This window comes from Borostomias antarcticus (genome assembly GCF_949987555.1).
Source record: "Borostomias antarcticus genome assembly, chromosome: 1".
Lineage (NCBI taxonomy): Eukaryota > Metazoa > Chordata > Actinopteri > Stomiiformes > Stomiidae > Borostomias > Borostomias antarcticus.
This window is the reverse complement of record NC_140234.1, coordinates 54553137-54622617: the sequence shown is the minus strand read 5'-3', so window position 1 is coordinate 54622617 and position 69481 is coordinate 54553137. Positions and strand designations below refer to the sequence as shown.

The 69481-nt window shown below is 46.2% G+C and overlaps 7 protein-coding genes and 1 long non-coding RNA gene across 8 annotated transcripts in view; 5 read left to right on the top strand and 3 right to left on the bottom strand.

Moving 5' to 3' along the window:
• hic1 (hypermethylated in cancer 1) overlaps nt 1-2206 on the bottom strand; it is a gene marked incomplete at its 3' end in the record, with an annotated part of 7357 nt that extends 5151 nt beyond the window's left edge. The window contains exon 1 of the mRNA XM_084440845.1: nt 2107-2206. Coding sequence (XP_084296971.1) covers nt 2107-2158 — 52 coding nt within the window. The 5' untranslated portion in view covers nt 2159-2206. The remainder of the gene's footprint in view (nt 1-2106) is intronic.
• Nucleotides 2207-10585: 8379 nt separating this feature from the next.
• Nucleotides 10586-20047, bottom strand: tsr1 (TSR1 ribosome maturation factor; the record flags this gene model as incomplete). Its single annotated transcript, XM_084448780.1, has 15 exons — nt 10586-10844; nt 11839-11913; nt 12033-12173; nt 12310-12426; nt 12547-12679; nt 12854-12964; nt 15257-15416; nt 15515-15720; nt 16774-16955; nt 17060-17207; nt 17335-17783; nt 17982-18116; nt 19203-19431; nt 19518-19621; nt 19930-20047. 15 exons carry the CDS (start codon nt 20045-20047, stop codon nt 10666-10668), a joined length of 2487 nt encoding a protein of 828 aa, XP_084304906.1. The 3' UTR covers nt 10586-10665.
• Nucleotides 20048-23307: 3260 nt separating this feature from the next.
• taok1a (TAO kinase 1a) lies at nt 23308-38937 on the top strand. The gene is made up of 20 exons (XM_084443858.1): nt 23308-23630; nt 26470-26719; nt 26857-26928; nt 27851-27952; nt 28060-28105; nt 28282-28378; nt 28606-28719; nt 28845-28936; nt 29180-29273; nt 29382-29463; nt 29564-29731; nt 29834-30037; nt 30156-30290; nt 30429-30665; nt 30843-30971; nt 31094-31297; nt 33091-33330; nt 33461-33673; nt 33862-34044; nt 34176-38937. Exons 2-20 carry the CDS (start codon nt 26588-26590, stop codon nt 34725-34727), a joined length of 3096 nt encoding a protein of 1031 aa, XP_084299984.1. The 5' UTR covers nt 23308-23630; nt 26470-26587; the 3' UTR covers nt 34728-38937.
• A 377-nt stretch (nt 38938-39314) lies between these two features.
• On the top strand, nt 39315-41163 carry LOC311309786. Its single transcript, XR_014630471.1, has 3 exons — nt 39315-39395; nt 40330-40465; nt 40551-41163. It is a non-coding gene; the product is annotated as an uncharacterized lncRNA (long non-coding RNA).
• An 871-nt stretch (nt 41164-42034) lies between these two features.
• paf1 (PAF1 homolog, Paf1/RNA polymerase II complex component) lies at nt 42035-46495 on the top strand. The gene is made up of 14 exons (XM_084448209.1): nt 42035-42241; nt 42460-42489; nt 42782-42874; nt 42973-43094; nt 43209-43275; nt 43393-43494; nt 43602-43707; nt 43911-43979; nt 44164-44267; nt 44436-44552; nt 44734-44862; nt 45021-45126; nt 45378-45459; nt 45576-46495. Exons 1-14 carry the CDS (start codon nt 42195-42197, stop codon nt 46031-46033), a joined length of 1632 nt encoding a protein of 543 aa, XP_084304335.1. The 5' UTR covers nt 42035-42194; the 3' UTR covers nt 46034-46495.
• A 1400-nt stretch (nt 46496-47895) lies between these two features.
• Nucleotides 47896-49554, bottom strand: gmfg (glia maturation factor, gamma). The gene is made up of 7 exons (XM_084445764.1): nt 49452-49554; nt 48943-49039; nt 48715-48764; nt 48563-48612; nt 48358-48440; nt 48136-48209; nt 47896-48035 (listed from the first exon to the last, which is right to left on the bottom strand). The coding sequence occupies exons 1-7, from the start codon at nt 49452-49454 to the stop codon at nt 47964-47966; spliced, it is 429 nt and encodes a 142-aa protein (XP_084301890.1). The 5' UTR covers nt 49455-49554; the 3' UTR covers nt 47896-47963.
• Nucleotides 49555-50017: 463 nt separating this feature from the next.
• Nucleotides 50018-60554, top strand: samd4b (sterile alpha motif domain containing 4B). The gene is made up of 13 exons (XM_084442913.1): nt 50018-50576; nt 51326-51879; nt 52076-52558; nt 52699-52938; nt 53109-53218; nt 53564-53650; nt 53762-54038; nt 55013-55098; nt 55645-55760; nt 55993-56191; nt 57199-57325; nt 57528-57611; nt 57836-60554. The coding sequence occupies exons 2-13, from the start codon at nt 51684-51686 to the stop codon at nt 57862-57864; spliced, it is 2034 nt and encodes a 677-aa protein (XP_084299039.1). The 5' UTR covers nt 50018-50576; nt 51326-51683; the 3' UTR covers nt 57865-60554.
• Nucleotides 60555-60952: 398 nt separating this feature from the next.
• On the top strand, nt 60953-63618 carry socs9 (suppressor of cytokine signaling 9). Its single transcript, XM_084439700.1, has 2 exons — nt 60953-60992; nt 61413-63618. The coding sequence occupies exon 2, from the start codon at nt 61554-61556 to the stop codon at nt 63177-63179; it is 1626 nt and encodes a 541-aa protein (XP_084295826.1). The 5' UTR covers nt 60953-60992; nt 61413-61553; the 3' UTR covers nt 63180-63618.
• Nucleotides 63619-69481: the final 5863 nt, after the last annotated feature.

Sequence of the window (69481 nt, the reverse complement as noted above, 5' to 3'; positions counted from 1 at the left end):
TCATAATTTAATTTACAATCATCTTTACACAATGACAATCCTAGGTGCTACATGACATAAAAGCAGCTTGATAGGCTAAGTGTTTTTTTTCATGGAGTCAAATGCTGACACTATTTCCTTGTTTTAGGGGCAAGGAAAATCCTACAACACGTCACCCACCCTGAATGTGCTCTGCTGGGCTGGAGTTTATTAAATAGAATGATATTTTTGTGAATGGGGTATATAAGCGGTTCAGCATGAAACCGTATTAAATGAAAACCACACTTGAGAGGCTTATATAAGTATCCTGAGGAGTGAATGTCCTTCTTCCGCTTGAGAGACGGCTCAGCGGGTTATTTTAGAGAGGGGCTAATAGGCCGCATTTGCATAACATTCCCTAAATCGAAAGTATAATGAACTGACTTCAAAGTGTCAGCTTTTCGCGGGCTATATCGTCAGGTGTCACATCAGGGTGTGAACTTCCTTGTGAGGGCTATACGCTCACTGCAACATAGGAAATCTCGAGCAGCGCTCCCCAGAACTTTGCGAAGACCCCTGGATTTTCATTCATAAATCTCGCTGTGATGAAAAGCAACCTGAGTACGACTAAAGCTATGCCTCATTATAGGTCGAGCAGTTGTCAAAAAATTATGTGCATCTAACAGTTAAATGCCATGCCCAAGGGCAAGGCTAAGTGCATCAAATGTAGCCTACCTCACATATTATGCCTATATCAGAGTGATAAGATGTGAAATTATTTTCAACCACCAGGTTTTTATACATTTTTAATTCTTGGAATTCTCCTTTATGTCACTTAAAACGCATTTCTCTAGACAGTCAAGAACGCAAAGATATAAATCACATTCAACAGCAGTTGTTGCAATCAATAAATCCATAGGCCTATATTGAGACGGTTTATATAAGGTCACATATCCTGATCAACATTATAAGAGGCTTTCAATGCCCTATAGGCATTCGCTCTATGTGGGCTTGTTTTTACATTTTACATTTTCCCATAGCCTTATAACCATAGACTGATTCAGCACAGCTTGTAAATATGTTCAACATGGCCGTATTGATGGTCTAAAACATCAACAATAATAGCCTACAACTAGGCCTACATTTTAATTGGGGAAATGTAGGCTACTGTTGTGGTACAGTTGCAACGGACTTTATGACAGTCCCTTCCTCTTCTTAGCCATTCAGAATTTTCAGATGGAGTCAAGCTCTGCCTTTTAGAACCATGTTACATTAAAATGCACCCTAAATCAGGTGCTCCCGCTCCCTAATCTGTTACCCTGTCCTCGCATTAGACAAATCACAAGACGTCAACGCGCGTGAACCACCCCTAATACACCCATGATTCTACCGCATCAGTCAACCAGTAGGCTAATTATAGGCTACATTGTATTGTTGATGCATTTCTTCAAAACAATCAAAGTTGCAGATAGCCTATTGATTAAATATCAAGCAACGCGTTTGCTACAGGAAAACGATAGGTTACACATTACTAAGCAAATGGTGACACGGAAGGTGGAAAGGTGGTTTGGAATATAAATTCCAAGCCGTTGTCCCTTCAGATTGGAGCTGTGACCTGACTGCGGTGTGGTGTAGAAGTCACACAGAGAAGATCATTTCAACCTCTAAACGAGGGAGAGAGATGCTGTTTCTGTAGAGTTGAACTAGACAGACATCCCAAATTAGACGCTTAGCCAATCGCTTGTTCGATGACAGCCAATTGCAAATCATAATCACGTTAATATTAAACCGACCCACATTAATAATTAAATAACGCTTACCTTGTGAGTTTTTACAGAATATTCCTCTCATCCATTTGATTAAAAAATAAACTTGTAGGAAACTACACGTTTCGTTTTCCTTTCAAAAGGACCACATTTACAAATAGCATTGGCTTAAGTTAAGTCGCAAAATCAGAACAAAAATGCTAGAGTAGGCCTATACGAATAGGCAGAAGTTATTCTCGATCAGAATAAATCATCCAGAAGCGAAACGTAAAATCGACAGCGCGTTCATTAAAAAGTTCTCAAAAGTTATCTGATACTGATATAGGCTACTAGGCTACTGAGGGGGCCTATACTACTCAACAGAGCGGCATTTAAACGTTACCTGGATGCCCGATCTCTTCTGCCATCCGATCTAAGTCTCCCTTAATGATCATCTCAACAGTCTTTTGGAGTCATTTCTGACGTTTCAACTTTGAACTGCCAGCCTCCAAAAACCATGCCAGTTTTCCAAGTACGTCTGCCAACTCTTTTTTATTATTAATTGCTATGAATTTCTTGTTACTCTCCTCGTCCTCCCTCCCTCCCACCCACCCACCTACACTCTCTCTCTCTCTCTCTCTCTCGCTCTCTCTCTCTCTCTCTCTCTGCCTCCTCCCCTCTCCCTCTCTTTCTCACCCCTCCTATAAAAAATACGTGCTTAGTCCAGCATCAGTTTCCTCCTATTTTTTTATTTTTGTAATTTCCTTGGCTATTTTTGTGTCTAGGCAATAACGCGCACTGAGATGATAATCGAGCGTCTATGCCGCGTAAGTGTTTTAGCGCCCCGTGTGATGTCAGTCTATAATAAAACTAAAAGGTAAAATCGAGGGCAGGAACTTCAAGTGACCCCAACTTGAACTTCACAACACATAGCAGCTTCGTCTTAAAGAGACAGACCGTTATTGTATGGTCAATATCATAGCCCATAGCCTACAGTTAAGTTTACAGTAGGCCCATCAAAATAGCCTACAGTTATTGACCTATTGGACAAAAGAAGCAAATAAGCGAAATGAATTATTCTCTCTCTCTCTCTCTCTCTCTCTCTCTCTCTCATACACACACACACACACACACATTGCCAACATGATTATGCAGTATAGGAATGTACTGTATGCCTACTGTGCACCACCTGTGGGCCAATAGACAGAGAACACGGGAACGAGAGGACTAACCATTAATACTGAGATCGAGCCATTAGTAGCCTATGCCCCTTCAATTCCAAATTCAATTCGCCTTGTGCAATCTTGTGCAAACCTATTTTCTCCATGCATAAAAACTGGTACGATTTGAACTGGAGGGCCTATAAACAGTGATGACATGTATATAAAGTGTTTCTAGTGTATTTACCTATAAATAGTGTCACATTTGAGGCCTATGTGGGACTTTTTTTTTTTACACAGTCTTAATATCTGATTTTCAGGCCTATATATCCATTCAGTGAATTAATGTCTAAGCTAATATAATTTTATAATATGTAATAATATGTAGTATGTTATAGATCTAATTTAGATCTATTAGAGTACACCTAGGCTATTATATGTATTCAATCTGATTTGAAAGAAAAAAATGTTTTTGAAGGCAGAACGTTTGGAGGGCATTTGGTCTAGACAGCCTATGAGTTCGAGTTATTTCATTTCAAAATTCTACCAAAGTTGTTACTGGGAATGGTCTTATGACAAACATCTAAATAACTAAACAACGTTATTGAATTAGTAAGGGTCGTTTCCACTCTTTCACCCCTGTTTTGGAGATTCAAATCAAATTAGACTATATTTCATTGATCTTTTCAATAAATATTCAAAGTGACTATAGGGAGAATTTAATGCTAATAGGTGATATAAGATATCAGCCTCTGACGCTTGAGGTGTGTCCAAACATGCCAGCTGTCAGGTATACATTGAAAATGTTAATAAATTAATAAATGAGTAGAAGAGTTTGTAAAGACTAGCCTGCACTGCACCTGAAGCCGCTTTGAGTATCCGGACGCGGTGTGAATATTCACGCATGGTACCGCTCGCTCTCTCTCCTGTCATCATCGACCCACCTCGGATTCATGTCTGGTGTCGTGGCCGTTCGAGAGTTCTCCTTCTCGGGATTATCCCATGCAGACTTTCGCGTTCGCCCCAAATTCCGTACTGTTACCAAACTCTTCCGTGTTTTCTGGCGTTCTCTGTCACGGTTTTCCCGTTTCTTCGTCTGCCCCACACAGTCTTTTTATTTCTCACGTGCAGCCCTGCTGTATCAGACACCTCTTCAGATTTAGTTGGGGTCCGATCGGACCAGGGTTGCTTGTGGTTGGATGCGCACACAGCGACACCCAATGGTTGCTACTCTCATCGGCTACAGGCTCCTCTGCATAAAGGCACGTAGCCTACCCCCCTATTCACTGCAGGATCCGTATATTCAGGCACTTTATATATATATATATATATATATATATATATATAGGCCTATATATTTCATTTATATATCATTTATTTATTTATTTATTTTTAATACATATTATTTAGTTTGAAATATTGTTAAACGAAACCGCATAACAGTAGACATAGACAACACCATCCGCATACCTTTACTGTACTCCCTTCCCACTGTCGCCTCTCTGGCATTGGCATGGAGCATCCTCAAAGCTTGGAGCTCAGAATCAATATTGGCATTGTAAAGTGTATTTAGCCATAATCTAAAATGATGCAAAAATTCTGTAACAGAGTGTAGTAACATCATTTTACTCGACAGACATAGACGTGCATTTCTAGATCTCTAAAACTCTATGTATGAGTTAATATAAAATGTATAAATTGTGGCTTAATCAGAAAATAATGTCTTAATCAAATCATCTCATCTGATTGGCTTATTTTACTGATTAGTTTGAGCATAAGAAAGCCTAATTGGTATAGGTTCAGATACAACAACAAGATTATCGGTTGAGTAATCAGAGCTGCTTGAGTTAAGTGAATTTCAATCAGTCTCATCTTTCATGGTCATAACAACAGAGGTGACCTCTGGTTAATACTGTCAGTTTGGCCTTTCTGTGAGAGCTGTCTCTCCAACACCCAATCCTCCCATTGTTGGTCCAACACCAAGGTGTTAGTGATAAGGCTGGCCAAAGTATAATTATACATTCAAAAGCACGCTGATGATTATGCCATAACCATGTTGGACATAAACAAAAGATGTTGTGTGGGCCACTTACCGGACTGAGGCCTATTAATGTCTTAGACAAGGTGTTGTTCAATCTTTTGATCACAATAGCAGCTGACCACTCTCTGATCCAGAGTCTTCCTCTTGAAATTATCCAAGTTCAAGATGCTGCTGGTGATGATGCTGCCTGGTGGTATAGGAACACCAGGTATTGTCTCTCACTTCCAGCTTCCCATGATGAACTCTGCTGATAACCTCAAAAACAAGAGGTGGGTAGGATTGTGCAAGAGAAGGATATGGGCCATCGTGGATCTGTGAACGTGTGTTTCAATTCCCCCCCCCCCTCACACACATACACACACACAGAATACAATGTGAGGTCTAGGCATGTATCCACTTCAAAAATCGCAGAGAAACAGAAATGTTTGGCATATGACATATGGACAAAAGACATACACAAAGTGAAACACTGGTGTGTAAGACATTAATTATCAACATTATGTGATTGTGTTGTATTGTTGTGATGAAGTATTATTACTATGTAAAGATGGCAAAGCCTGTATCAAGTTATCTAGTTTTCCTGTGCCACACTCTCTTCTCCCGTCCTCATGTGAGTAAATCACTCATCTGCTCAGAGGTTATCTTCACTCACTAGTGACTCTCCAGTTGCCTGCGCCAGACATTTAACTTTAGTTTGTCAAAACACAATTTAACATAATCTAGTGTGCAACAAAACCTGAAATACTGGACTCCTAATGAGCTGAAAAGGCTCTCAAATTGCCCGGTGTAAGCAATGATTCAATTAGGGCCGTGAGAGCTGAGCTAGAACACAAACCAGAGAGCGAGCACTCAGCATGGCCACTTCCTCCAGGACCACGGAAAGGAACCCGACCTGGAGATCAGGCAGGCTTGGTGCAGCTGAACAGTTACAGGCACTTAGCAGTCTGCTGTCACCTCCTAAATCACTCACCTCCTCTCGCCGTGTCAGGCCTCCATGTTTATGTGTTTGGTGCTGCTTGTTTTTTCAGGGGGCGGGGCGATTGACCCGGTGTGAAGTAGAGAGTACAGTTAACCTACAGCTCTTTTTCTCAGATGGTTGTCAGGAGATATAAGGGCGCCAAGCCCCCCCCCCCAAGGCTTAGAGCGGGCTCGTTTCAATTTGCGCTCATAAGTGACTAATAACATTCCAATCAAGTTGCTATCGCTCCAATATTCTGGAAGGTGGCCTGCGGCACTCAAAGATGGTGCAGAACAGAACTAAGGAGTAGAGATGGTTAGTCTGAAGGTCTGGCGACAGCCATCGCCAGATGCAGTGTCTCAGCCCCCATAGGGCCAAACACACACCCCTTGAGAGCCAACCCTTCACCAGAAATTGAGTGGTAGGCTCAGCATTTACCCGCTGCCCTCTCCTAATTCATTGTAATGAGCAGCCTTGTGACAGCTTTAGTGGAAAGGCGTGTCATTCGAATGTGCTGAGCTGTTGTGTGCGTTTGGTCGCTATTCTAGTTCACATGTTGGTGATGAGCAGTTATCTTCCCCCGGGAGCCAGATTGGGAATACCTGTGGTTGAATGATGACAGTAGAGTGAGGTGTGTATAGTATACGAATTAGGAACTTAGCGATTCAAGGGTTAGAGAGAGGGTGAGAGAGGGGCTGTATTGGACATAAATCAGATGCACCGATTGGTCAGCTGAGGGCTTAGTAATGTAACTTTAAGTACTTTCAGTGATACATTTTGAAGTAAGTGGAAAGCTTTTGCGTCATCCACCCAGAAGGATGGCTCAAGGTACATAGGATCCAAACCATCACTCAGTGTGTGTGTGTGTGTGTGTGTGCGTGTGTGTGTTGTGTGCGTGTGTGTGTTGTGTGTGTGTGTGTGTGTGTGTGTGTGTGTGTGTGGAGAGGCCAGCCTTCTGGACGTCTGTGGCGCACATGGCTGTCCGTTGCGTGGTCTCTGCTCCCCGGTCTCTCCTCATTAGCCTCACACAATACAGCCCCTCTCCCCTCTCACCCACTTACCCCCTCTCCTCCTACCCCTGTCCTCTTCTCCCTCTACCTTCCACTTGCGGCACACATGGAGGAAGAGCAGCCTTTTGTTTTCTGTGTCCTACGCACACCCCGGCCCTCCTCCCTCTCTGTCCTCTCCTCTCCACCGACTAAATCTCTTTTCCGGCTTTGATACTCGCTGAAAACCATATGGCGTGTGACATCATGAGGGCAGGAAGCAGGGAGAGGGAGAGTTAGAGGGAAGGGGATAGATTGGCTTGCCAGGTCTCCGTGCAGTGATGTCAGCAGATAGGCATTCTGGGAGGCCCATTGGGGGGTGAAGGAGAGCAGGTTGGAAGTGGTTTCGTTTTTTTTTTTTTCTTCACTCCCACCTGGATAATCAGAGAGAGAGAGAAAGAGAGAGAGAGAGAGAGAGAGAGAGAGAGAGAGAAAGAGAGAGGGGAGGGGGGTAGCGGGCTGGTGGGGGGACTGGTGGAGTCGCAGGGGGGTCTTTTGGACTTTGTGTGAACTGCTTTTCCCCATGCAATGATGTCTGTAACTTTCTTTGCAATTGCACATCGAGCCGCCTGCATGTTGTCCCCAAGTTGCACCGGTACGCATGCACATAAACGTTCTCGAAGGGCAAAAAAAAAAAAAAAAAAGTTCTCAAACACTCTGGGTCTTGCGCAATAGGGCGGCTCTGTGGGCACCAGGCAACTACATCCTTCCTCTGCCTGAGCCGAAATAATTTCAACCGTGTACCTCGGGAAGGCCTGACCATCGTTACCTCTTCTTCATCCGCCTCTGTGATCATAAACGGTCTCCAGATTATCTATCATGCTTCCAGTCCCCCTCGCTGGCAGTCGCAATCTGTGCGCCAGGCTTTTCGTCTGTCAGCCTCTCTCCCTCCCCCTTTCGCTCGCTGGGTGAACTCTCCAGCTCTGTTGGGAGGTCCTGGTCTCAATACCATCACCTCTGTTCCATCCAGTTCTCTATCAGCGCACACAAACATACACATAAACACTCGCTTCAACACACACGCCCAGGCGCGCGCACACACACGCGCACACACACACACACACACACACACACACACACACACACACACACACAAACATATGCACACATACACACACGCGCACATCACACTAAACTACCCTCCTCTCTGATTAATGGCAGAGCTGGGGAGTGTGCCAGGCCAGTTCCTTGCAGAGTGAAGGGGAGAGGAGAGGAAGGGAAGGCTGCTGCAGCTGTGGTTTTGGAGCCTGTCTCAGCGCCCCCTCGCTGCCCCCTCTCTCTCTCCATCTCCTCTCTGGCTCCTCCAGGGACACACGCCTTGGCCAGGCCCCAGGAAGCGGGGAGTCAGGACCAGGCTGAGGGGGAGAGAAAGGGGGGAACAAGAAAGAGAAGGAGAGACACCATAAAGGAGAGCGGGGTTGATTGTAACGCATGTGCGGGTGGCTATCTGAACGAGGAGTGATTTGCGTGTTCTCCGAGGGTCCGTGGTGATCCTTTGATTGATCAAAGTGATTAATCAACGACAGTAATGTTATAGTTGACTGAGTGGATGGATGAAAGGATGCGAGGATGAAATAGGTGAGGAACAGACGACATGCACACCTCTCTCTTAGCCTGTTGTCTAGTATTAGTTGGCCCTGTAAATGAATGATGCTTGATCATGCTTGATAACTTGATACTGCCACATCCTGAGAATGTGAATGTGCTGCGGAGTGTGCGAGTCTGATTTGCTCGCCCTCACTGCCTTGCAGTCCCAGGCTGGTGGCGTGTGTGTGCGTGTGTGTGTGTTTGAGGCCCACTCTCTGCTCTCTCTCTCGGTGTTTTATGGGCTGTGTGCTGCGGCGCGGTGACCTCCCCCTAACCCCGGTGCCACCCAGCCGGTGCGGGATTCAGGCGCGCTCGGCCCCCGCCAAAACCCCACAGCGCCACATCTGCTATCCATAAACGCCAGCCACTCTCGCTCTCGTTCGCCCACACCGCCTCAGCCTCTCTCACACTCCTCCATTTCACCCCCCCCCCTCTCTCTCTCTTCCTCTACAGCTCTTATTCTCATTTCCCATTCCTATGGATCCCCTTAGCATTCCTTCTCTCTTTCTCTCCCTCCCTCTCTCTCTCCATCTCTGGTTTTTATTCATTTTGAATGGGTCCTTCCCTTATCTCTCGGTCACTCGTTTACTGCCCCCCCCCTTCCCCCCCACCCCGTTATCCGCATCCAATGGAAAAATCTCTCACCCATTATATCTTCAGTGGGAGCCAGCGGAGTGTGGTGGCAGTGAACTGGGAACCACAGGACATTCCTGATCCAAACAGCCCTCAGCCACCCGCGTTAACTCCTCCTGACGACGGCCAACGCCAAACACACACTTCACTTATGGCCTGGATCCTGCCTCACCGCGTCGCAGTTGGTCCCCCCCAAAAAACTACATGTTTATCGGTTTTAAATTGAGTTAGTCAGGGAAAATGTTGTCTGTGCACTCAAGTGGAGTTCCATTCTTCTGCATGGATCACTTTTAGGATATTTCTCCTCCAATGGATGTATTGGACTTACCCCACCCCCAATCATGAGCAGCCAGCCAGGCAACACCGCACACAGCTTCAAACAAGATCCACACATCCCTGTTGAGTGCCCTTGCCTTAATATATACATGCAAAAAAACAAAAACATTAATGAAGCAGGAAATAAATCAAGTGTTTCAGCAAAACTGTCCGTCTCCCGGCTTGCCCCCAAAGGCAATAAAGAGACATTACTCTTGCTAGATTGTTTTATCTCTTATTTTTCAACTTTTTCCGCAGTAATCAAATTCACAGTATGAAAAATGTACACAGTGAACTTTTGATCCCCTCAATTTCTTGGATCTTGTTCTGCTCTCCCAACCCCTCGTCTTCACCTTCTCCTTTCCCAGACATATTGGCATGCCTCTGTGCTGCAGTCCCAGCAGAGCCCGGGGATGAATCATGTAGCTGTGAGCATGCAAGAGCGCAGTTTTATGATAAATATTGCAATTCATAAATCATTGTTTCTCCGAGGAGCAAAGAAAGCACGGGGATGGGGAGGGATGTAAAACTGTTGAGCGTCAGAGATCTAGAGTGAAAACAAGAGCGGGGTCATGCCCCCGGCGCATGAGTCTGACTGCTGGTGAGAGGGGGCTTGGGGTCGAGCGAGGGGAGACCACCAGGGAGTAGGAGGGGGGCTGTGGGGGTGCCGTACTCCAAGCAGGGTTCTGGGCCAGACTAGTAATATATCTGCTAACAGCATGGATATGCACTAATTGGAATACAACATACTTGTTAAACAACAAAGAAAGAATGATGTTATATAGGATTTATAAAATATAAAAGGGATCAGATTATAATGAAATATTATAAAAGATCAGAAGAATAAGATGGACTTCTAAACTCAAAAAATTGCAAGGCTATGAAACTTCACCTCAACATGATGAAAGTTATTACTCTGTATGAAGTCCATTAGGACAGTGATAAGAAAGAGCTCTTAAGGCAAATAGTCTCTTCATTTCTTTAGACTTTTCTCACCAGGCTTATTCCTCATTCAGGGTTGCCATCTAGTGGCTTTACACAGAACATGCATCTAACAGTTGCCAACGGCAAAGAACTACTTCAAAAGCAGACACTTTGATCAAACTGTTTTTTATTCATTTAATCCAATTAACAATCCAGCTCTTGGAGGGAAAATGTCATTGTCATAACTGTTGCCATAACTGTTCACTCATGCAGTGCCTCTAACTTGCATTACTGCATTCTACTCCATGTCCAAGTCCTTCATCTCCTCACCCCCCTCTCTCTTGACCCAGGGCAGGGGTAGGGGCACATAGGGGTCAAACGTCCAGCGCGGGTACACTCTCTTGTACAGGTTCATCAAGACGGTATCTTGAGAGCGCATCTGGCTGTCAAATACACACTTCATGTGTCCATGAGTTCCTGGAAAAATCAATCAAAAGCCACACAGAGGTGCAGATGAGCATACTAGGCTGTGTCAAAATGATTATATTGAAGAGAAGAAAAAACCCATTATAAAACACAGTCCCAACCAGCAAACAGAGAAACTGGCCCGTTTCCTTTCGGCTCCCATGTTAACCAACGTGACTGTTCACACCGGCAGCATCGCGTAGCGAAGCTCCACGGCCGGCTCACGCGCTGCAGCGGATAGTTTTCACTTCTGGTCTATTTTTGCGCGATCAAACGCAAGCAAATTTGCACACGTCGGACAGGGGAAAAGGGCATTTTTTCCTAAATAAAACCTATTTCTACATGGTGTTGGCCGTCCAGTTTGTATATAATGTAGACACAAACATATATTTGTCATTTCTCAAGTAGGTATCAATTAAGAATAGGCTTTCAAACTGATTTCCACATCTCTTTTTTCTGTCAAGTAAAGATTTGATTACAGTAGCAAAAATCTGTAATTGTATACTAGCCTACGTATTAGTTGTTTAGGATTCACACTTGCTTTGAGAATGTAGCCTGTAAGCTTTCGATGCAAAATAAAGCACCTTTGAATTGAAATGAGAGCGAGAGAGAGAGGAGCTGGGGGTGGGGTGACCAAACACACGAGAGAGAGACAGAGAGAGACCAACCCCAACTACACTAGTGACATTTGAAGATGATCGACGACATCAAGTTAATCCTCGAAGTGGAAAAAATACAGGGAGTTGTAGGCTATGATCCCCCGCACATGCTCTACAAAGACACCAACAAAAAATATGAAGCTTTGGGATGTCATTACGAAGGCCATTGGAGAGCCAGGTATATTCTATTTCTATCCACTGTCAACAAGTCGCAACACAAGTTCAGTTCAGAATCTCTGAGGAGCACGGTGTGAGCATGGTGTGAACGACAACGCTCCTGTGTGCGCGTGTGAACGCTTCGCGCTCGCGCTGCGGAAAGCCTGTGTGAACATGGCGTTACTCCTTACCTAGCGCCTCTTTGATGTGTCCTCTCCGGCCCCACTTGGTCCTCAGCTCTACTGGCTTAAACCACAGGATGTCATCTGTGGCGGGGAGACCGGGGCACAGAGCACAGGGGTCAGTTAAACAGAATGGACCCCTGCCCAAACCTACGGGCCGCTCGCTTCTTTTCCTCTGCTGCGTTTGTGTCCCCGCCTCTCACCTCTGTTGAAGAACATGTATCTGACCACTGCCGAGCGGCGGTTGATCTTGAAGGGGTGTCCGCTCAGCACGAGCCTCTTCAGCACCACGCGCTGGGGGTCGCAGCTCAGCAGGCTGCCCGTGGCCACCAGGTCCTGCACACCTGGGGGGAGGGAGGACAGGAGGGTCTCCTCAGGCTCGAATACACTAGTAAGGCGTTTCTATGGAAGGGAATGCTTGACACAAATACACAACAGAGGCGAGTGGTAGCCGGGTGGGTGGCTCCTCCGGGCCCTTACCCTCCTCCCGTTGTTTGAAGAGCAGGACCCCGCCGGTGGGGAAGGTGATGGGGGCGTACACAGACACCACGGTGGGGGCATCAGGCTGCAGGAAACGCTCCATCTTGTGCTTGTCAGCTGGGGTGAGAGGGGGAGTGAGCGACACCGTCGACTTAGAACACCGCGTCTTCTATCAATAAGTGCCCATGTAATATAAGGCAGAAACATCATGGGAAATCTGTGGTCAGACGTTCCTACCTGAGGTGTGCTGAGAGAAGATGGGGGAGGCCCTGAACCTCCTGAAGCCACAGTGGAACACCAGCTCCTCTTTAGACTTGATGGGCTCCGTGTTGCTGGGGTGTCTCCTCACCAACATGTGCACCACTGACATCTGATGGTCGAGAAGAGGACAGGCGACATTGTAGAGCGGGCGATGAGAAACCTGTTCTGTGAGATGCTGTACTAAAGGTGTAGCAGAAAATATGAACCCTAGTCCACTCTTATCATTGGGGCACAACGGATAAGGACTTTCCAATGAGCCTCTTTCAGACTTTCCATACAGCACCTTTTGTTCGTGTGGCAGCAGGGAGACCAGCACCAGAGGCCTGCCTGCCTGAACGCTCTCCATCACCGAGGGAGGTACGTCCACAATGTGGAGGGTCACATACCAGCCCACCTAAAGAGACAGGGAGAGGGGGGGGGGAGTGGGGATGGGTGTGGGAGATGCGTGTAAGGTAGGGGTGTCACGATTTCGATCCTCCCAGTATTTTTTCTTCTCCCTCTCAGATAAAATAATAGTAATAAAATTGCTAGCTTTAACTTATAGCTAATGTTAGCTAGCTGTTTCGCTTCATTACAGGATTTCCGCAGGGACTGGGGACTGCAGTCCTAGCCTAGTCGCTGGGACCGCAGTCCCAGCAAGCAGGCTAGAGTAGACTCCTTGTTAGCTACCGTTAGCTGTGTTGAAGATAATTTCTTAGCTGCATGAGGCACTGGCATAATTCAAAAGGTTTAGTACTGGCTAAACATTAGCTAGCCTAGCCAATGTTAGAGTTGTCTACAGCTAGAGATGGCATGTGAAGCTGAAGTGAAAGCTAACGTTTCTTTCGCCCTGGAGTGGGGAACTTTGTTGGAACGTCTTTACAAATTAAGATAGCCTCGATAGCCTAACAATGGCACAAACATATGTGCTGTTTTTATTTTTATAAAATCAAAAATCTAATTGAAAAGTGACCTTAAATCGAAAGTCAAATTGAATTGTGGATTTGAGAATCGTGACACCCCTAGTGTGAGGCACAAATACGACGGGGCCAGGACACACCACGACACACCACAAAGACTGCATGAATGAAAGTGCACAGGATATACTGTACTATAAACCCACTGCATGTTTCCAATGAATGTAACACCATGGTAGATGGTACCCATTCTTCGTAGACAACCTGTACACACTTAAGAGATGCCGATCAACATGTGTCAGTCCCCAGCTGTTTCTGGTTGATCTTCAGACCGTATCCAAGCCTCTTTTTTTTTTTAGGGCCGACTGGTCGATTATTTGGTTGAAATGCTCGCCTGACCAAGATTCTATTGGTCGAGCAATTGCAAAGATTATACTTTGTTAGACAAAAAATACATAACACTAATAAAATAGATGGGCAAAACAGGGGCGTTTTGAGCTACCTAAAGACAGAACATAACTTTTTAAGTTTTCTAATTATATGGTTTATATGAAGACATCAGGTCAAACATCCCAGTTTTCATTACTTTTTGTGTGGGCCATAATTTCATTGCAGAAGGCACAAGCCCCATTTTCATTACATTTTCATAACTGACGTGACAGAAAGAAGAAGCCCAGATGAATCCCACAATGTCAAAGAAAAAGTCTGTAGTACATTCTTACAGGTTGAAAATACTATATAATGATGTTATAATTTCTTTTCATCTTAATGTTGTTTGTGTTGCTTTTTATTCAACTACATTTTGCAACATTGGGGTGACTGCAGAGCGCATCGGATTACATTATCGCATACATGTGCTGTGCGCTATTTTTATTTGCATTACCTAGGTCTATTATAGGCCAACAATAAAGATAATGATACAATAAAATTATGTAATGGCAGTGCATGCAATTTAATGTATTTAAATTAGGGCGATTAATCTAGAAACTAACACATTAACGCAAATTAATCAAATGACCAAAATGTACCACAACTTCCTCCTGTCATTCCAAACGCGAGTGTTTACCTGGCTGAAAGGCATGTGAAACCCTGATAAATCTGCATTTCACATGCAGTAATTCAGCCAGGTAAACACTCATGTAAACACTCATGTCCTAATCAAATTGGCAAATACCATAAAGAATAACTTAGACCAAACAACACATTACTTGTTAGTTACTAATGAATATTAAAGAATAATCGTCCGACAACTTCTTTTTTTTATTTTTTTTATCCAAAATCAACCAAAATCGATTGATCAGGAAAAAATGATGCGTCAGTCGACCAAGATTTTCCTAAAGCTGAGGATGCACTACAAGATATTATGCCCGATTTTATACACGATTCACAATCCTGCCGAGTCTGTCCTAGTCGGCAGCAGTCCGCACTAGTTGGGGGTGGTCGGGAGTGGCAATTTGGCACAGAAATCTTTAAGTGTATGAGGGGTACAGATTTAAATCGGCAAGTGTATGATGAGAACAGACTTCATCCGATCCGAGTCGGAGCAAATCAAACATGTTTGATATGTTTGAGCAGATTCTGGACGCAATCGTGTAGTGTAAACTCGTCACCACCCAGTCCAGTCGTTAAATGTGCGATACCCAGTTTTTCAGTTGTCATACAAAAATCATCAGAAGCCAGTCGTCTAGTGTATACTCTGTCATTTCATGATCTGTTAAGAGGCTTAAGACAGCCATACTTTTTTTTTACACACACATACGCACACACACGCACACACACAAAACCCGTACCATGGCTCCTTCTTCCTCCTGGGCAGCCTCGGCCAGCACGCGACGGCGTGTGCGCTCAAAGCTCTGGAACTGGAAGATGCGGGAGTAGTCAGGGGGCAGGTTCTCCATGGGGTCCCAGGGGGAGGAGCGGAAACTCTTCAGACCCCGGTAGCGCTGGAACCTGGGGACAGGAGGAGCAGTGAGGGACGGCCCACGCGTAGCCAGTAGGACTCATACCGGGCCAGTCATTCACAGCAGAAGAGCAAGACAGCCCCCTACCTGGTTTTCGCCGATTTGTCTAGGGGCGTGTCCACTTCATCAGGAAACATCTCATTGGCCCGAGCTTCGCGATAGCGCTTCAGCCCCTCCCCCTCCTCCGCCTCGTCCATGTGCTCATCGTAATGCTGGTCGGCTCCGACGCGCCCTGTGGTGCTCAGCTCTTCCTCCTCCTCCTCTTCATCGGAGGCACAGCCTGAGCCAGCATCCTACAGCACACAGGAGTCAGACAGGCCTGTTTCTATGAAACGCAATCATACATTACAGGTAATTGTGAATTTCAGGCATGTGCCTTCAATGCTGTATGCATATACATCGCCTTGCTCTTTGATGGTCTGACCAATGCATACATCTGAACTGTTTGTGAACTTAATTTCCCATGATTGGGCAGTGTTTTTCTAGGGAAGCAAATCATCAAAGAAGCTAAACACCGTCGTTGTCACAGGACAGTCATCACAGTGAGAACAAGATGCATGTGGGGGAATCCAAGCAGCATGGGGTGGACTCACAACCTCTTGAACAATCCAAGCTGTAATAATAATTATAATTATAATCCGCAATGCCATTTCCCCTATTGTTAACGTCTCATACAGAATCCTGTGTGCTAACCCCAACATCAAACGCATGCTAATTACGATTTAAGAAAATAAATGGAACTGAACCCTTTCCACGTGAAGAATTTCCCCCTCTCTTTCAAGCGTGGCTGTTATAAATAAATGGCCGTCCCCTGCCCTTGTCCAGACAGGAAGCCTTGTCCAAAGAACAGGAAGACGGGAGGCTTCTCTCGGGACCCCGGGTCCAAACACTATTGTTGCAGCGAGTAGCCTGGCACTACGGCCCAGAGGCAGACGCTGAGAAAACAAACAGCACCACTCCGCCTTAGTCGCACTAACCACAGGTCACGTATGCACTCCTCTGTCCTGCCCCACGCCCACACCGCCCACACCACCAGCATAGTGGACCAACACCACCCTCTCCAGTAATGGCTGCCCTGCGTCAGCCGCCCCTCCCTCCTTCCTCATGTCACTTGCCTCAAGGAGACAGACCCACCCTGTCGAAGACCTACTTCTCCTTGGGTTAACCCTACCCTCAAGTGGTTCCGCCGTTTCCATGGCAATAAAGAGAGGGTAAATAAACACGCGCTGACCTTACAATGCACCTGTTGCCGCGGGACAGGAAGTTGCCGGCATTAAGGCTACGTGCCAGGAAAAGGCGTGCATTAATGCATTGGGTCGTTTGAGGTTCGGGGTCTGGGGGTTCACCTGAGAATCATCCTCCTCCTCCTCTTCGCCATCCATGGCCTCGTCAATCATCCCGTCATCTTCATCATCCTCGTCATAACTCTCTTTGTCCTCCCCGCCATCCTCCTCGTCCACAATCCAGGTGGCCTGATAGTCCGATGTCCCTTTAGGAACCTTCATCACGCGCTTGTTCTTTCTGGCCTCTGACAAACAGAAGGGGAGGAACAGACTATCATTAAGATTACATTACAGATTTGACTTCATGGTTTACCCAGCCGGCATTTCTACTCTATATAAACCACTGTACCTTCAGCCTCCAGCAGCTCTGTGTCTGTGGGCCAGGTCTGCTCTCCGTCCATGGGGTCCACCTCTGCCTCTGCGTGCAGGCTCTCCCTACGCGACGGGTCTGCCTTCATCAGCACGCGAACCGAGGCCACTTCATCATCACCCCCATCCTGGGGATCACACAGAGGAGGCAAACCTCAATTAGGGTGGAGAGGATTACCCTGATTCATACTCATACACAAACGCATCAGACTTTGAAAGATACAAAAAGTTTACGACAAACTCAGCGAGACCCACCTGCATGTCTGCATCTCCTCCCTTGCCGGGCTTGGCTGGTCTGGGCGTGGCGACGTTGAGGGAGAGGGGGTCTACGGGGGCGTCGATTTGGCTAAGCTGGAAGTCCCCGTGCCCGGAGATGTGTACCAGACGGTCCACTTGCAGGGGGCGACCACGGACATACCCAGAGACACGCAGGGTCCCCAGGCCCGTGGGAGCGCCTCCTGCCTCAGAGGTGTGTGGGGTGTAGGTGACCTGCTGGGCCATGAGGTGGGGGCGTCGGGAGCGGAAGCCTAACTTCCTTTGTTTCTGAGCGCCAAGGTGCCTGAGCAGCAGGGCGGCCTCCTGCTCCGAGTCCAGGGAGAAGAGGCGCGCCCCGGGGAAGCGGTTCTCGGCTATCTTGGACAGGGCCCGCCTCGACTCCACTCGCCTCTTCACAGCCAGGTCTGACGCCCCCTGGCACACCAGAGCTGGGGACCGGACAGATGGGACAGAGAACGGTGGAGTCAGAGCAGGAATCAGCATGAAACGTATGAATTTGATGACCTGAAATGGATCAGTGACCCAAGGAAATGCAACAAAGCAGCAGAGCATGAATGCAACCCAGCGCAGTGTGTGTGTTTGTGTGTGGGCGTGTGTGTTTGAACGTTCTCTGCATGGCATCTCACCATGGCTTGGAAGACCCTGGGCAAACAGACAGGAGAGGCAGTAGTCCCCATAGCTGTCCCAGCCATCCTTGGAGTCCATCACAAACACCAGGCTGTCGGAAACTTTCACCACATCTAGCAGAGAGTGCATGTCCGCTAGGAGGAAGGAGAGAGGAGAAAAGAGGCGTTAGGGTGTGGATTTTTTTCCCACCGACTAATAAACCCATGACATCGGTATTACTGGTAACACCGTCTACAAGAGAGCGCTTACTTTAATCTTATACCTTAATCTTTAAAGGTAACCTTTGCCTTATGTTGAACAGCACTGTTGTGTATTTGAATTTGCCGTTGTATGCCTCCATGGCTTGCCTGCAAATGCGCGATCACAGTATGTAAGACATAAATGTTACACTCGGTGCCTGTGCTTCTTTATAATCAGAATTTGTTTTTCACCATGTAGGTTTTCAACATAGCCTACTAGGAATATGCACCATGCCCGAAGCAAATTCCTAGTATGTTGAAAGTTGACTAAATGGCAATAAATAAATTCTGATTATAAAGAAGCACAGGACCGTGTGTAACGTTTCTTACCTTAATGTGATCATGCATTTGCAGGAAAGCCGTGTGGCATACAACACCAAATTGCCTTCACAAATCTGTTGTTATGAACGGGACGCTGCTAGGCTGCTAGAATAGGCAAGTGAATAGGCTGCTAGAATAACCTAGCGAGCTAGCTTATGGCAAAGGCCTCTCCTTGGTGTATAGGTTAGCTGCTAACATTAGTTAGCTAGCCACGAGAGGCTATAACCTCCCCCTACTCTCATGTGAATTGAAACTGAAATCTGATTCCTCTAGGCTCCAGTCTGTGCTGCGTGCGCACGCAGAGAGGCAGATCACAGACACTTGTTTGAGTTGGGCGCTGATATGCAAAAATTACGTAAATAGGTAAAATGATGGTGGGGGAGAAAAACAACAGTGTGGCGGTGTTAATGACTCAGTGAATACATGCGTATGCCCAAACAGCAAGTAACACCGGTAGCACCAACAACCGCGGGAAGCCTAGTTCACACTCAGCGCTGGTGTCTGCGTCCATTAATGTCTCTGTACCAACTGTGCATGGATAAGAGAGCTTGACATATCAATGCTTGCATAACTACAAAGTAATCAATCAATCAATCAATCAACCAATATAGTGAACAATACTCATCCGTCACATTTCAGTTACATCAATAAGTTAGCTACCTGTGTTCGGGCGGAGAAAGGTGAACCTCTGTTTGAAGCGAGGCAGGAGCAGGCTAAAGCTGTCACTTATGCCACTGACACACTGCTCCTCCCGCACAAGACCTCCGGCGCCTTCCCCTCGTAGCAGCTTTGTGACAGCCCCGGCATCAACGGCAGCGTGCAGGGCCACTACAGCCACCGTGTGAGGGGGGCCGTCCCGGCTGCCCAGACGACGCTTCTCCGTCAAGACCTGGACAGGAGAGACATATCACAAGCAATTACACATATATGGCATATCCCATCAAGTCACACCATTCTAAACAGCTAAAAACTTACCAGATCCTTCTTATTCCTTCGCAGCTGGGTGGCTCTGTGTCTTTTGTCCATTTTCCTTTGCTCTTTCCTCAGTTTCTTGGTTAGTATCGTCACTCCCACTCTGCCTGGAAGGAAGTGACATCATGCTACAGTGAAAGTCGGTAGGTAGCTAAACACGCAGTCGATTTGAGGCGCTTGACTGACTACGTTATAAGTAAATTAGCAAACAGTCAGCTAGTAATGACATTTTCAACTGACAGATAACTACTGTATTCTTTGCGGCTGTGATCATTACTTTTCCATTAGTTAAACTAACTTAGCATATGGTTAGTCAATTGATTGCGCACACGTGTTCGGGTTTGCATTCCTTGTGTGTTGACCTAACGTTAGCCACCACGTTGTCAGTGATGACTCAGAAATGACCATGGCTTACCTTTGTTCTCCCTCTCGATCTCACCCTTTGTCCGATGCTTGCCATGTTTATGAACTTTGTTTTTCTGTTTAAATACCCCGGCCCTATGACCCTGCTGTTGTTCCCCACGAGCAGACATCTTCTCAGATGTGTCCTCTTGAAGAAACTGGCTTCCGTTAGCCTTCTTCTTCTCTTTAATGGTGGATCGCAAACCAACGTGTACAGGTGCATAGCGCCACCTACTGACAGGGTGTAACATCAGTAGCCTTCATTACAATAATTTCAAAATAAAGGTCACGAACGACATTTTATTTGTGTGGACAGTGAACACATTTGGGCGCACCTGAGCATTTAATTGTAGATGGTAGCCTACCCATATAAAGTTTTATTTTAGAAGGTAAGAAGGGGTAGATTCAAGCTTCAAGATTTCTTTATCTGTCACATGTAACATACGTGTACAGCCACTGTGAAATGTTGCTGCCGACTCAAAGAATATGCTCAATAACAGATCGACTCAAATTACAAATTTGCAAGTTACAAATTTACAAACCACACAATAAGGACCATTTCTATACAGTATACAATAAGGGGTCAGGAAGACAGATATCAGTCTGAATGGATTATGTACATGCTATATATGGATATGAATAAATAAATAAAACCTGGGGGTGGGCAAGGGTGAGTTATTTACATGCTATAGCTATAATAAATAATCCCGGGGGGAGGTATATAGACATTTGCATGTAGTTATGTTATGTGCAGTAGATATACTATACACTATGCTAGATTGAGTCATGCAGGTGCCGGATACTGTAGCTTGCAGGAAGAAGCGCTTCCTGAGCCTCTCCGTGCTCGCCATGTGAGTACAGTATCTCTTCCCTGACTGTAGCAGAGAGAACAGACCATTTCCTGGGTGGCTGGGGTCTTTCAGGACCCTGTTGGCCTTGGTCTTGCATCTTCTGTTGTAGATGTCCTAGAGGTGGGGGAGTGGCTCCCCTATGGTATGTTCACTGACTGTACCACTCTCTGTAGGGCCTTGCAATCCTGAGAGCTGCTGTTCCCAGTCAGGATGCTCTCAACTATGCATGAGTAGAAGCTCCGTCAAATCTGGTGGGATGCTCTGAATTTCCTCAGTTGTCTGAGGTGTACAGTCCCTGGCGTGCTTTCCTCACCACAGTGTCTATGTGTGTTGAAAATGTCAGGTCCTTGGTGATCTGGACGCCAAGGTACTTGAAACTGTCCACTCTCTCTACAAGGGTCCCAACTCCCGTTGATGATTAAAGGGGTGTTCCTCTCCTGCTTCCTCCCAAAGTCCACCAGCATCTCCTTTGTCTTTATGATGTTCAGGTGGAGATTGTTTTCCAGAAACAACTGGGTCAGGAGTCTCGCCTCCTCCAGGTAGGCCCGCTTAATATTGTTTTTGATCAGGCCGATCATTGCTGTGTCGTTGGCAAACTTGATGAGTCATGCGTGTACAGGGAGTACAGTAGTGGGGACAGAACACAGCCCTGGGGGGCTCCCGTGTTAAGGGTGAGGGAGGATGAGGAGTGGTTGCCTACCTTCACCACCTGGGGTCTGTCTGACAGGAAGTCCAGGATCCACTTGCAGAGGGCATTGTTTTGCTCCAGGGCCCTGAGCTTGGTGTCGAGTCGGGTGGGGTTATAGTGTTGAAAGCTGAACTGTAGTCAATGAACAGCAGTGTCACAACCTGACACATTCCCCTTGCTCTTGTCTAGGTGGGATAGATTAGTGTGGAGGATGTGAGTTATCGCATCCTCGGTGGATCTGTTGGGTTTGTATGTGAACTGTAGAGGGTCTAGGGTGCTGGGCAGTGAGGAGCAGATGTGTTCCTTGTCCAACTCCTCAAAACACTTCATCATCACAGAGGTGAAAGCGTTTGTGTAGTAGACTATGGCAGAATAGTCTGAGACAGCTGAAGAAATTCAACATGCCAAAGCCTATGATGGTACTCTTCTACACCTCCATCATCGAGTCCATCCTCACGTCCTCCATCACAATCTGGTTCTCCACCGCAACAGAGAAAGACAGGGTAGACTGCAGAGCATCATCTGCTCCGCTGAGAGGTTGTAGACTGCCATCCCTACAGGACCTGCACACCTCCAGGACCCTAAAACGGACCAGAAAGATTGTGTCTGACCCCTCCCATCCCAATCACGGTCTCTTTGAACCACTCCCCTTTGGCAGGAGACTGCGGTCTTTCCCACCAGACAAGGCTCATGTCCCTCCACGACACCCACCCCACTGACTCCCCTATTTCACTTGCACAGGACCTCCGATTGTTCCACATACCTTAACAGCACACACTGTAACCTAGGCCTACATAAAACATTGCATCTATTACACTACACTCTGAGTGCACACACTGTAGGCTACACTTAGCACTCTATTATGTAGGCTATATATTATGTAAATAGCATTTGTGCCTCCCTTTTTAATATCGTATTTTGTATTTGCACCGTCATGTCTTTGCACTGTCCTGTCCTGCACCCTGTCCTATGTCGTCTGCAACAGCGTGTGCCATTACCCTAGTCAAATTCCTAGTATGTGTGAATCTTATACATGGCTAATAAACGGAACTTGAATCTTGAAAGATAAAGGGAACAGAAAGGTGTAGAAAGTTCATGCGCATGGTGAAGGCATGGAACGTCAACCGCTTCCGCGTTCCACAACTCCTGGCGCTTGTGATGGATACTTGGTAAACGTGAGGTACTTGTGACATCTACTGTTACTTCAGGAGAATGACAAGCTCTGGCTCTTGATATGAACTGTTTGCCTGTTTGTAGTTGTAGGCTAGGTAAACAAGGCGGAAAAAGACTAGAAACAGTATTATTTAAATGAGTTAGTGGCATGGGAAGAGATCATATATCGGCAGTGTATCCCAACTACCATATTCGCATCTTTATTCTGGGAATTACGGAAAAAAATATTGGCCTCGTGAATGTTAGAGCCAGTTCACAACCATATGGCAACATCACCCTACTTCTACTTGATAGGCTACAATTTAATTGTATATCACCAACAACTCTGGTTTCACCCCCCACGCAACACTGGTTTGGTTACAACGGTATTGGCGTATTTATAAGAAATAGCTGTCTTGTCTAGGTAGTGAATGCACAATGTCTCCGCCCCTGGAAGTTTGGGGTTTTGGCCGCCTTGCTGTGCTCCATGCGTTTAGGTCAGAGGGAGTTTACAGTGTAGGGCGGAACTAGCGTTCCAGGAACAGAGAGAGAGAGGGAGAGAGAGAGAGAGAACGGGAGAGAAAAATCAAAGCTTCAATATAAACACGGTCAACTATTAGTCATATTGGTTCACTCTATCCAAGAAAAGACCACTCCAATCTACCGACGACGTCAAGGGCGCGGTCGCAGTGTGTTTGGGGGTGTTTACAGGGTGTTCCCTGAACTTCCTTCACATTTCCCCCGCTGTATTTGTCACGGAGGGAGGCAGCGGAACGCACGGCAGCCATCTTTGGAACCTGCCTGGGATTCGAGTTTCTTGGCCCCCGTTAATCCAAGGGTGGGGACTTTAGTTAGTCATATTCATCAAATACACAGCAGTTTGTCTGTTGACAACATTGGAAACCGTCAGCGTTCGGTCTCTGTGAAGTAGTATACAGGACGAAATACAGATCCACTTCTCCTTCAGTCCCAAATCGTCTGAAGCACAAAACAGTGGTCCGCGTAACCTGGCCTGTCGGAAGGGTGAGTACTGGGAGTTTTGGGCTACGGCGTTAGCTAGCCTAGCCATCCCGATGGGAGTCGCAAGCTAGCTAGTGGCATTCTTTACACATCGAGATAGCTAGCTATACAGATGATGTGGTGGAAAGCATACCGACTGAACGTTGCCTCTTTACGACTTGTCATGACACTTTTGTGTGTAAATCTGTTGGAGATCGCTATCTGGTAACGTTAGCGGGATGCTATCTAGCTACAGTAGCTAAGTTAGCTAGCTAGCTGTAAGTTCCTGTGCTTCGGGAAGCTCCGTCGCCTGCTGATGCTAAGCTAAAGTTAGCTCACGTTATCTAGCTAGATGATTACAAGCTAACGTTAGCTGGCCAATGTGGTCATGTCCAATGATTAGCGTGTTAGGTTGGATGCGTGTTGTAGTTATAGCCATCTAATCGTCAACACAGTTGTGAAAAATGTCAGTTGGTAACATTAGCTAGCATGATGGCTAACGTAGCAATAGCAAACCACTAGCTCACGTTAGATCTTTTTGGGTGTGTTCACTGACACTTAAGCAACGTCCATATATCAATGATGGCTCACGACTGCTCGTGTCTGGGACGTCAAGCCTTTCCTCTTTCTTGTAACTTTTTGGCAAATAATACTGTCCTAACGTTATACTCTTCTTTTGTAAGGAGGCAGTAAGGTTAGTACTAACAGTTGCGTTATATAGCCAACGAATTCACCCAATAAGCCCAGGGCAGCTTTTGATATCCCTTTGATATTGTTTTCAAGAATGAAGGTATTTGGCAGCAGCATTCATTCCCGGGCAGTTGTTACCCTGGTTTGAACCATACATGATATGACTCGTTTTTAGTGCTACTGTATATCCATTACGTACATGGCTCTAAAATGACTCAATACACGAAATGTGGACATTATGAATGTGGAGCATAAACGTATTGACTCCTAACTTGTGTGGGGTCAGGATATTCAATAAGACATTCAGGCATACAAATGGCAGAATATATTTGGGTGTTCGTAAATATGTTTTTGTTTGGGTGATCAGAGTACTGTGACATTTGACATGGTATGATTAGGATCAGAATATGATGGATCCCTAAAACTTACACAACCCTTAGAAGAAACCTTTAGCTAGCCTTTGTAAATTGGCCTGGAGTGGCAGTGGCAACATGATAAAACTCACTTCTGCTCAGCTCACAGTATTTTCATTTGCTTATGGGTGTAGACCTACCTACATTAGTCATGAGAAATGATGCACGGAAGGGGGATAAGATACTGCCTGCCACTCATAGTCCCTTGTTTCATTTCCATTTGCTGTCTGTTGGTGCGGTTCTTGAACACTTTAATTGGGCTGTGCAATTTTAAGATGAACATTAGGCTACACAGACCTGAGGAAGACTGATGACCAGGCCCCGATCCCACTCCCTATAGCTGAGCGAACAGGAAATGCTGAGAAATGCAGTGCAGTGAGAGCATGCAGAGGGAATTCCAGCCCTCCAGCTTTGTTGTCCTGTCTGGCTGCATTCTTGCAGCCTGTGTGTGCGTGTGTGTGTGTATGTGTGTGTGTGTGTGTGTGTCGGGTGGCACGCAATAGTGTTTCATTAAGGGTATCACTTATCAGTGCTGTCACCCTCACGTGTCATCACTAGACAGAAGACAAGGCTCATTCATTAGCAACAATGTAACTAACAGCCATGACAATAAAGCAGCACAGTCCCACACATGTTAATGAGCCTGGATTTCAGGGCCGTGGCTGCATCTATGCAGGCTGTGGCGGGGAGTCGTTCGGGTTTGTTGTTGTTGTGGGACAAAAGATGTGTGCTTGAGAGACCGGGGGCTGTTCCTCCCTGGCTGGGAGAGGATCAGTCTTGTGACTCTGGCGTCAGCTCTGCCTCTGTATGCAGCTGATCATCTGAGCTAGGCTCTGTCTGTACGCTTCCCTCAGTGGTCTGATGTAGCCTAGCCTACCCATACATATACCCAGCAATTAGGTCCAGTCAACATCAAATTGAAGAAGCAAAGTCAACCTTCCAATAAGCAGTAGGGCCTGCATTTAATAATTGTGTATTGTGTTCTTGTAGCTTCCTAGTAATGGCGAGCATAGAAATGAGCAGAGATCAGCATCTCTTCTTGGTTAATTTTAGACTGACTGAATAATTAGGATCAAGGCTAGCCTATAGTCTGTTCAGCAGATGGCTCCAAATTTTCCTGTAATGCTATTTGAATCATGAAAGGATTAGAGCATATCTTCTTGCATCACTTCCTTACTGGTCGAACAAGTAGTTTTGTTGAATTGATGGAATGCTTTGTATGTGCCACCATGCATGCATAGCTCATGTCATGTCTACCTTAGTCACTGACTTGTAATGTTGGTTTCTTTGTTTGAGGCTATGAACAGCAGGGCTATTTTCTTTGTTTCCCCAGTATATTGGTTTGTCAGCATACCAGTGACGGAGCAAGAGAGCGTTGGGGAGGGGAGGTTGTCAGGACACAGCCCACTGGCTTTCTTACTGTAGTTGCTGTTGTTGCTATGGAAACAGGAGACTGGTCTCTCTCTCTCTCTACCTTACCAGAAAGTACCCAGAGCTATAGCTGGCCACTCTCCAGAGCTGGTCTGACATCACTGGACAGTCACACTGTGTCCAGCCCTGCCCTCTCCTCCCTCCATCCTATTATTAGACCCTCCTGGCATTGAGGGACGCTCAAAAACTAGTTTCACATTATCCACTACTCACAACATCCGGATAATGTCATGACTCACATCCTAGGGCCAACACCAAAAGTCAAATAGTGAGGAATGGTTTCACCGTTGTGCTGCTCAGTGCTCACGCTGCTGTCTCTCCCTCCCCAGGTGTTGACACACGTATGAGGCTGCTGTCCTGCAGATGAGCCATCGGTGGGGGCATTCGCGTCGCTGTCGCAGATCCAGATAGTCCCTGGCGGCGGCGGCACTGCCCCCCTCCCTCAGCATGCCCAACACCACCCGGGCGGGGAGCCTGAAGGACCCGGAGATCTCCGATCTCTTCTTCAAGGAGGATCCCGAGAAGCTGTTCACAGACCTGCGCGAGATCGGACATGGCAGCTTCGGGGCCGTCTACTTTGTAAGTTCCCCAGTATCAGGACATCATGCCTGTAACAGGGGCTGCTCCACACAACGTGTATAGTGTCTGTGTCAAAATTGAATAACCTGCATGTGACAGTGTGGGGCAAAGCGCTAATGTTGTGCTTTCTTCTCCAGGCACATGATGTGCGGACAACTGAAGTGGTGGCCATCAAGAAGATGTCTTACAGTGGAAAACAGTCCAATGAGGTAAGTGTGCTTGCATAATATGTGACTCATCTGGCCTGGGAACACTTTATGGTAGCATTCATGTATAAGTCATCAATAAATCTCCAGATGTGCTAATAAACGTGGACCTGGTTATGAATGTATATTCATTAAAGTTAGCATACAGTGTGATCAGTTCGCCATAGCAATGATGCTGTAGCAAGCACAAACAGGACAACATGTATCCAGAATTCTGATTCATGATCAGTTACTAGTTTGTCTGCTTTATGGATGCCGTCCAGCTGATTGCGTAACTCTGTTTTTGTCGAAGTACCCCTTTCACTCACTTCCAACCAAATGGCTCTCACACAGAGCAGCTGACAACTTGACTGTGTCATCTTGTGGAACAATGTGAGCTCCGAGGACAAAGACATAGCCTATTAATCCCATATAGCCCTTTATTTAATCAGCGGTCTGATGGCACATCATGCATTCTCCTATACTAGAATTGCCTCATGGTTGTGGTTATAGATCTTCAGTGGATTGACACAGTGCATGTTCGTAGCTGAAGTGTTGTTTGCCGTTTCAATATTTGTGGAGTTAAAGAGCTCATTGACATGTAATCCTGCACAGCCTACTACTGCACGGCGCTGCCAACACAAAGTGTGGGGCATTATAGTTGATACAAGGTACGCCTTCAATAGGATCCGCTGTTCTCTCCTGTTCTAATGAGACTATTTTAGCCAGAGACAAGTTTAGGCTATTTGTCAGAACAACTGGACCTGTTGGACAGTGGCATATTCTCTGATGCTCGATTTGATGATTTGATTGGTAATTTAATTTGATTCGGGCCAAAAGTCTCGATAGGGAAATTCGTTAATGCCATGTATGTACTTCTTGTTGAACAATTGTTGGACCTTTGTAATTAATTCAAGCATGGTTTAATCTGTCCTGTCTATCCCAGAAATGGCAAGACATCATCAAGGAGGTGAAGTTTCTGCAGAGGATACAGCATCCCAACAGCATAGAGTACAAAGGATGCTATCTGCGAGAGCACACTGCCTGGGTAAGGCTTAGATGGGATGATAATGGAATAAAAGTATTATTACAATATAGTTCAGTGGTTATAAACTCACACGGAGCTGACAATACTGTCTGTTTCCTGCCCGATAGCTGGTCATGGAGTACTGTCTGGGCTCCACCTCCGATGTACTGGAAGGTGAGTTTGTATAGGCCTATATGAGCATAAGTATTTGATAACACTGTCTAGTTGTTTGTTTATGATTACTGTGAATACAGGACAGGCGTGTATCTTCCCTGGAGATCTTCCCTGGAGTTCTTCCTTGTAATTTTTCCATGATTTGCATCCTGTCTTTCTGTGTGTGTGTCACCCAGTTCACAAGAAACCCCTGCAAGAAATGGAAATTGCCGCGATTACCCACGGTGCTCTACAGGGCTTAGCTTATCTTCACTCCCACAACATGATTCACCGGTGAGTGAGAGTGTGTGTGTGTGTGTGTGCGTGCGTGTGTGCGTGCGTGCGTGTGTGCGTGCGTGCGCGCGTGCGCACGCTTGCGTGTGTGTGTGTTAGGGAGTTATTTACGTACATGTGCCCTGAGGCTCAGGGCGTGCGCTAGTGTATTACAGCCGTAACGTCATTTTGTTGATCTGAATCTCTACCCTCATCTGTTCCCTCTGTCTTTTCCCTTTGTTTGACAGAGATATCAAGGCGGGGAACATCCTGCTGACGGAGCCTGGCCAGGTGAAACTTGCAGATTTTGGTTCCGCCTCCATTGCCTCTCCAGCCAACTCTTTTGTGGGGACGCCATATTGGTGAGTGATATGAAATGAGATATGCAATGAGAGCTGTCCCATTTCCTTAATATCTGCTTCTCCATCCAGCCAAAAGTAGTATGCAGCCTACCTGGCTGATCAAACAAGTCTTATTCGTTTCTCAGGATGGCCCCAGAGGTAATCTTGGCTATGGACGAGGGTCAGTACGACGGCAAGGTGGACATCTGGTCTCTGGGAATAACCTGTATTGAATTAGGTAAGTCATCTTGTCCATGAGGATAGGGTTAGGGTTAGGGTGCAAATGAAGGCTAGCTCTCTAGTTTCTTTAAGGCTCTCCTCCTCATCTTTTCTCAAAGCAATATCTAGCGCACAGAGTGAAGCTGCATTTCTGGTTCTTATGAGGGCTCTAATAACGTCTCAGTGCTTTCTGTTTATACTGTTCATCATAGTTGGGAGTGGATGTGCCAAACTCACATTTTCTCTGCCGTTCTTTTTTCAGCTGAGAGAAAACCACCACTGTTCAATATGAATGCGATGAGTGCCTTATACCACATAGCGCAGAATGAGAGCCCAACACTGCAGTCAAGTGAATGGTAAGTAACATATTGTTTGCCTATTGTTTAAATTAGTTAATTTGTCACCCTCTCAGGAGTTAATGGCGGCTGCCACGCTAACGTTGCTTTCTTTTTCTACTACTTCAGGACGGAATACTTCCGGAACTTTGTTGATTCTTGCCTTCAGAAATTCCCCCAAGACAGACCCAACTCTGAGGAGCTGTTGAAGGTAAGAGAACGAAGGCAGCCCTGGGCTCACCTTGATCAACGTCGATTTTTTATTTATTTATTAAAAATGACTAATCCCTTCCTCTCCTTCTATCTCCCAGCATGCATTTGTACAGCGTGAGCGTCCTGATTCTGTTCTGATGGACCTGATCCTGCGGACCAAGGACGCTGTGCGGGAGCTTGACAACCTGCAGTACCGCAAGATGAAGAAGATCCTGTTCCACGAGGCCCACAACGGGCCGGCAGCAGAGGCCCAGGACGACGAGGAGGTCTGTCTCTCTCTCTCGCGCTCTCTCTCTCGATCTCTCGATCTATCCATCTTTCTCTCTCTCTCCTCTCCATCTACAATTGTGTGTGTGTCTGCTCGTCAGGAGCCAGAGCACAGTGGTGGCAGGACGGGCACGGTGAACAGCGTGGGCAGTAACCAGTCCATACCCAGCATGTCCATCAGCGCCAGCTCCCAAAGCAGCTCCGTTAACAGCCTGACCGACGCCGGCGACGACAAGAGTGAGCTGGACATGATGGAGGGAGACCACACCGTCATGTCCAACAGCTCAGTCATCCACCTCAAACCGGTAGGCCTCCGGTCGTATGGAACATTGTGACATGGCGGAAATGTCTTTTTGCACAGATTTGTCTCGTGCAACACCTTGTTCTACTTTTGATGTGCTGTGCTGTGTTGCACTATCAAAGGAGGAGGAGACTTACCGCGACCAAGACTCTGAACCTCACAGCCGCCCCACTGAGCCCCAGTCTCCCCCTGCGCACACTCCACGTCCAAAACATCGCAACCGCGAGCACTTTGCCACTATACGCACAGCCTCCCTGGTAAGAACACCTTAATACGACCGAAGAGACCCTCAAAGGTTCCGTCACCCCGTAAGAGAGGACAATCTGAAGTTTGGGGCACTGGGGTGAACCGTGTGTGTGTGTGTGTGTGCGCGCGTGTGTGTGTGTGTGTCCTAGGTCACGCGTCAGATGAAGGAGCACGAGCAGGACTCCGAGCTGCGGGAGCAGATGTCAGGCTACAAGCGGATGCGGAGGCAGCACCAGAAGCACCTGATGACCCTGGAGAACAAGCTGAAGGCAGAGATGGACGAGCACCGACTCCGCCTGGACAAGGAGCTGGAGAACCAGAGGAACAGCTTTGCCCAGGAAATGGAGAAACTCATTAAGAAGCACCAATGCGCCATGGAGAAAGATGTATGCTCTTTTAGACATTGGGTCAAATTGAATATGCTGTTGTGCTATAAAGCCCGCATATACTTGTTATATACACATTTTATGATGGTGTAATTAGTAATATCTCTACGTGGTCCACATGGTTAGGCAAACTTCCACAAAGACATTCATGTTTTCTTTACATCTGCGTCGCTTCAGGCCAAGACGTTCTCAAACGATGAGAAGAAGTTCCAACAGCACATCCAGAGCCAGCAGAAGAAAGAGCTCAGCAGTTTCTTGGAGTCCCAGAAACGAGAGTACAAACTCCGCAAGGAGCAGCTCAAAGAGGTCCAGAAAGAACACAGTGAACACTACTCCTTCTGCATGAGAAAAGACCACGCTACTTCAACTTGCTAATACGCTCCTTAGCAAATAATACATCAATCTCCACTTTGTTGATCCCCCCCCAGGAGTTGAACGAGAACCAGTCGACGCCCAAGAAGGAGAAGCAGGAGTGGCTGTCTAAGCAGAAGGAGAACTTCCAGCACTTCCAGGCGGAGGAGGAGGCCAACCTGCTGCGCAGACAGAGGCAGTACCTGGAGCTGGAGTGCCGCCGGTTCAAGAGGAGGATCCTCATCGCCCGCCACAACGTCGAGCAGGACCTGGTGCGCGAGGTGAGTGGTCGGCCCTTCCTTCCTCCGTTCGCTCTCATTCTCCTCACAGCAGAGCCCTTTAACCTGGCTCCTCATAGGAGGGGGCTTTAACCTGGCTCCTCACAGTAGAGCCCTTTAACCTGGCTCCTCACAGTAGAGCCTTTTAACCTGGCTCCTCACAGTAGAGCCCTTTAACCTGGCTCCTCACAGTAGAGCCCTTTAACCTGGCTCCTCACAGTAGAGCCCTTTAACCTGGCTCCTCACAGTAGAGCCCTTTAACCTGGCTCCTCACAGTAGAGCCCTTTAACCTGGCTCCTCACAGTAGAGCCCTTTAACCTGGCTCCTCATAGTAGAGCCCTTTAACCTGGCTCCTCACAGTAGAGGCCTTTAACCTGGCTCCTCACAGTAGAGCCCTTTAACCTGGCTCCTCACAGTAGAGGCCTTTAACCTGGCTCCTCACAGTAGAGCCCTTTAACCTGGCTCCTCACAGTAGAGCCCTTTAACCTGGCTCCTCACAGTAGAGCCCTTTAACCTGGCTCCTCACAGTAGAGCCCTTTAACCTGGCTCCTCACAGTAGAGCCCTTTAACCTGGCTCCTCACAGTAGAGCCCTTTAACCTGGCTCCTCACAGTAGAGCCCTTTAACCTGGCTCCTCACAGTAGAGCCCTTTAACCTGGCTCCTCACAGTAGAGCCCTTTAACCTGGCTCCTCACAGTAGAGCCCTTTAACCTGGCTCCTCACAGTAGAGCCCTTTAACCTGGCTCCTCACAGTAGAGCCCTTTAACCTGGCTCCTCACAGTAGAGCCCTTTAACCTGGCTCCGCACAGTAGAGCCCTTTAACCTGGCTCCTCACAGTAGAGCCCTTTAACCTGGCTCCTCACAGCAGAGCCCTTTAACCTGGCTCCTCACAGTAGAGCCCTTTAACCTGGCTCGGTAGAGGCACAGTAGAGCCCTTTAACCTGGCTCGGTAGAGGCACAGCAGAGCCCTTTAACCTGGCTCGGTAGAGGCACAGTAGAGCCCTTTAACCTGGCTCGGTAGAGGCACAGCAGAGCCCTTTAACCTGGCTCGGTAGAGGCACAGTAGAGCCCTTTAACCTGGCTCGGTAGAGGCACAGTAGAGCCCTTTAACCTGGCTCCTCACAGTAGAGCCCTTTAACCTGGCTCGGTAGAGGCACAGCAGAGCCCTTTAACCTGGCTCGGTAGAGGCACAGTAGAGCCCTTTAACCTGGCTCGGTAGAGGCACAGTAGAGCCCTTTAACCTGGCTCGGTAGAGGCACAGTAGAGCCCTTTAACCTGGCTCGGTAGAGGCACATCAGAGCCCTTTAACCTGGCTCGGTAGAGGCACAGTAGAGCCCTTTAACCTGGCTCGGTAGAGGCACAGTAGAGCCCTTTAACCTGGCTCGTGGTCGTCGCCGGAGCCCCTCGAAGTCTGATCTCACCGTCTTGGGACTTGGACTGTTACTGTTTTTAAAGCTAGCCTTAAGACTCACCTGTTCTGCACCGTCTTCCTATAGGGCTATGCAGGCTCTAAGGTGTCGATTGGCCTTTCAAACCCGGTTATGTTACTGTCTTATCTAGTTCTGTTTATTTCTTTAGTTATTATAATTATTAATGGTTACCTGAATAATCTTTGAATTAATATCTTATTCCCAGTTTTGCATCATTTAATATCGGCCCTAATTTTGCTAATTGATTTGATTGTTTATATCTTTGCCTGTAAAGCACCTTGAGATATCTCTGTAATTTAAAGGGTGCTATATAAATCCCTCATTATTAATATTATTATTATTATCACTGTCCTCGCCGTGTGTCCAGGAGCTGAACAAGCGACAGACCCAGAAGGACCTGGAGCACGCCATGCTGCTGCGGCACCACGAGTCGATGCAGGAGCTGGAGTTCCGCCAGGTCAACACCATCCAGAAGATGAGGGCCGAGCTGATCCGCCTGCAGCATCAGACGGAGCTCACCAACCAGCAGGAGTACAACAAGAGGAGGGAGAGGGAGCTCCGGCGCAAGCACGTCATGGAGGTCCGCCAGCAGCCCAAGAGCCTCAAGGTGAGACTGTTTCCTCTCTCTCTCTGTCTCTTTCTTTCTCTATCTCTCTTTCTCACCCTCTTTCTCACATGCGCGCTTTCCTTCACTGTCACATCTCACACTCTCTCTCCGTTGAAACCCCCTCTCCCAGTCCAAAGAGCTCCAGATCAAGAAGCAGTTCCAGGACACGTGTAAGATCCAGACTCGGCAATACAAGGCCCTGAGGAACCACCTGCTGGAGAGCACGCCAAAGTCGGACCACAAGGCGGTCCTGAAGCGCCTGAAGGAGGAGCAGACCCGCAAGCTGGCCATCCTGGCCGAGCAGTACGACCACTCCATCAACGAGATGCTCTCCACCCAGGCGGTGAGTCTGTGTGTGTGTGTGCGTGTGTGTGTGCGTGCGTGTGTGTGTGTGTGTGCGTGTTGGGGAGTAATTCTAGCGCAGCACGCTTGAGGAGGGTGAGGGGGGCCAGACGGCAACTTACTGACTGCATGACGATCCCATCCTCCCCCTCTCGTCCCTCCCATGACTCTCCGGCCTGCTCCCATCAGCTGCGTCTGGATGAGGCGCAGGAGGCCCAGTGCCAGGTGCTGAGGATGCAGCTGCAGCAGGAGCTGGAGCTGCTCAACGCCTACCAGAGCAAGATCAAGATGCAGACGGACGCCCAGCACGAGCGCGAGCGCAAGGACCTGGAGCAGAGGGTGTCGCTCCGGAGGGCCCTGCTGGAACAGAAGGTTTGCCTCCACTCGCCGCCGGCGCTTACCTTCAGCACCCACGGTTATTTAGGTTTCTTAGCCGCCAAGTAAGTGTGGGGTAAAGCATAATGACTTGTGTTATTGAACTGCTGTCTTGTCTGTCTCCACAGATTGAGGAGGAAATGCTGGCCCTTCAGAACGAGCGGCTGGAGAGGATCCGCAGCCTCCTGGAGCGCCAGGCCAGAGAGATCGAGGCTTTCGACTCGGAGAGCATGCGCCTGGGCTTCAACAACATGGTGCTGTCCAACCTCTCCCCCGAAGCCTTCAGCCATAGCTTCCCCGGGGCCCCCGGCAGCTGGGCCCACCCCCAGGCACAGCACCAATCAGGGGGCTCCCAGAGCTCCCCTTGGGGCAGTGGGGGTGCAGGGGGAGGGGGGAGTCACCAAGGCACCCATCACCAACACCACTACCACTCCAGTCAGGGAGGGTCCCCCATGCAACAGTCCTGGGGCCTAGGCATGCAGGGAGGCGGCGGCAGCGGCCCTCAGCCGTGGGGTCACCCCTCAGCAGGCCCCCTGGGCTCCCGAGGCAGCGGAGGTGTGCAGAACAGCCCCCAGGCACTGAGGAGGACAGCCTCAGGGGGGCGCAGTGAGCAGGCCATGAGCAGGAGCACCAGCGTCACCTCTCAGATATCCAACGGGTCGCACCTGTCCTACACATAGACTCCCAGACCAGCCCCGGAGTCCCAGTAAGGCAGGGAACCAAGTACTCCACAGAAATGAGCAGGGTGGGACAACAGTCTGGGCCAAGCTCGACAACTCCACCCCTCCCTCCCGCCTTTCTCTTCCCCTCTTACCTGTCCCATTTGCAAATGTAGATGTGTGTGGAAATAAATGTTGCTCAGGTCAAAAGGGCTGAAAGAGGCACGCCCCCTCTACACAGCAGTTTATTAGCACACATACAAATCAGTTCATTTGTCTCTATGTAAACCTTTCAAGTGTCAACACTTCATACTACCATCTTTATTTACTGCTCTCTTTCTTGCTCTCTCTTAGAAGTCCTTTGTGTACCTGTACACATGTGCTCTTCACAGCCACCGCTCTCCTTTTGCACAGAGGCCACTTCACCATGTTTACTAAGGAAAAAAAGATGTTCAGTGTCAATCAATAGCAGCAAACTGAGATCATTCAGGAAAACACCCTTCAAATTCAATCATGAGCTGCTGGCCTATCAAGTTACTTTGCTGGTCAAAATACCAGCAAAGTCCAAAATGCTCTGCTGTGTTGGTAAAATACTGTCCTCCTGTGCCAGCCTGCTGTAATGGTAATTTGCGATGGCATTCTTCTCATTTGGAAAAAATCTATGCGCTTGTTCTTTGATAGAAGGTTTCTATACTCGCACTCGTTACTCGCACAGTAGCTTCCTTTCCCCCAGCTCAAAGAAACAAGCTCTATGTTAAAGAAGGTTAACGTTCTCTCTCTTGGTGTGGGTGTGTTATGGAGACAAGCTATTAAGATGTATGTTTGACTTCGGGTAGCTGACTCTAGGGCCAGTCAGTTGTTGCTAACTGAGTATACAGACTGTAGACTGTGGTGGGATTGTTTACTTTTAGGAAGGCATGTCAGGGAAGTTGGAGACATTAAGCAGTTTTATTTTTTAAGAAAGCAAGGAAATTGTTTAAAAAGAAAAAAAAAAGAAATTTAGACCTTTTAAGATAAAGAACTGTTCCTTTTCAGCATTTTTATATCATGGTGATCTTTCAACTTTAACTATTGCAGTTTTATGGAAGTATGTTTAACAACACATTGGATTATTAACACACATTGGAGAAGCAGTATGAGTATAAACATTCACTTTCTGTCCAACGATGTGAGAGTTTCACAGTGCATCTCCACATCAGCCAAAATAAGTGGGACCCTTTAAGTACAGAGCCAAATGAAACTAGGTTTAACAGTTTTACAACTCCAACAATATGGTGCCTTTTAACTTCTGGTACTGATGAGTCAGTCTCAGTAGGAATCAGTAGAATTTAATGTTTTAGCCCCTTCCATCATTGAAATGAAACAGCTTAATTTTGAATACCGGTATCTGCCAATACTGTTTCAAGCTACCACGTCCATTTAGTTTCAACACTGGCCTTCTTAGTTTAGAGAGGAGCATCCAAACATCTGCCCTCAGTGCAGAATTTCACCTGCTCTTTTATCATTATTCTTCTATGTATATAGTAGTCAATGTTGTATGGGATCTTGTACTGAAGTCAATGATTGTATATTCATATCAGTTGCTGTGTTGTCAGAACAGATTCAATGGACTTTCTGATTGAGACAGCATTAAAAAGCGGTGTTACTTGAGGGCTGATTTTGGGAACGGCTGCTGTGAGCAAAAGAACATGAATGTGTAAGGACGGGTATCAAGCTGGGTGATCGTGTGATATGAGAGTAAAGACTCCTAATGCCTTTAAGGGGAACCCTGACATTGATCAGTTTATTTTATGTTAGTGCCTTTTAAAACTGCTGCCTTGTCAAAGCACTTTATACAGCAAAAAATGTATACAGTAAAGTGGATGTTGGTTTGAGTTTCTCTTCATAGGCATAGCACTCTAGAATAAATCTAGAGTGGATGAGATGCAGAAATATCAAAGTGAAGTTGGTTTTCTTTATTTTGTAAAGGTGAGATAGGTATCTGGCTATGTGGGTAACAAAAGCTGAATGGTGTGATGCTGTAGAGAAGGATATTGGACTAGCAGCTTATATACCACCACCAAGCTTGAGAAGTTGGCAATGAAAGTACTGGGGGCAGAGCATGCTTATGAACAGGTCTTGATTGAGTGTACTGCATTGTATGTGTTAAGAGAGAAATATTGTCCAATATTAGTCCATTTGGTGGCAGATTTTGACCATGACAGCAGGCTTGGCCATACTATGGAGGATATGCATTCTTGTGAACTGAAATATGTGATGGAATGGTCCACAAACCAAGCAGCATTAATGACTACAATTCAGGAACCTCATCACCACCTAAGAACTGTGGCAAGTGAATGAAGCACATGTATACTAATCACTGCTGTGTAGCATGTAAATATAACATGGACTCTGCAAATATGTTGGCATTGGCAAGCAGTTTAAACATGGATGAAGGTGGCAAAGCACTTATGTGGTCAATTACTTTGACACTAGTTTCTTCCCTTCCTAGCACAGATCCAATAGCTTTCTGAACCAGTTGTGTTTCACTGTTAACTCCTTTTTAACTGTCATGGATGAGTGAATGGCTTTGTAGTTCCCCGTTCCCTTGTCCACCTCCTTCCCCCACACTAAGCCTGCTTTTAGGAGGAACTCTTTCCATATGGAAGTTTGGAACACTTTAAACGTATATATTGAATAGGCCATCAAGGGTTAAACGATCTAGAGATGATTAGGAAATATATCCTCCTATGAATCATTTAAGTGGAGCTAAATGTTCATATTGTGTATATTTACAATGTAAAAGAGATTAAACATTTAAACCTAAACTTGCATTTTGACAAAGGAAATAAAATGATCATCTCTAAGACTAACATTATTTAACTGACAGACTATGCAGATAATAGAAAACCCTTGAGTAAAGGAATCTAGATGAGACTGGTATTGAGGTCTTTGAAAGTACCTGATGAACCTGTGCTTGGTTGTGTGTACACTGATTCTAACTGCTCTCTGTGCATGCATTTGCTGTCATTTTCCTTCCCTGTTTCTATTAGTCACTGCCCCTTGTGAAGCCTGTTATTGCAGTAAGTCTGTACCGCTGTCTGTGGTAAACACTGAAGTGTTTCACCCTGTTCCACTCTTCCCACATTTACAGCCACTAGATTGGGAAGCATTCTGATGTTTGCTTTTGTTGAATGTGACTGCCATTGTTCACCTAAAACACTTCAGGACACACAGTCCTGGGAAGATTTTCTTCTCAAGCTGTAGGATGTTTTTTGAACTATTTGCATACACTTTTCCTTCCCCAGAAAAACATTGTGATCTCTTTACATTGGCTGTCCTCCCAATACCCTCAAAACACTCTCCACTTCGACTTTGTTCATTTATTTTGTGGAGGTGACAACAAACCAATAGGCAGCAATATGATGCAGGTTGCATCCACCAAGTCTTTACTGACCATTGGTTTGGAAAGAAGAGGGAAAAGGCTTTGATTATTGGGATGGAACGTTTGCTCAACATGCCAGACCAATGGTTTGAATGTCAAGCCAATGAAACCTCATCTCAAATGAGATGTAGTCCAATGCCAACCTGAAGTTATCCACCACACCATTTGTTCCATGTTTTTAAATCATTTTTGTGTGAGGGAGACTACTTTGGTATTTGTATTCATAATTGTTTATAAGGCTTCTACACCAACCTGGATATAGTTTTTTTTATGATTTAACATTGATGTCAACTTTTGTCCTACTGACTGAAAGTATGGGATACTGAGTGAGAAACTGGCATAAGAAAATGGAGGTCCGCCCTCTGGTCAAACACTGTGCCATACCAGAGCTGCCAAGCCCAGACCCCACTGCATTGTTTCATCTCCAGACTCACCTATCATTTGACTGACAGCATACAATGATAAGAAATGGCACGTGAGCCTATGGCTCTGGTCAAATAGACGATGTAGAGAGGCTTGAGAAGATAAAGTGGTGACAGACAAATTCTGTAAAAAGAGGGTGGATTTCTATGAGGATGTCAGTATTCTTCCTTGGCACAGCATTACCACTACAACTCATATAACCTGTATTAAAATGTATAGATTGTGAAACCTGTTATTGAATGTCGGAAAAATTATGAAGATTATACAGAAAAGTTGGAAAAAATACAAAAAGTGGATTTAAATTGTGTAAAAAGCTTCATAAAAAGAATAAAAACTAGGATCAAATGTACTATTTTGTTTGTATTATAATTACCATTGTGTTGGCGGAGGGATATTGAACAGAAAATCAGCTGTAATAAAGTAATTTTAGTACAACTTCTGTCTGTCTATTCAATTCAAACAAACTGGAAGTGATGCATGCATTTACAAAGATCAACCAGATTTAGCGCAACTTTGTACTGTACTGTATGTGCAGTGATTCTATGCTCTTGGGTTGATTCAGAAGGTGTAGCTGCGGTACTAACCCACTAAAAAATACAAATCCACACGAAATAAAATCACATATTGGTAGAAATATTAATATGGATCATCAACTGCTCAATTGATACCGATAGGTTTCCATTTCCCCTTTTGAATGCATAATTTGGTTTTCTGCGCAGCAATTGCGCGTTCTGACCCCCGGAAACTCGCTCATTAGCGATGCAGGCCGGTCAATCATGTAAACAAGCTAGCAAAAAAATAGCTAGCTAGCTTGCAAACTATTCCAGATCCTCCGAGAGAAGGTAAAGTCGGTGTTCTCATAAGAAAATGTTCTAGTGGCACAGTTAACTATGTAGCACTGAAAAATACCTATTCCATCTACGTGGCTACCGCTAACTAGTATCCAACTTGGTGCTAAGTAGCTAGCTAGCCAGCCAGCCATAATTAGCCAAAATACAAAATTAATATCTCTGGCCACCAAGGGGCGCATATTTAAGTGCAAATGACGTGATTAGGGGTATTATTTGAACGGATAGTGTGGTGAAGGGTAACTAGCCTACTTAGTCCCATTAATAGTGTGTTCCATATAATTATATTTTCTGTTTGCCACCCCATTGCATTCTAATGCATATTGTTATTGTGCTCACTACTTCATGGTTCTATATGTTTTATTTTATTTTATTAATAGGCATTGCTGCTCTACACTACTTCATGTCATGATGATGCCGTGAGACAACCCAAAGACCACTTTAATTAGCATGGGGCAATCATAATTAGCACTTCACCCTTGTGAAAAATATAATCATGCAGTCATCGATTTGGCGACTGGTTATTTTTGCAATAAGTAAAACGCTGCTAGTGTGGCTATAGATTTCGCTCTAGTTGGGCTTTCTACCCAGATATCAAGAACATAGGCTCGGTTTCTCTTATGGTAAATGTTTACCCTGTCCCGAATTATTCACTAAATCCTGGTCAGGGCAAGACTTTGCATGTAGGCTGCTTGACCAAACATTGCTAACTAGCTAGCTGGTTGATGTGTCAACTGAACCAGTTCCTACATGTATCTCAAACAGGCTAGTACCTGTTCTCATTCCCAACATCAACCACTTCACTGAAACTGCCAATTTCGCAAGCAGGCTTTTACCGTGATGAAACTCATTGTTCATGTGGCACCTTCCAGTGGTTGCCAGTTGAATTAACATATCCCATATTTTTTTTCTTATCTTTGGCCTACAGGCCCCAGGATGTTGTGTGAGCTCCTGCTTTCATCGGTGTGGTTCCTCTTTATCATATTCTGGGTGGAGACTATAAGTGTGTGGCTGTTCCTGTGCATCTTCTACCAGGACAGGACATTCTATCATTGGGGAGATGGGTAAGATTGATGTTAATCACAGACAACTTGTTCATTTCAAACTAGCATGATACACTAATGCTACTGTTGCTGGCTCTTCCTTCAGAATGAATCCCATGAGACCGTTACAGGAATGAGGGAGGTAACTACACATATTGCCCAGAGATGGCTCTCGGACCAGGAGAATAGCCCCTATACCTATGTGGTACCCTTTTCGACCGCGGTTATTATCAATGTCAACATGGACTTATTCTGGTGTTGAATGTGGTTAGTGGTTGGAAAGTGGAACCAGTGACGGAAGGTTAGTGGATATTTGTGGTTGTGTTCTATTGTGTTTGCTGGTTTGTAAGTATTCCTCTTTCATTAAGGGAGACACTATGCAGCAAGGCAGCTCTGTGTATATTTGATTTGCATATTTATTTCAGTGTTCAGTTTTCTTTTACATGAAACATACAGGATTGTTTGTGTTTGTATGTTCAAGTTTAGCATGACCTCAGAATCGTCTTTTGCAGACATTTGACACATTTTGCCATTTCCTATCAAATTGCTGAATGTAACTTTATCCCCAATTGTATTTAGATTTGTATATCTTTGTAATGGGTTTGCACTGCAGGAAGATATAGCTACAAGAAAGCAACATATTTGTCGTATGTTACTAGGTGATGGTAATGGAAGAGCTAATTGTAAAACAATCCTTGTATATCTATTTGGCTTTTGTAATATCCCTTTGTATTGCAACTTTGAAATGTAAGTTGTCATTGTAAAGACATCAAGGATATATTGTATTTGTAAACTGAATAAATACAATGAAAACATTTTTTTTACAAAGCTTAGTTGTGTTTGTCATGTGGAGAATTGTAATAATTATCTGGACAATTACAGATAGACAGATACAGTAGATAGATCTTGATTCTTGATTACTTTGGTGATCCCAGGGCGGAAATTGTATAATCACAGCAGCAGTATGCATTGCAAAGGACGAACAACAAAACACACACTCAAGAATAAGTAATGAAGTAGTCAAGAATAAATACAATCCAAAACAAATTACAAAAATCTTAAAATATACAGAAATCCAAAATATATCACAGTGTAACAGTAAACACGCCTAGATCAAGTAAAAGTGCATGTCAAATCCAGATCAAGTAAGAGATGAATCAGCTGCAACGCGGCTGCTGCCCACAGCACCTTTTTGATAGCTGGTTTAGAGACTATTAAAACCAGGATGTAACCAATGAGGATGAACCTTGAGTGACCACTGATTTATGCTGACCCAACAGTAGGATAAACTGAGCAACGGCACACTCACCCTGGCTCAGCTCACCCACTTATCTCTTTCACGATCGGTGGCGCTATTGTTCAGTTAAACTGCAGATTGTACCTTCCGTACGACCACAGAAAAAAACGATCGCACAGATCTAGGACCAGCTACTTTGTTCAAGTCCACTGTCGCCGATTATGATAAATCAAGCAGAACTGACCGCGAATCAGTGATCAAATAAATATACATTGTATACAGGCAATTCCGTAAGCCAACTAGAAGTACCAAGGGGTCCTGTTGTAGCGAGGAAGGGAGGAAGGAAGGAAGGAACGGAGAAAAGAGCGCAAGTACAGAAAAGAGCTAGCTGGCCAGCTAGCTAGCTACGATAGCTAGTAAAACACATTTCATAGCTAGCGAGTCCATTGTTCGTGCAAAAGGATCTGAAATTGACAAGAAACTGCTGCTAGTTGCGGTTATTGTTTGAAGATAATGGCTCCAACTATTCAGACGCAGGCTCAGCGAGAGGACGGTCACCGGTAAGCAGCCAACAAAATAGGTTTTTCCGCTTTAGCTATCAATCAATTTGACTATCGGAGCTTTCATGCCAAATGAAGCTGTTGTATACAAAGTTCTAAATGGGCTGAATTAGCTTGCCTATATTGATTTGAAAGGTCTGTATCTTTGTGCTATTACATCGATGAGTATCAAGCATTTTTGAAAGTCTTGTCTTGTCAAATGTTTATTCCATGTCCAGGAGTTCCTCTCACAGAACGGTCCCAGAGAGGTATGTTTACCTTACGGTGCTCCATTTCTTGAATATTCCTCTGTATTTTGCTACAGACACGCATGACATCAACTGTAGACAAATCATGTTTCCTTATGTTGATCATATCATTAGTCTGTGTTTGATCTGTCTCCTAGGTCTTTGTCCTCCTAGATTTGCCCTGCTTTTTGTTTTAAATGTCTATAATGTCTTGCTTTTTTGTTTTAATGCTTTTAATGTCTCATGTAAAGCACCTTGAATTGCCCTGTGGCTGAAATGTGCTATATAAATAAACTTGCCTTGCCTTGCCTAGGTCGGGAGTCGTCTGTCGGGTGAAGTATTGCAACAGCCTGCCTGACATCCCATTTGACCCTAAATTCATCACATATCCATTTGACCAGCACAGGTAAATGCGGATGTCACTTCTAAATTTGTCTGTCATGACTGTAATCACTATAGCTTTGACATGTCTGGATGTTGCCCTGTGTGTGTAATTATTGGCAGGTTTGTGCAGTACAAGGCCACCTCGTTAGAGAAGCAACACAAGCATGAACTTCTCACAGAGCCAGACCTTGGGGTCACCATTGACCTCATCAACCCAGACACCTACCGCGTCGACCCCAGCAGTACGACCACCGACTCTTGCCACAACCCTCACTGTCTTCATATAATAGTCATTAACAACATGTGTAAAATAGACCACTGACACTTTGTCTATTTTTATTTGTCTATTTTTCTAGTTCTTCTGGATCCGGCTGATGAGAAGTTGCTGGAGGAGGACATGACGGCTCCAGCAAGCTCTAAACGGTTTGATTACACACTAAATGATGTGTCTGACACAACCTCCACTCAAGAGGATTTTGTCATATGTATTTGTGAGTGACCGGACCTTTCAGCTTTATCCTTTCCTTTCCCGTCCTTCAGGTCTCAGCAGCATGCCAAGGTAGTTCCATGGATGAGGAAAACTGAGTACATCTCTACAGAGTTCAACAGATATGGAGTCTCCAATGAGAAAGTGGAAGTCAAGTACGTTTCAGCCCTTTAGGGAGATCACTCCAGTGTTCCTTTGTCCGTACAGCAAAGTAATGTGTGCTTGCCCCATTTTGATTATAGTCCATGTCATTTGTCCTTAGGATCGGTGTATCCGTCAAACAACAGTTCACAGAGGAGGAGATCTACAAGGACAGAGACAGCCAGATTTCTGCCATTGAGAAGACATTTGAGGATGCACAGAAATCAGTGAGAGCAGTCTCCGATATGAAGCTGTAATCTACAGAAGCCCTGTCATTTTCGATCTTCTACAGGAAACACCTCTGAGATCTCACAGCTGCCTGTGTGCCTTCACTTCAACAATCTTCACTCATTTATTCCAGTCGTCAAACAGACACCTGCAACAGCACTGTGGAGTAGGAATAAACTCTGTGTTGCTCTTCTGTCCTCAGGTTACCCAGCACTACAGCAAACCTAGGGTCACTCCTGTGGAAGTGCTGCCTGTGTTCCCTGACTTTAAGGTGAGCACCAGGAACATGACATTTAGCACCACGCATCACTCTGTTTCTGCTGCCCATCTACATTTTTATACTGTACCACATTCCCGGGCCCTCATTTGCTCTTTTAAACTTGGTGCTTCACTTTTTTTTGCACATGATATTTTGGGACAGTAAGTATATGGATGTGTTGCACTCTATCCCCTAGATGTGGATCAACCCATGTGCCCAAGTCATCTTTGACTCTGATCCGGCACCCAAAGACATGTCCGCACCTGCAGGTGTGGATATGATGTCACAAGCCATGATCAGGTGTGTAGAGCATATTTGCCTCCTTATTTGTGTGTGTGTGTGTGTGTGTGTGTGTGTGTGTGTGTGTGTTTGTGTGTGTGTGTGTGTGTGTGTGTGTGTGTGTGTGTGTGTGTTTCAGTGTTTCAGTGTTTGTCATTTAGTGGATGTGTTTATTTTTGTACCATGCAGAGGCATGATGGATGAGGAAGGAAATCAGTTTGTGGCCTACTTCCTGCCAAATGAAGAAACACTTCGCAAACGCAAGAGAGACGTTGACGAGGAGTTGGACTACATGCCTGATGACCTGTAAGTAATCAAATTGTTCTTGAGTTGGAATGTCTGACATTTATTCTTGTGAATATTGAGAATGTTTTCTACCCAGTACTGCCAGATTACCAGATTGAAAAGGCAGTGCCCATTGTCCAACACAAATCTGCTTAAAAGCAATGAGTGCAAGGAGATGAGGTTCTTTTTCTGTGTGTTGCAGGTATGACTATAAGATAGCCAGGGAGTACAACTGGAACGTGAAGAACAAGGCCAGCAAGGGCTACGAGGAGAACTACTTCTTCATCTTCCGAGACGGAGACGGAGTCTACTACAACGAGTTGGAGACAAGGTAAAAACGGCAGTTGGCTATGTGTTGTGGTTGAGGCTGTATTTACTTTGAAGATGTGACAGTAATATTCTGAACAGTCAACTCTTATGTGGTAAGCGTGGTTCACTCTTAATTGTTTTTGTTTAATTTTGTGCTGATATTGTTGCCCTGTTTTGCAGAGTGCGTCTGAGTAAGAGGAGGGCTAAGGCTGGAGCCCAGTCTACCACCAATGCTGTGCTGGTGTGCAAGCACAGAGATATGAACGAGAAGGAGCTGGAAGCCCAGGTGAGACTACTACTGCTGTCTGTAGACCCGGGTCCACTCATGCTGCAGACCTATGTCCACTCATGCTGCAGACCTATGTCCACTCATGCTGCAGACCTATGTCCACTCATGCTGCAGACCTGTGTCCACTCATACTGCAGACCTATGTCCACTCATGCTGCAGACCTGTGTCCACTCATACTGCAGACCTGTGTGTACTCCCAGTCATTAGTAGAGTGGTAATGACACATAGCTTTCACTGTGCACCTCAGGATGCTCGTAAGGCCCAACTGGAGAACCATGAGCCTGAAGACGAGGAAGAGGACATGGACCTCAAAGACCTGCAGGACTCTGGTCAGTTTCTCCTCTCTACGCTCCCTCGGACTTCCACTCTGCTCAGTCTCTTCAGCAATCAGTATGTGAAATCGCTCACGTCGATGTTATTCACGTCTTTCTGTCTCCTCCCCCAGGCGACGAGAAAGAAAAAGGCAGCGAGAGCGAAGGCGAGAACTCTGAGAGTGAGTCCGAGCGGGAGGACGAGGACGTGGATCACCGGGGAGAGGATGAGGAGGGGGCGAAGAGGAAGAGGAAGCCCAGCGGCAGCGGCAGCGAGAGCGGCGAGGAGAGGACCAGGGAGATGAGGGATGAGGAGGAGATCTTCGGCAGCGACGACGACAGCAACGACAACGAGCCCAAGAGCGGCGCCCGCAGCAGTGGGGAGGAGGGCAGCGGGAGCGAGGACGAGGGGGAGAGGGGCGGGAGGGGGAGCGGCAGCGCGTCCCCCGCCCACAGCAGCGGCAGCGGCAGTCCCCGATCAGAGGGCCGGGCTCACAGTGGCAGCGGCAGCCCCCGATCAGAGGGCCGGGCTCAGAGCGGGAGCGGCAGCGAGCAAGGCTCAGACTCCAGCGACGGCAGCGACAGCGAATGAGGAAGCTTGCCCTCGTCCCTGTCACGACGCCCGTCCAGCACGCCTCCCCCGTGGCTGCCAGCCAGCTGATTCTGAAGAGTCGCAAACTCAACATGATAGCCTTTTATCCGGCTCAGGCTGGGACCAGTGTCTCGTTCTCGTTGAGAATGTATGTCTGTTTGAAAGGAAGAAAATTAGAGCCACGGTCTTTATAGTTACATGTACGGTGCATATGCATACACAAAAAAGCACAATGACATGTGCTTATGTTAGTATGTCATGCATGTTCCTGTTAGAATTAAGTTTGTGTCTATATCCCCTCGACATTGGAGGGACAGATTATGTCAAACAGACAATAAAATGCAGTGCTAAGAAAGTTAAACCCTTTTCTAAGCAAGTGTTGCATTTTATACTGTGACCTTAAAGCTGTCAAAATATACTTTTTCTGTCAGTTTTTGCAGACCGTGAAGCCAATAATTGACATGTCCCTTTATAAACATGTAGACTTTGTAAATAAATTGTAGTTGCTTTTATAAGACTGTCTTTTATATACTTTGTGTCTCTTCCATGTAGTGTCCTATATTATCATGTACTGTACAGTGCATCCGGAAAGTACTCACACACCTTCACTTTTCCACATTTAATGTTACAGCCTTATTCCAAAAATATTTTTTCTCATCAATCTACACACAATACCCCATAATGACAAAGTGAAAAATGTTTTAGACATTTAGGCTACATTACACAAATGTATAAAAAATGAAAATGTCACATGTACATAAATATTCATTCCCTTTGCTATGACACTCAAAATTGAGCTCATGTGCAACCTGTTTCCACTCATCATCCTTGAGATGTTTCTACAACTTAATTGGCGTCCACCTGTGGTAAATTTAATAGATTGGACATTATTTGGAAAGACGCACACCTGTCTGTATGGTAGAATGGCGAGACAGAAGCCTCTCCTCAGTAAAAGGCACATGACAGCATGCTTGCTTGGAGTTTGCCACCTAAGTGGCTCTTAGACCATGATAAACAAGATTCTCTGGTCTGCTGAAACCAAGATTGAACTCTGGCCTGAATGCCAAGCGTCACGTCTGGAGGAAACCAGGCATGGCTAATACCATCCCTATGGTGAAGCATGGTGGTGCAGTATCATGCTGTGGGGATGTTTTTTAGCAGCAGGAACTAGGAGAATAGTCTTGGGAAAGATGAACGAAGCAAAGTACAGATATCCTTGATGAAAACCTGCTCCAGAGCGCTCAGGACCTCAGACTAGGGCGAAGGTTTACCTTCCAACAGGACAATGACCCTAAGCACATAACCAAGACAATGAAGGAGTGGCATCGGTACAAGTCTGTTAATGTTCTTGAGTGGCCCAGCCAGAGCCCAGACTTGAACCCCATTGAACATCTCTGGAAAGACCTGAAACAAGCTGTGCTACAACGCTCCCCATCTAGCCTGACAGAACTTGAGAGGGTCTGCAGAGAAGAGTAGCAGAAATACTGTACCAGGTGTGCCAAGCCTGTAGTGTCATACCCAAGAAGGCTTGAGGCTGTAATTGCTGCCAAAGGTGCCTCAATAAAGTACTGAGTAAAGGGTCTGAATAATATGTATATGTGATATTTCAGTGTTTTTTTGTTTTTTTTAAAATGTTTAATACATTAGCAAAATCATGTTTCACTTTGTCATTATGTGGTATTGTGTGTAGAGTTTGTTGAAAAGGATAATTTAATCAATTTTAAATAAGGTTGTAGCAACAAAATCTGGAAAAAGTGAAGGGGTGTGAGCACTTTCCAGATACACTGTATTTAATGTAGTGCTTACAGACGAGGACTGAGATGAGGCAGCAATGAGTCAGGAGGATGAGACTTTTATTGCATAAGTTACAAACCATATGTTTTATTAATGCATGCAAAGTTGCATGGATAAGCAGAAGTACAGTGTAAGTTCAGCGAAAAAAAGACAGCTTCTCTTTCAGCCATTCCTCTGACAAGTCATCATTGTTTCGTGTTTCAAAAACCTATTGACAAAATAAGGGTTGGAGATTAGAGGTGCACATTTTGGGCAAAATGTTATTTTTTAAAATTTTGAAGTCCACACTACCGAGAACTGAACCTCACCTTTGTGAGCTCTGCTGCATGGACCAACTGGTTCTTGCTGCCAGCATACATCATTTGTTGCTCAGGCTTGCACCCTGTTGATAAGAGTATGAAGTCAGAGGGACAAATAGTTGTATTACTGTGTTTCTTTGGATTATCAATATTTCTTAACCTCAAAATGGTAAAAGGTTAGGGAATTTTAAAACAGCACAGATCCCTTACTCAGCTGGAGGTATTACTCACCCACTGGACTTGAGAATATGAAACACAAAGGATAGGAGACTCTGCCATCTGCATGTACATACTTGTAGCTGTAGACGATGAATGTGCTCTACTGTTATGGAACTCAAATCACTTAACACCATTATTCAATCAATACTGGTTTAAATTAAATCAGTGTAATTATTTCTTAAGATGTGCAGACTGCTGATCTGGAATTTGAGGATATCGAGGTTGCCTCTCAGGAAGTTCATTCTTCAAGTCATCTAGGGAGATGTCCTGAAACATGAGAGGTGTCCTACTGTTATAAAGTTATGAATTTGTTTGACCCATCATGTTGCGAGACATTCAATATATTATCAAACAAACTAAATAACTTACCTCATATTCTTCCTCCAGGATTACAAGCTGTTTCTGCATGTCAATTTTCACTGTGAGATGACAATAAACATTCCAAATATCACTGACTATTAGTGGTTAGTTATTGCACATGCATAAAACTGTATGTATAGTCATGGGGATACTATATGCTCTTATGTCTCATACACTTTGACATGTTTGCAAAAGTGACTATGGCATTAAAGTTAAACGTAATATTTCACTGCTCACTCAGTATGGCTGCATTATTGGTCTCTTTTCGGAATCTGAACTTCTTCAGTTTTTCTTTCAGGCTCTCTTCCACCTCGCACACTACAAGAGTGCTTGACTAGAGTACAGAAAGAAATGTAACTCAGTAAAACTTAGACACATTTGGCACACCTCTTTTGTTTGACACACAGCTGTGCTGTGAGTGTGTGAAGGAGAAAGGGTGAGTGAGAGAGAGGGGGGGGTCATTAATTTAAGATGTGCATGCTTTAATGCACCATGCATATAAGCATTTCAACCCATTACCAAAATCTTGACATGGCTGTTTGATGCCAGGAAGTGAGGCTGCAAAATAATGAGACTGTGCGGTTTCCTGTGTCAGGGGCAGGCATTGGGGGGATGGTAGATGTGGGTAGCAAAGACAAATATATGCCAGTTTATAAAGTTTTATAGTACCTGGGACAGATCATCGACCGAAATACATATATTGAGGAAGAGTAAGCAATCATATGTAAATAAGCAGTCTCCCATACCATTCTCGAAGATGTCCTGCTGTGTCTTCCGGTCTTCAATGACAAAATTCTACACTTCTGTACTGTTTAAGTTCCTTCTTTTCCACCAGCTAGTGACAGGATGTTGTCTGATTCTCAAGTTCCTCCCATGTCATACAAGGGGATGGCACACATTCATAATAAAGGAACAGCTTACATCAGTGTCTCCTCCCCCTTTATTCAAAGCCAGACCAAACAGTTTTGATGCAACACATAAAAGGATATGCAATTCCTTTTAGATATCCAATTTTTTGTCTTTGATGAAACAATATGCTGGCAGTCTCACCATTTATTTTATGGAACTTCCAATCATCCTATGCATGAGCAATATAATCAATCCCACTAAAGCTAATCTCAAGATAATAAAACATGTTGTAAAAAAAGAAAAAAAAAAGAAAATAAAATAGAACAGTGTCAGAGCGGTTATGGTAGGCTAATGTTTAGATTTAGATACCTTGATGGGGGATGGTGCGAAAAAACCTGGCAACCTTACGCTGGTGGCCCACGTCTTGCGTCAAATCAGACTCAGACAGAGTAAAGTAGATTTCTCCAAGCTAGCGCTACACTCTCCATTTTTGTGTTCAAATAAACATTTTGTATATAGGTAGATTCCTTTATATGTTATCTCTGAAATCGGTAGACCTCTTTATTGCAAAGGAAATCAATCTACGACTATCGTTGGATCGAAACCTACGCTTCACCCAGCTGAGTTGTATTGCATTATAGTTAGCTAACGTTAGCTAGCTCACGCTAGTCTAGGAAATGCTAGCTAGCTGGAGAATTAGCTAGCTGCTGCTACTAGCTAGCTAGCTAACGTTAGGCTTGTTGACAAGTGCAATCCACAAACGTAAACAAACCAACTATTAAAAGCTACCGAATGCGATGGAGATTTGTTAAACGTCACCCTTTTTATAGTAAATTAACCAACAAAGGAGGACCTTCGCACCGTGAGATCCGCATTGTTTCACGTCGTTAGTCGGCTAACGTTAGCCAGTGGGAGACGAGAAAGAGAGGGACATTCCAGCAGCTACGTCGGGACCGAACGGAAAACAACACCAAACCCTCAATCCCTCTCATCCGTTACACGGTGGAACAACATCCCAGTCGGTAAGGGCCCGTTTGTGCTAGCTAGCCAGCGGATAGGTAGTTACGGCCATGATGACTAATCCCAGCCAATAATCGAAGTTGAATTCAACCAGACTCACTGTTCTACACGTTTATTAGTCTATGTGTAGCTAGACATCTCGTTTAGTTGTATGCTGGATGTTAGCTTGATGGATCTGGGCGAGCCTAGCCGGCTAGCTTATGTGCTAACATTGGCTAGCGAGCAAGCTAGTCAACTGTCAGTGTCAGACAGGGAAGCTGTGTGTCAATCACAACATAGCCCAAATCAACACATTTTATCCAACAAACTACACATCTCTATGGGCAAATTATAAGTAAATCGCCTGCTAAGTTAGTTATTACTAGTACTACGACAGTAATTGCAAAGAAATAATCTTTAGCCTGTTGGTTGTGAAATGATGATGCTGGCAATAACGTGCTCCACTTTCTCTGCACCATGAAGCTGATTATCTCTGCATTACGATTAGCAGCCCTAAATACGCGACATGCATACGAATGTGGTGGGCCATCTCCACCTCTCTAATCAGTACCTATAGTGTGGATGAACTAGCCATGTCATATCCACACTGCTATCACTGGTCTCCATCAAGATTAGTCACCACCTGTTATCTGGGTGAAAGGCTTGAAAAATGCTGTTAAGGATTCTATCATGACTCTTGGCCATTTTATTTTTCAATTCTAAAAGTACCATGAATTGTGATCTACTCTGCCTACCCCTGTTAATTTGTCAGGTTTTGGAGGATGCTGATGCAGATCAGAGGATGCTGATGCAGTGCCACAGAGGGACCCTCCCTCCTGTCTGAGACACTACCAGCTAGATTTGACACACCCACACAGCTTCTACCCAAACAGCACAGAACCCCTCTAAGCTGTCACCCCTCCACCTCACACCAGCAGCCTCTCCTGCAGCTGAACCATGTGAGGGCTCCCCCGCGCCACTGTGAGGGGATCCCAGGACTGTTCCGGTAAAGCCGCCGCTGAGCGGGGCCACAGTGAACCTGTTTGTGAGACAGCAGTCTTCCCCCATAAACCTTGCCCGCCCCCCACACACACACACATTCCTGTGCCCCCTACCTGAGGGGACACGCCATGATGTTCCGAGACCAGGTGGGCATCCTGACGGACTGGTTCAAGGGCTGGAATGAGTGCGAACAGACGGTGGCGCTTTTGTCCCTGCTGAAGAGGGTGTCCCGCACCCAGGCCCGCTTCCTGCACATCTGCCTGGAGCACTGGCTGGCAGACTGCACTGAGATCCACATCCTGGAAGCCGAGGCCAACAATGCAGGTAGATAGAAGCTGCGTGTTTTGTAATGTATTTGAATCATCAACGTTGTTTTGTCACAAATGGTTTCTTAATGACATTAAAACACATGCTTGCAACAGATAACATTCAGAAGTTTTATTATTATTATTATTTTTATTTTTATTTTTGTCATTGACATTTTTGTCGAAATGTCGCCTTCTTTCTCCCCCCTCTTCAGCCATTGTTAGCCAGTGGCACCAGGAGCCCAAGGAGAAGGCGGTGTCCCTGCTGCTGTCCCACCTGCCCCTGCTCCAGCCCCGGAACAGCCAGGCCAAGTGTGAGTACATGAAGCTGCTGCAGCAGGTGCTGAGCCACACCATCGAGAGCAGCTTGTTTGTGGAGGAGAGCCGGCAGCTGCTGTCATACGCCCTCATCCACCCCGCCACCACCTTAGACGACCGCACTGCCCTGGCCATGTGGCTCAACCACCTGGAGGAGCACCTCTCCAGCGGCTATGCGCCCTCCTCCTCCTCCCGCCCCCATTCTGGCCCCTACCACCCCCGCCAGGGCTCAGACGAATGGGCCAGCAACACTGAGGCCCTGGATCCAGGCCACGCCTGGCACGACAAGCATCCCGCCTCCAGCACCTCCCCAGCAGGGCAGAACGGACACATGTCTTTCCCTGGCGGGATGCCTTCTCCCATCAACAGCAACAACACAGGTCAGTTTTCCCGCCCGGCAAGGGAGAGTGGGAGATTACATGGTGTGGGGGGGATGCCAACGGTCAGAACATGCAAACATCCAATCCACTGCTACTGATATAGCCTGTCTTAATCGCTGCCAACTGTGTTTTCCCGCCAGGACTGGGTGGGCAGATGCAGCCCAGCCCACTGAAGAGGTCCATGTCCCTGATCCCCTCCAGCCCGCAGGCCTGTGGCTCCGAGTGGCTGAGCCAGGACGACCTGGGGGGCCGGCAGGCCTTCACGACCGCCGACCACGCGCCCCTCTCCCCCCAGAGCAGCGTGGCGTCCTCGGGCAGCGAGCAGACAGAGGACCAAGGCCAGCGCAACACCTTCCAGGAGGACGGCAGCGGCATGAAAGGTCTTTAATCCCGTGTTTATTCCGCAGCCAAGCGAGGCTGCACCGTCGATAATCTTAACTTAAATCTAAAGCCGCCGACAGACCCCGGCTGGGGCCCGAATTAATTAAATGCTGTTCTTTGCCCCCCCCCCCCCCCCCCCTCCCATGTGCTTGTCTCCGTTGTCCTCCAGATGTCCCCACGTGGCTGAAGAGCCTCCGTCTTCACAAATACGCAGCACTTTTCTCTCAGATGAACTACGAGGAGATGATGATTCTCACCGAGCACCACCTGGAGTCGCAGGTGCGTCTGGGGAGAGGGAGAGGAAGCCGTCCTTACCCGAGGCTGCCAGACTTTGTTTATCCAGTCCTCCTCCTCCTCCTCCTCCTCCTCCTCGTTGTACAACATGAACTGCCCTCCAGCGTAGTGATACCTCAGCTCTCAACGAGCCATGAAATTAATGCTGCGCCCTGCAGTTACCACAAAAGCTGCCCACACAGAGAAGTGCAGTGATTTTGGCTTTGCTCCACAGCCGTAATGAGACAGATGGTGACGGTGACAGGGATTGTTACTTTGTGCACAAATCTCCATATTCCGGTGAGAAATGTCTTCTCGCTCCATATTTTTTCCTCTCCTTTTTCTTTTCAGAATGTGACCAAAGGGGCGCGCCATAAGATTGCCCTGAGTATTCAGAAACTCAGAGAGAGGCAGAGCGTTCTCAAGTCTCTGGAGAAGGTACTGTAGGCCTGTTTTTCAGTTAAACTTATTTTTTTCCTTTTTTTTTACCATTCATATATTCGAATCATTTGACCAAAACCGGCTCACCGACATTCCTTCTTCTGACAGGATATTTTGGAGGGGGGCAACTTGCGCAACGCCCTGCAGGAGATGCAGCAGATCATCATCACGCCCATCAAATACTACAGCCCCCCCAGCGCAGCCCAGAGGGCCCTCAGTGAGCCCTGTGGCTCCGCCCCGGAGGCCTCCAAGCCAGGGGAGGACAAGGACATGGCCTCCGAGGCTTTCCAGCCTCACAACCCCCCTCCCTGTGACGGAGAGTCCTCAGCCACACCCATCTCAGACGGCGACATTGCTGGCCAGTTCACGCGTGTCATGGGTAAAGGTGAGATGGACTACTTTCTCTTGGCTGATACGACTGTTTAATATGAATCATTATGGATTCAAGTTAAGATAGCCTGGTGCAGTGACCCTTTGTAAATGTCAATCACTGTTTCAATTCAGATTTGTATGATGTTTGATACACCTGTCTAACTATGATATTTTATACTGACGGGTTTTCTCTCAATCAAGCAGTCATTTGATGTTCACCATTAAGTTTTGTCTACTTGGTTTCTTTCCATATTTTATCTTTCTCAGCTGTTTCAAATTGTATCCCTCACAATGTTTCTAGAATTGCATTGTATGTGTTTTCCCCAGCTAGGTTACATTTAAGTTCCCTGTTATAGGGGTCTGCAGTGGTGTAGTATTCTAATGCATTGTGTTCTGGTGCAGCTGCCCACTGGGAACCTGTGGTCTCGCCAGATCCGAATATGGCCGGATCCCAGAGGGGTGGCTAGTTTAATCTCGGCTTGAGAGTTTGTCACACAAGAACAACCCTGTCTGGTGTTGGAATTCCGGTTGCAAGCTGAGATTATCAAGGAGTTGTCTCCACATTACCGACCGGCTGGGTTGTGTGACAAATCCTCACCAGTTAGTAGGGGTTAATTGGACACTAGGTCAGGGTCAATTGGCTACCAAATTGGATGAAAATGGGATAAGATCCTAAAATAAGTAAATATATGAAATAAAATAAAAAATTGTTGGGAAAAAATCTATTCTTATAGGCTACAAAAAGGTCAAAATTTCCAAAATTCCAGAGGTTAACTTCCCATGGTAAATTTCCAAGACGTTAAAGAAAATTTAACAGAAGATTTCTGCCCCTTTGCAACCCTAACTGTCACCCTGACACCTTTGTTTATATGTGCATTTTAGTACTGGATTTCAATGCAAATATGTGTGATGTTGTAATATTAATACTGTGTGTGTGTGCGTGTGTGTGTGTGTGTGTGTGTGTGTGTGTGTGTGTGTGTGGTGCAGTGTGCACTCAGCTGCTGGTGTCGAGGCCAGACGAGGAGAACATCAGCTGTTACCTGCAGCTCATCGAGAAGTGTCTGACACATGAGGTGAGACCTGACCCCTTCAGATTCACATTTGTACTTGTCACATGTATATGGTACAGTGTTCAATGTACAGTGAAATGTTACTGCTGGCTTCGTGATGTGCTCAATCAACAAATCAATACAAATGGAAGCATGGTATAAATATAAATAATCCGGAGGGGGGTGGGGGGGTATACTGCCATCTGTCATATACACTTTACACATATGATGACACTTTATACATTTGGTATGCTGACACTATACACTAGATAGTCATTAAGGGACTGGAATTTGTTGATTTTGATATTATCCTATTTAGAAGGGAACATGTAGCTAAGCTTTTAGTGCCTGTCTCAGCTCAAATGTATTCCTTATAATACCCAAGAATATTTTTTTCATTTTTAATAAAAGTGTGACCTTGACCCTGCAACTGGAGTTCAACTTGAAGCACATTTTAGGCTTTTGACTTTGTTGCTATTTGGATGCACATTCCTGTTTGCCTGCTCTCTCTCCCTCTCTCTCTCTCTCTCTCGCTGTCCTTCTCTCTATCCCTCTCTCTTTCTCTGTCAGGCTTTCACAGAGACTCAAAAGAAGAGGCTGGTCTCCTGGAAGCAGCAGGTACTCAAGCTGCTTCGCCTGTTCCCTCGGAAGGCCATGCTGGACATGCCTGTGTACCGACAGAAAGGGTGAGACGCTTTTCACTCTCTGTCCCCTTCCATATCTCTCCAGCAGAGGAGATGTCAGGGAAATGGGGGTGTCACACACTCCTCTGTCTGTTCTTTACCCTGTAATATCAAACAAACGTACTTTGTTCAACGTCTGCATATTTTTCAGTATCTTTTGTAGATCTGGCACTCTACCACACAGAGAGGGCTTTGTGTGTTTGATACCACTTGTGTGTCTGCCCTCCCTTTCTAGCTGGGCGTATGGATCCAACTCCCTCCCCACAGCAGGCTCTGTGAGTGGGGGTCTGGGGCGCAGGGGCACGAGACAGTTCCAGATGCCCCCCCGTGGGCTCCCTGCCGGGCGCATTGGACTCCTTAGTCCAGGTGGCATCGGGGGGGCGTCTCCACGTCACACCCTCACCAGCCCTGCACTTGGAGGTCAAGGCAGACAGGTCAGTACTCCTGCTGCCTGACAACTCACTGGCCGGAGGACAAGAAATACAATCATTTTTAAAGAGGTTAAAGGACAATGCTTGTTTTTGACAACCTGGACCTTATTTACGACATATTATAAGACGTTTGACTCACCGAGATCACTTTGGTGTAGTTCGGAGGCATGTAGAAGAAATTTAAAATCCAGCGCGAGTCACTATATCCATGTAATGGCGGTGGTCGGGGAACTTAGAATGCAGTTTCTAAAAACTGCATACTAAAACGTCTTTAGACACGAAATAGCTTCCTCACTTGCTCCAGCACGCATGCGCACAGCGTGCTGGAGCAACGATTGCGCGCTGTGCGCATGCGTGCTGGAGCAAGTGAGGAAGCTATTTCGTTTCAAAAGACGTTTCTAAAGATCATATTACAGAGCCATGTGAAAAACCACAACAGGCCTATGCTCTATGTAAGCACAACTAGCGATTCATAAAGACAGATTGATGAAAACAACCGTTTCGCGGCAGAAAATAGATTTTTAGAAACTGCATTCTAAGTGCCCCGACCACCGCCATTACATGGATATACTGGCTCGCGCTGGATTTTAAATTTCTTCTACATGCCTCCGAACTACACCAAAGTGATCTCGGTGAGTCAAACGTCTTATAATATGTCGTAAATAAGGTCCAGGTTGTCAAAAACGAGCATTGTCCTTTAAGCTACTGGAGTTAGCCTGTTCAATCCGTCCAAGGTATCGATCTAAAGGACGCTGTGCCCGAGGAGTGATCAGCTTCCTTAGCAAACATTTTGTTTTGACAAACAAACAAGGGGGACAATAGTAGCTGACACTTTAATCAATGTGATACACGCCGCAACATAATGGGGTTGGCATAGCATTTTCAGACAAATTGGTTCCACATCACAGTTAGAGACACTCTCGTTAATCTTTGTGTGGGGTAAGACGTACAATACAGAATGTTGCAGACGGGTAGCAGGTTTGTGATGGGCGCTCACGTTCTCTTCACAGAACCTGTGGTTTGCCAACCCCGGGGGCAGCAACAGCATGCCAAGCCAGAGTCGCAGCTCCGTGCAGCGGACCCACTCGCTCCCGGTCCACACCTCCCCGCAAACCATGCTCCTGTTCCAGCAGCAAGGTAGGATCCCAACCACCTCCAGTGACTCAGTGACACCGTCTTACACATCCCGCCCTCACCTCAAGGCAATCCTCCTCACCACTGTTCCAGACATCCCTCCCACATGTCACTACCAGCACAGTCCGTACATCCTCCACACATCTGCCAGTGACCACCGCCAAAGAGCATCATGTATGTGCTCTGTGTGTCCTCTCTCCCTCAGAATGCCAAGTTCCAGGGGCAGACCTGGAGATCAACCCAACGCTGGAGTCACTGTGCCTCAGTATGACAGAGCATGCCTTAGGGGGTAAGTGACTCACACACTGCAGTGGGCTAACCCTTCCAGGCACAAGACAGTTCCAAGAGCCCTGAGACAACACAACAGACTGTGTGTTGATATAATGATATCTTAACCTGTGTTTTCTTGGTATTCCCTTATACTTTTAGTTCCATGTCTTGGGTTAGGGTGGGATTAGGTCTCAGAGATGCATACTACATGATGTGATTTAAAATGACAATCTCCGTCCTTAGATGGAATGGACCGGACATCGACAATATGAAAAGAAGCAAAGAAACAAGAGAAAAGAAGAAACAAATGGACACTTCAGCGGAAGCCTGTTCAGCTCCCCGTAGCCCAGCACAAGAATATATGCTTAAGAAAACAGCAAAAGCGAAAATGGTCACTACAAAACGACAAAACTAACTGTGTATATGTTCTCTGATATTTTTCTACTTTATTATACTTAACTAAGTTTATTATAAATGGAATACAGATGACTATTATATTACAGGAGAGAGGAAAGGTTAGTTGTACAAACCGCTCAATGTCTTCTGCAGGACTGTGACATTAAGGTGAGGAGAGGCTCAGATTGCCGAGCTCTCAGAGGAAAATGGAGGATTGGTGCTGTCTTAAGGGGCTTCTACCCCATGTTTCTCCCCTCTTTCTCCCAGTAGAAAATGCAAAGGGTAGTGGCACGGCCTTGGAGCAAGGCTGCTATCCAGGAACACTGAGAGCCATGCCTCCAGCCCTATATACTGTATCCAGACAGAGCCTCCTGACCTGGAGCAAGGCACTTGTACCGCACATGTGGCCCCTTTGTATGTGGGCACTGTACACACACACACACACACACGGTCAGCCTGTAACCAGGCCCTGATGGTTATATATACTTTACACTTATCTAACTAGTAAGACATTGACAGATAGACTGATGTAATATCCTGGCTCAATCCCCTGATACACCCAGAATGGGTAGAAATGACTGTCACCCCCACCTCACCTATACAAGGCCAAAGAGAAGGGCTCTGTGCGAATTCTGATGCTAGAATGATATTTGTAAAGGCAAATGCGAGAGTATGATATAGTATGGTAGTGTTGAGAAGAAGTTTGAAGAAAGAAAAGATGCCAGCTGCAACCGGTCTTCATTGATATGTTGTACTCTACCACACAAGTGATGATGAATCTCATTTGCAAGTGCGGCGCTGAGGAGCCCAGAGAGGGTTGAGCGACAGCTGCTGAGGTCGGTACTGTGTGGGAGCCGATGTGAAATTCTTTCTGCAAAAGCAGCAGACGGGCAGGCTTTCTGTCTTTTTCCAAGTACTTATTTTTCAGGGAGCGTTGCTCTTCGCCTCAAAATGTAGTGCCGGGTGAAAACACATGATGAAATCTCAGAGGCACTGTTATGATTGGCTCTGAAAAATCCAAACGGAGCTCCCACCTCACAAACCAGTATCCACCTCTCTGCCCTGTGCCCTCTCCTCAAAATGGCCAGTGGAGATTTGATGAATCATTCTTTTTTTTCTTTTTTTTTAAGGTGCTTTGATGTGTCCATCTTCTTGTTTGGATCTCTTTATACGTTTCAGTTGTAAACCCTAACATCATGTGGTATCAGTGTTGAATCAGAAACTGTCTTACAACCTCTGTATTTGAATGTGGCAGAGCGGAGGTGCATGTACGTATATGGTCTTAACTCTTTGATCACCTTTGGTTGCATTACAAGGCAGGGATATACATTTGCATTTTATTTCTGCAGAGCCATGGCTGGTCTACTTGTTTAGTAAACATGGTTATTTACGAACATGTCTTTTCCACTTGTTTTTTTTTACTCCCTTGATTAATAACTTAATTTTTTCTAGAATTGCATGTTTTCCCCACACTAATTCAACATTTTATTGATATTGATATTAAGAAGAGAATGGAGGGAATGGTGCATTCATGATAGTGTTCAATGTCACCACAAGATGAAGGGTAGAAGTGATGTGACCGATGCTCAATGTTGAAACCTACCAATAGCTCTGTTTCCTATTCCTTTCGTGGACATGCCCTTGTCATGCAATGTGATGTATGATATTGTAGTTCAGATTTGTCAGTGCTCATGAATATTCCATCTCCTCAGTGTGTAATGCATAAAATAACTGTCTGGCTGGGTAGAGATTGACAACAGATGCCTTTTACCCCTCTCATCTTATCGACTCTGCAATTAAGACTCTCAGTAGAGTGAACAGGGCATGTACCGTCTGCCTTTCTGGAGTTGTGGAGTGACAAGAGAAGACTGATGTTGCTTGGCCTTGTGGTTTCAACTGTCAGATGCCACAAGCTGATAAGCTGCTGATGTTTTGCCTGGACATCACAACCAAAGCCTCCTGTCTCTTAATTGGCTATTAAGCCCAGTTATGTCCTAGTCATGGTTGTCTTCAGAGCTGGCTCTAGGATAGATCTGACTTGATGATTACACCAGATTCATGCCTATAAAGAGAGATACATATGATTCAGTTGACACATTTCAGATTCAGTTAGTCAACCTATTATTTCTAAGCTATTGAGTCAAAAAGTAGGCATAATGCATATTCAAACTAATTTGCTTCATGGCTCAGATTCAATTTATCTTTGTATATCAGAAAAGAGCCCTCTATGCTTGAGGTTGCCAGGCCACCTGTAGGAAAGGGATATTATTCAAGCCAGCAGAATAGAGTCTGCAAGCACCATGGCTCTATTAAAAAGTAGTGGGAATGAAATTACCAGTCTGAGCCATGCAGTGCATGATTGTTGGTTTAATTGAACACTAACAGGCCAAGGAATATGTTTACTCCATGTTTACATTCCAGTGATGAGTGAATTGGGTTACTCTTCCTAAGTTCGAGGTGTATTTTCTGTCATATTAAATGAAGACTCCTCCTAAGTGGTCTATCATATTTAATTGACACCCCAAACATTTTTCTAACGTTTTATGAATGGTCATTTTGCACCCCATACACACTCTACTTTTTTACTATCACAAGTTATGTTTGAATGATCTGAACTGCAGCATTGATCAGATATAGTCCAAATAAAGGAGTTAAATTGTTTTTGCTACTTGACTCATATCTGTGTTTCATGTCAATTCATATCATAAACATAACACTTAATCATAACACCTAAAAAAATAAATAAATCTAAAACACTTGTAATACAAGTGCCCCATGATGTCCTGCCACGTGGAATTTCTCTGACAAAAAGTGGTTGCGGTGGAAATGTAGATATATAATACACTTTTATTTTGAATAAACCTTTATTCTGAAGAAGGACTTTACTTCCATGTGCGGTACTTCCTCTTCCTTATTTTTTTTAGCCAGCTAGTTAACAAGATCTACGTATAGATAGGTTGGTATGGCATAGCCTACTTTATTTATCCTCGGGGAAATTGTGCAGGTAGGTACAAAACGGCTTATAATAGCATTTTAATGATTACACAGCGAAATATTCAACACAGCAGCAGGCAAAGGGCACTAGCAGTAGCTAACTAAAAGATTGCTGGATGTGCTGTAGCTAACATAGCTAGCTTGCTAGCTACTTTCCTTCCGGCTGTTGTCCCCTATCTGGCAATCGTCTAAGTAACGTTGCTAAGTTTCAACCTTGTAGATTGATCATTGGTGATGATTGATAATAATGTTAACGTAGGTCTCCAAAAGCGTTTTAGCTAGCTACACAAAAGTAAATCAAAAGAGAAAGACATTTTAGCTGAGCTAGCCAGGTAGTCTTTTCTGGAACGGGATATCTCGTGAATTAATTCGCTTTATATTGCCACTGTTAATTGGAATTTTATTTGTTCTTCTTTTTTGCCTCAAGCAGAGTAAGTGATGAACACGACAGCAGGCAGAAAGATTCTGGATGGGATGCTTGCTGCTGCGAACTAGTCCAACTTCTCTACACAAGTCAGCACTCATTGTCTCTTTGTGAATTGCCATCATTTGATCTCAACATTGAACTGCTATGTCATTACTAAAGGAGTCAGGTAGCCGTGGAAAAGACAGAGAGCGGGGCGCCCGTCCTAAGGTGAGGCAGAGTCGGTCTGAGGAGAGACGGGACGCTGGCGGCGGGAGGAAGGGAGGAAGGGGGAAAAAAAAAGGCCCGACGTCCCGTGGGCCGGCTGCCGAGCGCCCCGTCAGTGACGGCTTTGAGTATGGGGAGCTTCTGAGCGGCCTGGAGCCCAGGGACCGCTGCTCGTCCTCACCTCTGAGAGAGGGCAGGAGGTGGCAGGGCCAGGAGCCTGCCACCTCCCTAGGACAGGGAACGGGTGGCCCGGCCACTGAGCTGCCGCCACCCAGTGAGACGGAGGGCAGGGGGGCAGGTGGGGGCCGCACCTTCCGCCAAAAAATCCAAGATGCCGTGGGGCAGTGTTTCCCCATAAAGACTCACACTGCGTCCGCCAGCCCGCAGGTTTTCACACCGGCGGCTGACGCCTCGGCTGCCTCCTCGCGCCGCAAGATCCACCTCAGCGAGCTCATGCTGGACGACTGCCCCTTCCCGGCGGGCACAGAGCTGTCCCAGAAGTGGTACCTGATCAAGCAGCACACGGCCCCCGTCTCCCAGCCTCCCGTGCCAGACTCCCCGGTCGTCAGCGGCGGCGCCTCTGCCACGGCCGCCGCCGCGGTGGAGGACGTGGATGACAGGCTGCGAGAGCGCCGGCGCATAAGCATCGAGCAGGGCGTGGAGCCGCCGCCCAATGCGGAGATCCACACCTTCGAGGTGACGGCCCAGATCAACCCCCTGTACAAGCTGGGGCCCAAGCTGGCCCACGGTATGAACGAGCTGGCGGGGGACGATAGGGCCACCATCCACCAGCAACAGCAGCTGCTTCTCCAGAGGCAGCAGCAGCAGCACCAGCTCCTCCTCCAGAGCTGTCTGGACACTCTGGACGAGGTGGTGGCCTCCTCCTCAGCCTCCGCCGCCATCTCGGCCTCCACCCCCGCCTGCGACGTAGTTCCTGTCCCCCTGGTCGATCCGGAGGTCATCGTGAGCAGCCTGCCGACCGGAGCTGTCCTCCCTCCGAGCGAGCATCCTCCAGGACAAGTCCAGGACGGCTATCGCATCCACACCCAGATTGACTACATCCACTGCCTGGTGCCAGACCTGCTGCAGATCACCAACCTGCCCTGCTACTGGGGGGTGATGGACCGCTATGAGGCCGAGACGCTCCTGGAGGGCAAGCCGGAGGGCACCTTCCTCCTCCGGGACTCCGCCCAGGAGGACTACCTCTTCTCCGTCAGCTTCCGCCGCTACGGCCGCTCGCTCCACGCGCGGATTGAACAGTGGAACCACAACTTCAGCTTTGACGTGCACGACCCCAGCGTGTTCCACGCGCCCACGGTCACAGGCCTGCTAGAGCACTACAAGGACCCCAACTCCTGCATGTTCTTCGAGCCCCTGCTGTCCAACCCCATCCACCGCAGCCAGCCCTTCAGTCTGCAGCACGTCTGCAGAGCAGTCGTCAGCAGCCGGACCACATACGACGGCATCAACGTGCTGCCCATCCCCAACGCCCTGAAGAAGCACCTGAAAGAGTACCACTACAAACAGAGGGTGCGCGTACGGAGGATGGACACCTGGTGGGAATAAGGGGACTCCTGGTAGAAGTGGCTTTATTGAACCACGTTATGGATAGCTAGCCCCACTCACTGGACAATGAGATGACTGGCTTTCACCCTCTTCCATCTGTCTATTAATCTACATTACACTGAACCTGTATTATTTATTTATTTTATGTATGCATCCTGCACTTGTCTACTATGTGGATAATATGTTAACTCACTTACACTACACACTTAGAATTAATTTGCGCACATTAAACTTCTGGCTCATTCTAGCAAAATATGTGTCTAACAGTAGATTATCTTCATGAATATAAAGTGTTATTATCAGGTTGCAAGAGATGAGTATCGGGCCTTACAGAAAATTAGCCGAATTGGAATTAGCCGAAGTGCTTTAACAATACGATTCTCAGTGGAGCATTCCAGTAGCCTGGTGACGCCAGCCTGATCTCGTTCATTCGATTTGACTCCGCAGATCAGTCTGGACATCCAACTGCTCAAACGGAATCCGCTCGAACAGAAATTTGTTCGTGCCAATCACAACCGTTTATCTAATATGGGGAGGGTTTAATAAGATGACCGAACAGAGGAGTGCCGTAGAGGCATTTTCGCTGATTGGCTCTGGTAGGTCTATCCAATTGTGTCCAGAAGCTTTTTGATCTACGCCCGTTGGTAACGCCCCTTGGGAATCGGAAAGCAACTGTGAGTTTCCAGACCCTTTGCCTTTTTGCGAATTGGGTCTGGCGAAGCCAGGCTAGCATTCCAGAGCATGTTCCAAAAATATGAATCTCAAATTTCCAAGTGAAGAATGACAAAATACTAACATTTCACTTATTTATTTGGCTCACACCACAATAGAAAAATGCCTACGCGTTTTGGCAGTCTTCTTTAGAGCCTAATTAGCCTACATGAAAGGAAGGGCAATTTGTAGAGTTGAAGGAAAATTGACTCTACCACAATAGAGCTGTTCATCAGTTAGGTGCTGAGTAGGTGAGATACCTGCTGAGTTCAGCTCCATATTGTCTCTGAAGACAGGAAGTGGATCTAGGTAGCTTTAAGCCATTGATCCTAATCTGACCATTGAGCCTGTGTAGGATTCAAAGGAATGACTGTACTAAGCACATAATATAGACTACCTTACTTCTTGCTCTAGGAGAATGTAGAGCATTCAAAAATAGACATTCCCAGATGTTGGTGCACGGTGTGGCTCAAGTGATCTTCACATATTTGTTAGTTGTTGCAAAGTGACAAGTGGTAGTCCATTGTTACCCAAAAGCATTTCCACATTGTATCAACATTGTGTGTGTGTGTGTGTGTGACTCTTTACCACAGTATAGTTGACAGATGACTAATGAAATTCTACTCAGTTCGCCCCATCAGACCTACCATTCCCTAGCCTGGCTTCACCAGACCAGGCTGGCGACGCCAGGCTAAACATTCCCAAGTGTTACATATTTCTGATGGAACTAAAACTATATCAGGAAATAATCTGATAACTAGCCTCTAATGTGACAGCCAGGAAACATTTGCATATTTATATAGACACCCTGTCCCGCAGTAATTTAAAGAAACTAAAGCAAGACGGAAGAGGGCAAACAACATTTCATGCTAGAAGGACTTTAATTTCACTGATTATCTAAGACCTATTCAAGGATTAATTGCATCATATACCTATTCCATGGAATGATTGATTAGCCTCTGTGAACAGCATTTGAGATTATTGAAAACACAAAGAGGGGCCTCTGTGCTAAATGGTGTGTGTACTAAAGCAATAATCACAGCGGACAGCCATGCTAATTTTAATGAGAAAGTGTGGAGAATGGATCAACCACCATCTTTGGAAGCACCATGACGTGCTTGTTGCTTCAAATATATAATGTGATTCCATGTCCAAAGCATGTAATCCACAGTGAGTAAAATCACCATATACCCACTGCAGTTGTATTTTTCTTCAAACTTTCACCCACAAAAGAAGTCACCATGATGTAAGAGCAATTCCATGGCAGCACTCTAGGCTTAAAGGAGTAGTAAAGGGAAAATGCATGTTTAGCCCTATTTTAAGGTTACTTATGATCACATACAATGGTACAGATCAAAATGTTGACAAAACTCACACTTTTGAGAAAGTCTGATAATTGCTCTACCACTGTTTTGGTCATACAATGGATGTGGGTGGGCACCTTGAAAAATCATTCAAAAAACATGTTAAACTCAATTTCAAAGACAAGAAACACAGAGGTGTTAGTTGGCGTTCTGACATAATTCGCCATAAAGTAAGATTCTAGTTCATCTGGAAAGGCTTTTTTAAATATTTAGGATAGAACTATTTATTCGCAGCACATACATGTGTAAACGTCCGCAAACTAGGTAGCCTAGCAACATAAACAATAACAATGGCTACCGTAAGTAGTTCCGCTTCCTGAATTCCCTCTGCAGATTGATCTACACATCTACAACGGTCGCGTCAATACAAGTGAATGGATTTCATAAAATGATCAATAAAACCCTACAGGATTCATACTTTGTGGCGAATTTGATGTCAGAACACCAACTGACACCAATTACCCCCTCAGTGAGCTTCTTGTCTTTGAAATAGAGAGAGAGATGTTTTTGAATGATTTTTCAAGGTGCCCACCCACATCCATTGTATGACCTAAACGGTGGTAGAGCAATTATCAGACTTTCTCAAAAGTGCTAGTTTTGTCAACGTTTTGATCTGAACCATTGTATATGATCATAAGTAACCTTAAAACAGGGCTAAACATGCATTTTCCCTTTACTACTCCTTTAAGGCTTAAGGCAATACATAGCATTTTCTCCGGTTTTCTCGGAACTGTGCCCCCACAGGCTCTGCGAGTAAGTGCACTGTCGTACTGTCATAACTTTATCAGATTGTCTTTTTATTTTTCTGGCTTCCTCTTTGATGTTTCGCTTCGGTTTTCTCACCTCCGCCATGATATCATTGAGCTAAAAAACGCATGATATCCATAGACGCCGGAATAGTTAGCTACTACTGTGTTGTTTAAAGGAGTGGATATGGAATGGATAAATTGTTTAGTAATTTTACAGTATGTGGAATAATAGATGCCCCAGGCTCCGCCTGTCCTTACTATTTCTACCCTATGATAGAGGGGAGATGAAGTGCCCTAATCTGCTCTGGTATTACTGGGCAACCCAAATGAGAACACTCATGTTTTACTTCACAGAGAAGGGATCTCCGGCATGGAAAGACATTGAGGCGATCCCCTCAAAACTCCCATTGCCTCAGTTTTTGTATTCAAACAATCCTAAGATTCTCAAAAAAACAACATCCAATCCTCATATAGTGAAGAATATGATAGAGATTTGGCGGGACGTCAATCACTTTCTGAATGACAAAGTTCCCCTTTCTTGCTTCAACCCAATTTGGGGCAACACCGCTTTTGCCCCAGGCAAAGACGATAGTGGCTTCAAACAATGGGCATACAAAGGTCTGGCACAACTAAAAGATACTTTCAATCATGATAATGGCAATTTTTTGTCATTTGAAGAGCTTATGATTAAATATAACGTTCCCCGCAATCATTTTTTCAAATATCTACAATACAGAAGCTTTGTGGGTGCTAATATTGGCCACCCCATGCAGATCCCTTTTCTGACTACCCTGGAGAAATATTTACTTAAAAATCATTTTGGTAAGGGTATTATCGCTGAGTTCTATGATCTCCTGGTAATGCACTCCCGGGAATCCTCTGACTCTAGGTTTAAGGCCTGGAAAAAAGATCTGCAGGGGGACTTGACATTAACCCATGTCTGTCGCTCTATTTCAACTTATTGCTTTTGCATCTGTATGCAGCTGTGTGTGCTGCTATTTTGGCCAGGGCTCACCTGAAAAAGAGATGTAAATCTCAGTGTGACTCTGGTTAAATTTCAGAACAACTGAACAATTTAACTGCTATATGGCATGACTATATTCTTAAATGTTTGTCAAATTGGCATACTCATAGGCCTGTTGGGGATGGGTGGGTGATGGGGGGGGGGGGGGGGGGCACGGGGGCACCGTAGGGGGGGGGGCAAGTTCGCCCAGGGTGGCATAAAAGCTTGAAACACCACTGATACCAAGTCTGGATTTCTGCAAATAAAACTAGATGAAGCATCATCCTTCCTTACAACCTTCAACAAACCCATTGGAAGGTTCAGGTGGCTGAGACTTCCGTTTGGCCTGAAATGCTCACCAGAGATCTTCCAGTGCATAATGGACAGCATGCTGGAGGACATCAGTGGAGCAATAAGTGTAATGGATGACATTCTAGTAGCAGCACCCACTATAAAGAGCACAATGAAATCCTCCGCAGAGTAGTTGAGGGAACAACAAGCTACAACCTGAGACTGAACTTCAGCAAATGTCATATCCGTTAGACATCAGTGCAGTATGTAGGATATCTGATCACAGCAGATGGTCTGAAGCCAATGATGAATATAATGATTACAAGCCTCTCAAAGACATCTTTAAGAAGTCACTGCTGTCCACACCTATGTGCATCCAGAGAATGCGTCTCCGTCTTCAGTGGTACGACCTGACAGTAAAGTACCGGAGAGGGAAGGACATGGAACTACCAGACACGTTATCCAGAGCACAGCTCACAGAGAGCACGCCAGAGATGGATAGCCTAGAAAGTGTGTCCATGCTCAGCTTTATCTCAGTCAGCGAATAGAAGTATGCAGAACTGAAAGAGTGCACAAAAGAAGGCCTTAGCTCTCTCCAACAAACAATTCAGTGTGGCTGGCCAGACTACAGGCGGGAAGTGCCAATTCCAGTTCAGCCATACTGGGACTCAAAAAGTCAGCTTGTAGTGTCGGATGGGATTGTCTACAAAGGACTACATATAGTAGTACCGCCCACCATGCGAGAACACATGTTAGGGCTGATACACCAGTCTCACCTAGGAATGGTGAAGAGCAATCAGAGAGGCAGAGAAGTGCTTTACTGGTCAGGCATGAGTGCTGAGCAATGTTTCCGCTGGTAAGGTTTTGCCGTGGCGTGGCAACAAACACCTTGCACTGATGGACTACTGGACGACTCCGCTCGAGTCAGTGGGTCTGTTGTGAGCTCAACTGCTCATGGGCAGAAGGCCTCTCAACAAACTGCCTACAGCTCGTGTGCTACTCATACCAACAGCCTATGACCCCCTCAAAGTCAAACGTCTGCTGGACAAAAGTAAGGACATGCAAATGTTCTATCATGACCAAAAGAGAGCAGGTAATCCTCGCCTGGCTCTGAGGCCTGGAGATGAAGTCAGAATGCAACCATATCCTGGCAACCACAAGTGGTCCCCAAGAGTCGTGGTGAGGACACACAGTGCTCTACGTTCCTATGTACTGTAGTGGACTGTGGAAACAAAGTATACTGGCACACAGGGCTGGACTGGGACAAAAAATCGGCCCTGGCATTTTTGGCCCAGACCGGCCCACCACAATCGGCCGGACCCAGGGCTGGACTGGGTGAATATTTCCTACCGGGAAATGTAGCCCCAGTCAGGCCACTAGCCGAGCCGACGCGGTGAGATGGAACACCTTCAGTTTCGTTTTGTTGACGGGGGGGGGGGGGGGGGGGGGGGGGGGGTGCTGCTGCGCGATTTGTTGACGGGGGGGGGATGCTGCTGCGCGATTTCTTGACGGGGGGGGGGGGGGGGGGGGGGGGGGGGTGCTGCTGCGCGATTTCTTGACGGGGGGGGGGGATGCAGCTGCGCGATTTCTTGACGGGGGGGTGCTGCTGCGCGATTTGTTGACGGGGGGACAGGCCAGCTGGCTCTCTAACGGCCCACGCAAATGACACCTGAAACTAACAGAGGGAGGGGTGGGGCCTACATATGATTGGGCCAGCCCAGTGTCAGTATAGAAAATGGACCAATGGGCCGCTGTCCCTGCTCTATGGGCCGTTCGTTAGCTCTTTTTTTTTTTAGATCGGCCCACAAGTAGGTCCGGCCCACCGGGCATTTGCCCGGTACGCCACATGGCCAGTCCGGCCCTGCTGGCACAACAGTCAACACTTTCACACGAGCACTCCAGAGGCAAACAGGCCACGTCACTGGATCCGTCCAGAGCCATGGACTGAACTGTAGGGGTAACTGTAGAAAGAGCTACCATTTCCAGCTCCTGACCTATCTCGCTCGCCGCCTGAAGAACCTGCAAGCCCCTCCAAAACACAGCCAGTTGAGCAGTACACTACAAGGCGAGGCAGAGTAGTGAAGCCACCCAACAGACTAAGCCTGTAGTTAGGGACAGGTGTGGTAAAGACACCTGAAGGAAGTAATGTACTAGTGACCTCTTCTTCCAAGTTAGACTTGTTCA

Coding starts and splice junctions, on each gene's coding strand:
- gmfg (XM_084445764.1), bottom strand. Junction 48,765..48,942: donor CAATAATGCAGCCATACTGA/GTGAGCAGTGAA, acceptor GTCATCTCACAG/TGAAAATTGACATGCAGAAA. Junction 48,613..48,714: donor TCCTGGAGGAAGAATATGAG/GTAAGTTATTTA, acceptor CTCATGTTTCAG/GACATCTCCCTAGATGACTT.
- paf1 (XM_084448209.1), top strand. CDS start 42,195: ATGGCTCCAACTATTCAGACGCAGGCTCAGCGAGAGGACGGTCACCG. Junction 44,863..45,020: donor TACAACGAGTTGGAGACAAG/GTAAAAACGGCA, acceptor CCTGTTTTGCAG/AGTGCGTCTGAGTAAGAGGA. Junction 45,127..45,377: donor AGAAGGAGCTGGAAGCCCAG/GTGAGACTACTA, acceptor TGTGCACCTCAG/GATGCTCGTAAGGCCCAACT.
- socs9 (XM_084439700.1), top strand. CDS start 61,554: ATGTCATTACTAAAGGAGTCAGGTAGCCGTGGAAAAGACAGAGAGCGG.
- samd4b (XM_084442913.1), top strand. CDS start 51,684: ATGATGTTCCGAGACCAGGTGGGCATCCTGACGGACTGGTTCAAGGGC. Junction 52,559..52,698: donor CATCAACAGCAACAACACAG/GTCAGTTTTCCC, acceptor TTTTCCCGCCAG/GACTGGGTGGGCAGATGCAG. Junction 57,326..57,527: donor GCTCCTGTTCCAGCAGCAAG/GTAGGATCCCAA, acceptor TCTCTCCCTCAG/AATGCCAAGTTCCAGGGGCA.
- taok1a (XM_084443858.1), top strand. CDS start 26,588: ATGCCCAACACCACCCGGGCGGGGAGCCTGAAGGACCCGGAGATCTCC. Junction 29,464..29,563: donor ACTCTGAGGAGCTGTTGAAG/GTAAGAGAACGA, acceptor TCTATCTCCCAG/CATGCATTTGTACAGCGTGA. Junction 30,666..30,842: donor AATGCGCCATGGAGAAAGAT/GTATGCTCTTTT, acceptor GCGTCGCTTCAG/GCCAAGACGTTCTCAAACGA.